Source organism: Gouania willdenowi, unplaced genomic scaffold, assembly GCF_900634775.1.
Source record: "Gouania willdenowi unplaced genomic scaffold, fGouWil2.1 scaffold_188_arrow_ctg1, whole genome shotgun sequence".
Lineage (NCBI taxonomy): Eukaryota > Metazoa > Chordata > Actinopteri > Blenniiformes > Gobiesocidae > Gouania > Gouania willdenowi.
Window position 1 is genome coordinate 408,448 of NW_021144938.1, and position 72,089 is coordinate 480,536.

Here is a 72,089-nt window from a genome sequence, read left to right on the forward strand (position 1 = left end):
CGCAAAAATTCACATATATCCGCCAGCAGGTGGCGCTCTAACAAAGGTCAAAGCGTTTTGGCCAATAATTCCCACACCGTTTGTTGCAAATTTAAAACCTTCATATCCACAGATTCCTTGAATAGCACTGAATCACCTTGGCTAGGCCACGCCCATTTCCGCCTAAACTTTTCTCGGAGCAAAATCGCAAAACCTGAAAAACCTACTTTTTCGAACTCCTCCTTGGGGTTTTGTCCAATCAGCGTGAAACTTGGCACGTAGAGTCTTCAGTTGGACGTAATCTCCAGTTAACTCTATGAGTTTGTTCGGGTAAAGTTTTCTAGCTGGCTATAAAAATGCAAATTGGCGCATATCTCAGTCAAAATAAATGCTAACAACACCAAATCTGAGTTCCTTAGTTGGCATGTGACTGTGAGGGTATGCGCCAAATTTGAATGATGTAGACCACTAGGGGGCGCTACAAATAACGAATATTTATATCTCTTAATTGGCACGACCAATTGTTACCAAATTTGGAGGGGATGATCTTGGGTCCTTCCTGAGGCGATATCTCAAAGTTATTCACGATTGGTCAAAGTGGGCGTGGCTAATGACATAATAACACATAAATAAACAAACATTTATTTCTGCTGAATTATTATGTTGAGGGCAGTGAATTTTACAGGGTTGATATAGACGACTACACAGACCACCCATACCAATTATAGCGTCACGAGGTGGTGCTATAATTGCAAAAACATTTTGGCCTTTAACTTTCACAATTTAATTCACATCTTTAAAAAAATTCATATCCACATGTTCCCTACATAGAGTCGCATCTTCTGACATAGGCCACGCCCACTCCCACAGCACATTGCTCTTTGTAAGTCACGACATATCAAAAACCTACTTTTTCAAATTCCTCCTTGGGGTTTTGTTTAATCCCCATGAAACTTGGCACGTAGAGTCTTCAGTTGGACCTGATCTAAAGTTGATAAAATCATTTTGTTGGCTCAAAATATGCGCGAATAATTACTGAGTAAAATTTTCTAGCTAGCTATAAAAATATGCAAAGCTATAAAAACTGTTGCATATCTCGGTCAAAATAAATGCTAACAACACCAAATCTGAGATCCTTGGTTGTCATGTGACTGCAAGGGTACAAGCAAAGTTTTAATAAGTTATGCCACTAGGGAGCGCTGCAAATATGGGAAATTTATATCTCTTAAATGGCAAGACCAATTTTTACCAAATTAGGTGGGTATGACCTTGGGACGCTCCTGGGGCCGTATCTCGAAGTTAATCGCAGTTGGTCAAAGTGGGCGTGGCTTATTACCAGTGCTGGGAACGTTACTTTAAAAAAGTAATTAGTTATAGTTACTCACTACTTGTTCCAAAAAGTAACTGCGTTAGTAACTGAATTACTCTGTAATAAAAGTAACTCATTACCAAGGAAAGTAACTATTTGCATTACTGTTAAAAAAAAAAAAAAAGTTGCTATACGTCAAATAATTCAGATTTTTTTAGATGCATGTGTCGTGAGGTGCTTCATTAATTTTGAGTTGCTTACAGCGGATGTTGACAAAGTCTTCACTCCTGGATATAAAGAACACTTCACATGCACGTTCTTGCCTTTGACCACAATTAATTTAAAGTAGTGTTTGTATCGTCACCTTAAAAATGACAACTTTTCATCAGACTGCTCCACGCTCGCCATCTCTGCTGCTTCATCCAATCTGCAGTGTGTGTGTGTGTGTGTGTGTGTGTGTGTGTGTGTGTGTGTGTGTGTGTGTGTGTCGCGTGTGTGTGTCGCAAGTGCTGGCACGTCGCCTTAGCCAATCATAATCGCTCACCTTGTTTTTAACCCACCTGCTCACTACATTGAGTAAGAAGCCAGGGATGCTTTCGGATCACAGTTCATTTAATCAATACGTGTAACGCACCGCATTTAACGTTCAGTAACGATAACAGCGTTGTAACGGCATAAAAAGTAATTAGTTAGATTAGCCCGTTTCTGAAAAACAAACGCTGTTACCTAATGCCGTTATTTTAAACGCCGTTATTTTAAACACTGCTTATTACTACATAACATATAAATAAACAAACCTTTATTTCAGCTGAAGTATTATGTTGAGGGCTGTGAAATTTACAGGGTAACTATAGAAGAGCACACAGATCACCCATACCACAAAGTGTACCACGAGGTGGCGCTATAATAGGTGCAAATGCATTTTGGTCTGTAACTTTCACACTTTAAATCACATCTTCCAAAACTTCATATCCACCTGTTCACAGCAAATGGCACGTTGGCCTGTGTCCTGACGCTCGCCACGAGCCTGTCATCATTCGTGACGTACTTTCAGGGGCTCCGCAAAACCTGGGGTCCGAGTCGCAAGGGAAGGCCTGGCCCCCTTTCATAACTGCTTGCAGTTCTCATTATTATTATTATTATTATTATTACTATTATTATTATTATTATTATTATTATTATTATTATTATTATTATTATTATTATTATTATTATTATTATCTTGTTACTGTTATCTTGTTATATTATTTTATTAAGTTTTGCACATGTTAGTCTAACTACTGTTTATATTTATGTTTAGATTTTTTCTAGTTGATTGTTATTATTTAATGTCAAGACAGTTTTTGTGACTTTTAAAGAAGTTGAGTGTAAAATGTCCACTTTTCTGTGTTCTGATGCTTCAGCTGCAGCAGGTAAAAAAGACTCAATGAGAAACAGGGTTTTTATACTGTAGATAGGGACTTTAGACTTGAAAGTGGCTTGTGTATAAAAAATCTACACGTGAAAAAATTTTAATGTCACAAATGACAAGAAAAAATGTATAGACTGATGTTTACACATAAAATTATAGCTGCAAACTTGTAATCCAACATTTATTCACATGTTTTTTTTAATTACTTGCACAAATGATTGTTTACCGTAATTAAAAAACATGTGAATAAATGTTGGATTACAAGTTTGAAGCTGTCATTTTATGTGTAAATATCAGTCTCTAAATGTTTTTCCATCATTTGTGTAAATTTATTTCACATGTGAGAATTTTTTATACACAAGCTCAAATCACATTCTACAAGCTCTCACATTTTGCAACATATCTACCTTTATATATTGCTTCTATACAACAGTATTGAAAGCACATTTTGTGAAACATTTCCTAACTGACAGTTGATTAATGTCTATATCAGCACTCATTGAATGTCTCTTGTCCAGTCAAATTACTAATTGTTGTATAAGTGTCATTAAGGCCCTTCCTCACAATACAATTATGTGGTCACCTTTGTTCACTACAGACACATACACAGACTGAACTACTCAATACTGACCCTCTGTTCTTTCTTTCCACACTCACAGCAGCTGAACTTCCGGTTCTCTGCAGCAGCACTGCAGATTACTCCATCCTGGAGTGTATTGGTTATGGCAACTTTGGGCAGGTGATGAAGTGCCAGAACCTTAAGAACAACGAGACGGTGGCTGTGAAAATCATCAAGGACGGCTTTGAAGACCATCTTGAGAATGAGGTACCTGTTTGCACCTTCTAACATTTGATGGCTCAGGTTTTGCTATTTCTAAATTCTATGAACAATATTTTTGTTATCAATGTGTAATTACTTCAACATGGTAATGTGCTTTTCATAACTTTTGTACTATATTCCCAAAATTGCATTGAACTGAACAGATCTATTTTTAAAAAATCTGTATATTTGTAACACAATATTCCATGTAGATATCATATCAATAAACGTGTAAATGTAAAGCTGATAGCCATTGTCCATTTACACGTGTTCATGTAGCTTTTGTACCTATTAATTTATATATTTATTAATATCAACAATGAAACCAAACTTTGTTCCCTTTTGCACTTTTGTGATATTCGCAAATTCACAAAATACAGATTTTCTAAGACCTGTTGGAATCAGCCAAAGTATTTAACATCTAATAGTCCCTTCTTTTTCTTTTTCTTCTTCTTCACAGATTTCAATGCTAAAGGTAATTAGTGTCCTTGATACTGACCGCACAAATTTGCTTACGTTTTACGAGCATTTTGTGTACATGGACTGCAATTGCCTGGCATTTGAACTTCTTGAGATCGACCTTCACACTCTGATGGAAAACCGAGAGTGGGAACCCCTGAGTGTGAATTATATCCATACAATTGCTGAGCAGGTATGGTTGGCACGTAGAATTTTAGACTTACTGTAACACCTAAACGTAGAATGAAAGAAATCCTGTTTTAAAACCTGAGCTCATACAGCAAATGTACAACGTTTATTCTAAACCTGTGTCTTCTGATCTCGTTTCTGCAGCTATTGGTGGCTTTAGATGCCCTAAAAGGCCTTGGAATCATCCACACAGACATAAAACCTGACAATGTCATGGTGGTCAATAGGAATATCCAGGAACTGAAGGTGAAATTAATCGACTTTGGTGTGGCTGTTAAAACTTCCAGCATGGAGCCTTGCCTTGAAATTCAGCCTCTAGGATACAGGTAGGAGGATTTCTCCTCACATGGCTTAGCTGTGGTTAGGACAAACCTGTAATGCATTGTAATGATATGTTGGTCATAGATTCTCACTCTTATCTCGCATCCTTGCTTCTCAGGGCTCCTGAAGTCTCCATTGGCCTTCCTTTCAGTGAGGCCATTGATGTGTGGGCCCTTGGTTGTGTGCTTGTATTCCTCTACATTGGAGAAAACCTCTTCTCTGTGTTCTGTGAATACCAAATGATGAAGCGTGTTTCAGAACTTCTTGGTTTACCGAAGGACGACCAGCTTCAGGCCGGGGCTTACACCAGTTGCTTCTTTTGTGAGGCTGAGGAGGGCTCAAAATGGCGACTGATGGTAAAACTGAAGTTTTTTTTTTTTTCTGGCAAACTCAAGTTCACCAAAGTTTAACTTTACAATGAACTTCATAACACTCATCTTGTTTCCCCAGACACCAGAAGAATATGAAGCTGGTAACAGCATCTCAACTAAGGAGGAACACCATTTCATTGAGTTCTCTTCTTTGGATGATCTGGTCAATGTAAGTTTTTCATAAATGTCAATAAATGTCACTGTCCTGATTAAATCTTGACTGTCAAGAAGTTATTGAGATATCTTGACCATAAACTACTTACCGATATGCCTGATGTGTGAGCTTATGTAATGACCAGTCTTTTGTATTGAAATGCAGGTTCATCCAGGAGAAGAAAGTGGTGAGGTTGAGGACAGAGAAGCCTTTGTGGACCTGCTGAAGCAGCTTCTCTGCTTGGATGGAAATGAAAGGATCTCTCCCTGTCAGGCTCAGTTCCACCCTTTCTTCAGCACATCCCACCTCAACCAGCAGGAGACCAGCAGACACCATCAACCCTCATTACAGGCTAATGAGACCTCCTGCCATGCATCAGATGAAAAGTGTGTTCTAGATGATGCCTCTGCATCCAAGTCATCAGATAGTGACACACTGAATTTGGCCACTGCAGAAGCTGATAGTCTCCCTCCTCTGACTGACTTGGACTTGGTGTCTGCTCCCACTCCTCATTTAAATGATGACGTTCTGGATCAGTCTTCAGATGGAGTTACCGGCTGTTTTGGTTCTTTGAAGAAGAGGATTCAAAAACATTTCAAAAGAATCAAGACTTTCTTTTTCAAACGCTAAATGCTTGTTCTTGTAAATACATATATTCAATAGTTTGTTTTAGATCATTTTTTTGGATTTTCACAATGATTTTTTGAAACAAATAAACATGTAAATATGTATTCATTTGTTCTTGTTCCAGGTTCTTCTTCCGTGTTATAGTTTAAGAGCCGCTACATCTCATTTTATATAATAATTGACTTAAACTGGTGGTGATCAAAGAACAGGTGGAAAAACGCTAGAACCTTGATTGTTCTGATTGACTCAGATTTGACATTCAGCAGTTAGATTAAATCAAAAACAAAAACAGCCTTCCACCACCTAAAGAACATCTCCATCTCCTTAAAGGTGCCGTGCACACCTCTGAGATCCCTCTCTCCCAATCCCTCCCCTCTGCTCTCTTGCCCTGCCTCCAAACTTCCAAAGTCCCTCCCTCAGAGGAGCTAACAAGCTAACTTTAGTCCAACAGCAACATCACAGTAATATAACATGCTCTGTTAATAGCATATTACTGCAGCGCTTCTTTCTCTCTATGTCAGGGGTGGACAATTGTTTTTTACATGGGGCCACGTGAGAATAAGAAAATATTATGGAGGGCCGGACCAAAACTGAACTGAAATCTGCATAACATTAATTGTGTTTCTTTATATAAAGCAGTAAATAACATTGTTTTGATAAGCTGGAAAGACTGGTAAGAATATATGTTACAATTGAGCAATAAAAGAGAGAAAAAAATGACATTTATTCACTAAAACTTCCCAAAACAATGGTTAACAAAATGTGAACATTTGTACAGTTTTTGAGTCACTATATTAGTGACCATTTTCAGCCACATTCAGTATGACATTGTATGACATATTGGAACAATTAGGTGCCTACATTTGTTGGTTAATCACATTCACACTCATTGTGTGTTTTTTTCCAGTTCTTTTTTCTTATTAAGTGAGAGAAATCTAGTCTCTGTTGGTCTTTAACAAGTGCATCAAAGTCAGCTTGAATGTCTGAGGTGGAGATGCAAAGCACAGCTGACAGATGATCATCAGTGAGAGAGGATCTGTACCTGGACTTGTTAAACTTCATCACTGAGAATGTTTGCTCACTTATGTAGCTAGAGCCAAAGAGCACAAAAATCTTCTGAGCATGTCTCCTCATGTTTGGAAACCTCTCTTGCTTAAGAGCAGAGTAGAAATCCAGCAGTGGTTGTGACTTGAAGTGCTCTGCATCAGACTGCAGGTCAATGAGTTCCAGCTGGACACCACTTGGTGCATCATCCACATTGCAGGTAAATGGTGAGGAAATCAAGTGCATCTCACTCTCCATTGTTCTGAGATCTTCAAATCGCCTCGAAAACTCGCCATGCGGTGCTCCTAACATAGATGAGTACCTGCGGAGGTGATCATCTGATGGTGTGACTTCCTTCAGGGTTTGCATGTGAGTGAGATTGTTGCTCTCCAGTTGCCTTGAAAGAAACTGTAACTTGGCCATGAAAGCCTTCACCAGGTTGTGCATTTCATGGACGAAAAGGCCCTTGCCTTGCAGTTTGGTGTTCAGTGCAGTCATCAGTGCAGTCACGTCAACAGCAAATGCAAAATTTGTCAGCCATTTCTCATCTGAGATGTCTTTGCCTTTCTTCTCACAAAACGCTCGGATCTCTGCTTTCAGATCCCAGACTCTTTTTAGCACTTTGCCCAGGCTGAGCCATCGGATAGTTGTGTGATAGCTGATGTCACCATGTTCAGTTTCGTGCTCCTCTTGTTGCTTTTGGAACGTCGCTACCAAATTTTCCGATATCCGCACCATTTCACCATCATTTAAGTTTTTATATTTCTCTGAATGTTTCGTCTTGTAATGTCGACTCAAATTGTAATCCTTGAACACAGCAATCTGGTCCCTGCAAACCAAACTTTACGCTTTACGTCTGACTTTGGTAAATAAATACTTGGCAGTCCATATCTTGTTGAAAACCCTGCATTCAGCATCTACCTTTCTCTTTTTAGTCGACATTTTGGGGGTGAAATGCGTCATACTAAGTTAGGTGCATGCGTGTGCAGGCTCGGTGCAAAACAACCGGAGGACTGCTGAGGCAATGGTGCACGAGGAGTGGATGGAGCGGTATCTCAGTCTGGATCCAGTAAAAAGTGACCATAAAAAGCTGTAAATGGACTGATATGCAGTGGGCTTCTAGTACTTCATATTGAAATTGTGTTTGTGAACATGTGGGCCACTGTGCCAGTTTTACTAAACTTTATAGCTACTTATACAGGCTCTGAGTTGAAATAAATAAAGTGTGTCAAAATAAAGTGGTCACTCTCCGTGGTGCTGAAGCGCTGATTTGTTCCACTACTGCTTACGTACCATTGCGCGACATCAAAAAACAAAAGCTACAAAATAAAAGCAATGCACACTCATGAGGTAAAATAAAAAAAATTGTTTATTTTGTCATTTCTTATGAAACTTACGCGGGCCGGTCAGTCAGCCGCATGTGGCCCACTGGCCGTAAAATGCCCAGGTCTGTTCTATGTGCACACACCATTCTAGCAGCAGCAGCAACAACACAGTGTCACTTACAGTACCCAAACGGAGGCTGCTGCGTGCACATTAACAAACACAGGCTCTCAGTGACGTGCCGTGAGCACTAGGGTAGGGTAAGCAGGGCGTTCCAAATCGTGACCACCAATGTCAACACCAATGACAATTTCATATGTTTCTGCTGACAAGTGTTAATTCAATTCAATTCAACTTTATTTATAAAGCATAATTTACAACAAAGTCATCTCAATGCGCTCATCAAAACATAAAATTCAGATCCACATGAACAAGCTTTTAGCCATCTACCAAAATCAACGTCGTAAAACACCATTAAAGAAACATAAACAGTTATTTAATATAGCCTCCATACTCTCCCAACATTTATGAAACTGTGCGTAGGTAAGATCACTTCAGGTGGCGTACGCTGAAACACATGAAATGCATAAGCAAAAAAAACAAAACAAACACTGGGTGTTGTTTTTTATTTATTGTTTGTAACTTTTACAAAAATATTTGCAAGATTACAAACTCAATAAGGATAATGAACTCAACTTCCAACTTCTTCAAAAGCACAGAACAAAAAAAGGGTACATTTAAGGAAAAAAATATTATTATATTATATATATTATAAAAAAAATATTGCACAATAACAAATATGGTGTATCAGGGCTCCCATATATACAGTATATCCCAATATTGTCTTTTTCCTCCCACCTTGTTTGCACATGCTGTTGAAGGTAAAACTACATGTAGTGCAATTTTTTGATGACAGCTATGCATGTTAAATTATTGAAATTAAATAAATACCTCAGATTTCTCTCTACTTTTTTGACATTTTATTTAATTTTGACAAAAGAGTTTCACATCCAATTATAAAATAACACACAAGTAAATGAAAATCAATTTAAACATATTAGTAACACGGTCAAATTACAAATGATTAATATCATTAGAGGAAGGCATTGCAACAACAACAAACAAAAAAAAATAGAATAGAATAGAAGTGTGAGGTCATGTCTGACAGATACCACAGCACACTTCTTGACCATTTGGTCAGGAAGAGTTTCCCACTTTTTCCCCTCACATACAGAGACAAAGAGCTAAGAACAGGAATTTACGACTGTTTGTCCTTCTCCCTGCTGTGAGCACATGGCAGAATCTTTGCTTTGTGCTATACTGTTCTCCAAGAATTAACAATGAAACATTCCAAAAACGGACACAAATTTCTGATAAAAGTTTGAAATGTATTTTTCTATACTGTCAATAACTGTTTTATTCACAGGAAGTCAAGGACAACCTTAGAATAAGATCATATAATTGTTTTACAGTAAAAGTGTTCCTAAGGAATATCTCTCATTAACGTTGCATAAAGTATATCATGTTTGGTGCCACAATAAACATGAAAATATGATCTCTGCTTTTGTCTAGTTTGGAAAGTTATAATCTAACTGGTTTCTGAGTTATATTCATATTTCTTGTTCCAAAGGATTTCTCATGCATTCATTCCTTATCACACTTACATGATTGCCACAACCCACAGAACATCCCAAGCAATCTAATTGGCTCCCGAAAACACGTCGACCAATAGAATCGCGTAGACCGCGATAAAACCGAAGCGCAAAATTCAAATCATTGGATTTTGGTGCTGGCCGCTAAGATACCCACTGCAGTGTTATGTACGTCTTCTTTAATCTTTTATTTTCTTTGTAACAAAGTGTTTTCTTTCATTAGACCTTTTAAACAAGCTTGCGCTTCCCAGAGATAAAACCTCCTGTTTCAACTGAAGATGCTGAACCAAGAACCAAGAACCAAGAACCAAGAACCACGCCTGAAGGAGCTGAACCAACAACCAAGAACCACGCCTGAAGGAGCTGAACCAACAACCAAGAACCACGCCTGAAGGAGCTGAACCAACAACCAAGAACCACGCCTGAAGGAGCTGAACACTGAACTACAAGAACAAAGCCTGCACACGCTGAACAAAGGCCAGACAGACCTAACACAGGTCAGAACCAGTGGAAACCTGCTGACTGAACGAGCTGTGAAACGTGCTAAACAAGGAACAGAACCGACCAGCCTAACACAGGCCAGAACCAGGTCCAGAAAAGGACCCTTTCGGACACACTCCAGCGGTCCAGAGCCACGCTTTGCTGCTTCAGACTCCTCTCACCAGACCACCACTCTGCCACCAGAGAAGGATCACCGACCACGGACCCATCAGAACCGAGGTCCTCTGGATCTCAAATTCTAATCTGGCCAAACATAATTGCAGCCACATTATTCTATACTGATCTTATTATAGCTCACACACACACACGCACACGCACACACACACACACACAAATCATGCAACCTTTCTCTCCTCCCTCCTTTCTTTCTCTACTAAGCTTTTACCTTTAAAGTGTGAATACATTTACCCTTAGTTTAGTGAGCGTAGTACTCTTTTAGCTTTATTGTGTTAGTAGGTTTTAACTTGTTATGATTAATAAATGTTTATACTTTGAGAAGTTGTCTGTGGTTTATGAAAATATTACAATCATAAGGTTTGTTATATGGAGAGTAGAAAGTCTTGACACGAGTTCACAACCCTGGATGACAAGGTATTAATAACTAAGTAAGTGATCTGAATCACTTGAACTCAATTTCAGGTGGCACCTCTTGGCAAATTGCTGTAATATTAATAACAATAATATTATAAATCTTATTACTCCTTGTCCAAGCTCATCCTCCTACACAGTCGAGCAGGGACCCACCCACAGCAGTCTGTCCTGGCCCACAACTTTCTGACTAGCCCTGCCACTTCTGTCCCATGTGTGAGGCTGTTCTCACTTTCAGGTCACATAGTGACAAAAAATATCTTCCTTGAGCTCTGATAATGTGAACTGGCTAGTTTGTCTGAGCTGAAGGAGAAGAAATAGGCCTGAAGGTGTTGTGAGGCTGATGGGTGTTATTTTTTGCACTACAATGTTTATCTAGTACTGTTATTTAGTACTTGGAGTTCCAAAAAAATTTAGGCCAAATGACTGTTTATATTTCAAATTTTACTTGAATTAAAAAAAATAAAAAAAAACCCACTTTATGTTGATTTGTTTTTTTTCACCATTTCAAGCCAACACTGCTGTGAAAAGTACATAATGTAATTAAAATGGCACTTTTACTTAGATTTGTTACATTTTTCCACAATTGTGACATTAAAATTGTTTGAGTTTACTGTATTTCTGTCTGTGTTTATTATTTGATTCATTCATTCACTAAAATCCATTTAGATTGAGAAGTGTTGCTTTTTAGGGCAAATATAGTTATGCATTTAAAATGTGAAAAATTTAGATTATTAATTACAAAGCCCCAAGTTAATTAGATTAATTTTTTAGGGGTGGGACTTATACACAGTGATGGGAGGGTTACTTTTACAAAGTAATTTGGTACAATTACAAGTTACCTGTTAAAAAATAGAATCAGTAACTTACTCTAAGTATCACTATATTAAAGTAATGTAACTGATTACTTTTGGATTACTTCAACACCAAACATGCAAATAAAGACAGAAAATGATAGAATACGTGTAACCTGCTCACTGTATTATTTTAGACAGACATAAAATCACCTTCTATAGTCACACTGTATTAAAGGGAATGTTTTAGTTTAACATAGACTGGGAGAAACCACAGTAGTTTAAATAAATAAGGTTATCAATCAATTTACTCATTAATTATGAAAAACTCAGTTTATTCATTGACCTAGACCACAGTCCATACAATAACATGATTATTGTATTGTATAAAATAAATGTTATTGTTACAGCTTTGTAATATATGTAAAAAATAAAAGCACCACCTGAAAGTGGTGTCAGATAGTTCTATATTTATAGTTACAAAGATTATATACACAACATAGCAACAATTATTATTAACATGCTCCAATGTTAACTATATCTTATTTTGTCTACACTGGTGTCAGCATGTACAACAACTGTGTTTGTGTTTATTATTCAAATGGTAAATGTACTTGATTTATATAGAGCTTTATCCCTACAATGAAATTCTCAAAGCACTTTACATATCAGCTCATTCACCCATTCACACTCACATTCACACAAAAAAGGGACAAAACCGACTAAACCTCATCAAACCAACCAAGTCCCCATTATTCACAGAATGAACAAAGAGCTGTGCAAAAGGCTCAATATTTAACATTTAATAACTCAGCTTCATTTATTAATATAAGTGTTTTATATAACAAAAACAAATCTACAACACCTTTATTATTAACAAAAACACATGTCTGTTAATTGTAACATTTGAGCATCATGAGGTACATTTAACAAACACTAAAGAACTAATCAAATGTAATGGTAAGTGCTTCTTTTGTTTAGCTAAGCAGACATTAAATTGCTGTTTTCATGGTACAAATCCCTTTTTGTGAGAGTTAGTAACAAGTTGTGCCAGCTCAGACATTTTTATATTGAATTTTATTATTATTATTATTATTATTATTATTATTATTATTATTATTATTATTATTATAACCATATTTATATTTGACATAGTGAAAGTATAGAATAAAGTTGTATAAGATTTTAATTTGTAATTTTTTTATTATTATTTATTGTTTTATTTTATTTATTTATTTTATCAATTACTAGACATTTCAGGCAACTCCATTTAAACTCCAAGCGAGCACAACTAAGGTCACGACCCCAATGTTGAAAAATGCGGGGGAACAAACCTGCCGAAGTTAAAATTAAATGAATAAATAAATACACGTTTAAAAACAATTACAAAGGAAATTTTTTAATAAAATACAAATAAATAAATATAAGTGGGGAAAAAAACAAAAGTAAAAATATGATTTAGAATATAAATACATCATTGAATAAATGCATGCAAAAAATATTGTTAAAAAATTAAATGAAATAGATTGATAAATATAAGTGGGAATTAAAAAAACAAAAAAAAATATATATATATATATAATTTAGATACTTTTTTTAAACTTGTATTCATTTAATCATGTATTTTATACATATAAAACATTTTTAAAAATTTGTTTTTATTTTTACCTTTATTCTTTTATTCATTTATTTTTTAATTATGGCAGGTTTGGTCCTCCATAGAAAAACACTGGCCGAACGTGATCTCAGTGGTGCGTTCAGGGTCTGTGGGAAACCGGGGCATTGCTATGAATTTTACGCAACAGACAGAACGTGAAAAGTGGTCACGTGCGTCGTAAAACTGAACGTTTCACCTTACGTAAATTATTTTATTTTTATAGTTCATATAAAACGTTAAGATAGCCATTATTTATGTATTGCTCACAAATAAACACAAAAATAGATTGTGTATCTTGAAAAGTGTTTTTTTTAAGTTTTTACGTCAAGTTGCGTGACGTCGTAGCCATGGAAACGAGTTGGATGCGGCATTTAAATTCACCTGCTGAACTTCAACGTTCTTAGCGAGCAGCGAGAGACGTTGAGAGGAGAGCTGTGAGCATCTGTGAGCATCTTTGAGCTGAGAAAGGAGAGAAAAACTCTACAAAACACTGAGAAAAGTCATCAGAAGACCTCTACACGACCAGAAGAAGAACTTCAGACCAGGACCAGAACTTCAGAAAAAGGACTTATAAGACGACGAGACCAGAAAAGTGAACCATGGCCCTGCGCATGGCTCAAGGTAAGACACGTTTGAATTATTCTCACCTGATAGGCCTTATTTCATCATTTTAGCACTGAAAAGTTAAACATATATTATGATTTATAATCTATAGGTCTGTCTAAATCAGGTTCGGGGCCTGAGACGTTTATATTTTATATTATAGGCCGACAGAAAATGGTTTTAACATAACGAAAATCAAGAAATGCTGATTTGTCATGTGTTACTTTGACTTATGTAATAATTTTACTCTGATGTGACACTTTTAGTGATTATTTGGGCTGTTCCGACTGTTTTGCTGAGGTGTAATTATTTAAAAAAAAAAAAAAAAAAAAAGTAGATTTATTTAAGTCCTGTACTGACTGAGGTAGATTTAATGTAAATTTGTACTTTAGTTCATAAATAATTTAAAGTCGAGTTTCACTTCATATTTTTCTAGATAAAATTGATACTGAAGTATTTGTTTTGGTTTGTTTTTGAAGCAGCCAATGAGGTGGGTGAAATGTAGTTACCATGGATACTGTTTGCATTGTTTGTGCTTGAATATTTACTTCATTTATTCACAGATACAAACTTTATTTCCTACATTGATCACTTTCTTAAAATGTCTCCTTATTTAAATTTAAATAGCTTATTTTTTCCCTCTTATTTAATTTGTTTTTAAATCCTCCTGTGGACAAGTGTTACAAATTAGCACACGTTAAAACAATTAAAAATTGTCCAATGTCATTGTGCTGTCCATATCATAATAGAAAATAAATAATCAATAAATAAATTCCTTTAAAAAATAATAAATAGCAGTGCTAAACATCCATCACTGCACAAATTAAATGTTTATTTATGTTTTATCTGTATATGTTGTCAAAGTTTATCACTACATAGTGCAATCTTTTTGCACAGCTATGAATGTTTTAATCTTCCAAGAAATAAACAAATACATTTATTATTTTTGCTTTATTGTGACCATCATTAGCCCTCCTGAAGGAAGGATAAACTAAAGTTTATAAGGGGAATTAAATTGAATTGAATTGTTTATTTTTGAATATGCAAACAAAATAATTAAAATAGGGGAAAAAGAGCATAAATTTGAACATAAAACATCAAATACAGAAGTGTAACTTATAAACTACTGCTCCTTCTTCTAATCTAAACTAATGAATTACAGTGGCAATCTTCATTGTACTAAGACAGTATGTAATATATATACAGTATGTATATAAGTGCATAGCATGTATATCACAAAATATCATCCTAGGTTGCCTGTTAAGCCCTTGAAAAACAAATAAAGAAAAATAATAGTATAAAATATAAGATAATAATAATACAACAACATACCAAATACAAAACAATTGAACAATAGTATATATATATATATATATATATATATATATATATATATACTGTATATACATGAAACAGTGTCCTCTTAACACTCAATGCTATCCAACACCTCCCTCATGCCTGTACCTTTTAAAAATTGTTGTTGTGCCTTCTTTTGAAATGTTTAATATTTGGACTCTGCTTTAACTTAATGGTGAACCTGTTCCATAGTGTCAACACACTACCTGAAACAAAAACTTTGCCTAGTTTTATGAATTGGAGTTAAATTAAGGTACATTTTACCCTCAATAATGCTATAAATCTCCTGCATTTTCATCGATAATTGTTTTTTTTTTTGTTTTTAGTCTAGCTGTCTGTTGTATGTCTGAATTGGACAAATTTTGTCATATAATGAGTAAAATGTTCCTAAAACTCATTATATACTTTTTTTCGACATATTATATCCCAATTATACTGCAGTAATTTGCTTTTTAGTGTGTAATGCTCTCATAAACTGTCAACACTGGCAAATAGTGGTTTTTAACATTGATTAACAATCTGCTTATTGTGTTTTTATCAATTCCATTGGTAAAAATATTGTAAGGGACGGCCGCACCAGCAGGTATGTAAGAGCAAGGCCAAAGCCTAGTCTCCTTAAAATCCACCTGCCTGTGGCTCCCGACCAGGCACCAGGGAGAAAACCCACACAACGCCCCACCAACAGCCACCCCCACGAGAAGGAGACACACTGAACGGCGCACGTGTCAATGCAATGTAGCGGCCCCCAGCCAGGGGGCACACCCACCCACTGGCCTGTAGACAGAAAGACCCCACCAGGCAGCCCACAGTACCCCCACCTGCTGAAACAGTGAGCACCACCAGACAGACAGCACCATCCTAAGGGGCTACGCAACCCTTAGACAGCCAGACATGACACCCCAGGCCAACCCACCACAGAGACCACTTCCAAGACCATCAAAGTATTTCAAATTGATTCAGTGAAAGGTATCAGGAGTTAAATGAAAACATTCTACAAACAACAACAAAAACATTTGGTGTTTCTGTATGTGAGACCATATAACAGTTTAAATGTACGTCTAAAGGAAGGTACAAACATGTTTCAGTTAAAAAAAAGCTTTAAAAACTTCATATTTACAATGTAATTAAATAAATATGTTTAAATATCACTGTTCGTTAAACATTTATTTTTTTTGTTTATTTCAGGTATGGGTCAGCCCGAGGGTTGGGTCGCTGGCTGGGCCGAACCCGAAGGTTCCCCACTTTGGAGGGATGTGGGAGAGGGAGATCAGATCAGTGAAGGCTTCTCTAAGAGTCATCTTGAAAGAGCAAGTTGTCCCGGAGCCAGTCCTACGCACCCTGTTCACCGAAGTAGAAGGCATCCTGAATGCCAAGCCACTTGGGTACGTCTCGGCAGATATAGCAGATCCTGATCCCGTGACACCAAGCATGCTACTCATGGGTCGCAGAGATTCTTCTCTTCCACAAGCCCTCTACGACAACGAAGACCTGTTGGGGAGGCGCCGATGGAGACACAGTCAGGTGCTTGCCGATAACTTCTGGTCTTCCTTCACTCGCCAATACCTTCCGGGCCTACAAGATCGTCAGAAGTGGACGACTGAGGCGAAGGGGCTCTGTGTTGGACAGGTGGTCCTCATTGTTGACCCACGGTTCCCAAGAGCATCCTGGCCAGTGGGTATTGTGACTGAGACTTTTCCTACTCCAGATGGTCGGGTACGTACAGCTTCTGTTAAGGTGAAATCGAAGATTTACACCCGTCCGGTTGATCCCTCTTCCTCAGTTGGCTGAGGAAGAAGATAGTACTCCAGGCAGTCTTCCCGGGGATGGACAATTATTCTGACTGACAATTGGGGGCGGCTGTGTTGGGAAGACTGGGGGGAACTAATGTTTGTTCCGTGTTTCTACACGTGCCTCTTTCAGTGTTGCACATTGTTCCATGTCCTGTTCTGACAGAGCTACCATGTGTGCATCATCTGTTCTAAAGTAAGTTAATTTACTGTTTAAATGTTCTTAATTTATTAATATATATATATATATATATATATATATATATATATATATATATATATATATATATATATTTATTTATTTATATATTATTATTAGTTTTAATTCATCACTGCAGCGCAAACAGTTGGTGGAACAATGACTGATGACAAACTTTTGGGGTGTGCAGTTACATCAAGCCCTTTAATATTCTTCTCCTTCCTCTCCCTCATCTTCCACACTATCAGCGCCAACTTCTTCATAATCTTTCTCCAGGGCAGCCATGTCCTCTCTGGCCTCTGAGAATTCTCCCTCCTCCATTCCCTCTCCAACATACCAGTGGACAAAGGCTCTCTTGGCGTACATGAGGTCAAACTTGTGGTTTAGTCTGGCCCAGGCCTCAGAGATGGCAGTGGTGTTGCTCAGCATGCAAACGGCCCTCTGCACTTTGGCCAGGTCTCCTCCAGGAACCACAGAGGGAGGCTGGTAGTTGATGCCCACCTTGAAGCCAGTGGGGCACCAGTCCACAAACTGGATGGAGCGTTTGGTCTTAATGGCTGCAATGGCAGCGTTGATATGGCAAGCCCTTTTAACATTTAATAAGTTATCTGAAATTCAATTGCTGATATCTGCAATTCAATTGTTACATGTAAAAATGTAATTGCAGATATCTGTAATTCAGTTTCTACATGTCGAAATGACATTTTGACATGTTGAAATATCTGTAAAATGGCTTTACAGATATCTTGAATTAACATTTCAACATGTCACAATTACATTTGAACATGTTCAAATGTAATTTCCACTAGTGAAAACTAAATTGCTCCATGTCCGCCAGACTTATTAAATGTTAAAAGGGCTTGCCATACGAAGCAGGCATTTGTGATTTCAGACACAGACAGCTGCTCATGGTAGGCTTTCTCAGCAGAGATGACCGGGGCATAGGTGGCCATTGGGAAGTGGATACGAGGGTAAGGCACCAAGTTGGTCTGAAACTCTGTCAGATCAACATTCAGAGCTCCATCAAAACGAAGAGAAGATGTGATTGATGAGATGGTCTGGCTCATGAGACGGTTAAGATTAGGGTATGAAGGGTGCTCAATATCAAGGTTCCTCTGGCAGATGTCGTAGATGGCCTCGTTGTCCACCATGAAGGCACAGTCTGAGTGCTCCAAGGTGGTGTGGGTGGTCAGGATGGAGTTGTAAGGCTCAACTACAGCAGTGGAAATCTGGGGTGATGGGTAGACAGCAAACTCAAGCTTGGCCTTTTTACCATAGTCAACAGAGAGCCTCTCCATCAGCAAGGAGGTGAAACCAGAGCCAGTGCCTCCACCAAAGGAGTGGTAGATGAGAAATCCCTGCAGGCCAGTGCACTGATCCGCCTGTAAAAAAAAAGCAATAAAATCCTTATTAGTTTTAAGATTAGGTTTTATTTCCTGCAACTTTCATTTCTTTTAGCTGTACCATTTTACGAGTCCTATCCATAACAAGTTCTATGATCTCTTTCCCAATGGTGTAGTGTCCTCGGGCATAGTTGTTGGCAGCATCCTCTTTTCCTGTGATGAGGTGATCTGGATGAAACAGCTGACGGTACGTTCCTGTTCGCACTTCATCTATAGAGAAAATCAAAGCAGTAAAGTTATGTAGTTTCAAAATAATCTAATGAAATACACAATTCAGAATAATCTTCAATCCATCGACGTTTTTTTTTTTTAAAAAAAAACATGACTTATTTAATTGGTGAAGTTTTCCTGATGTTTAGTCACAGGCCCAGGGCGCCATCTGCTGGAAGGGGCCAAATAGCACCACATTTCTTTTTTTTTTTTTAAATGATAATTTAAAAAGGTATAATGAACGTGAAACACACCCTTTACAATCACTGTACATGTTTTCTACTAATTGAATATTAATACTAAAAATCTGTAACTTTATATGTTAATCTTCTGCTCATATTTCTATTTATTTTATTCTAATTCTTGTTCTATTCTATATACAGTAATTATATTATGTTGTTTGCACATTGTGTTCTTTGATTTGATTTGTCAGTAACACAAAACCTAAAATCAAACAGGAAAGTAGAAATGTCCTTGTACTGAAACTGTATATACTGTATTTTAACTTTTGATTGCACTGTTTTACATTGTTTTTGGATTTTTGCACCATTGTTGTTATTGTTTCTTGAGACATTTGCACTATACCTGTAAGTGTTATGTTGTATTATTGTAATTTTAAATTTTAAAATAGGTTGTATATTTTTTCAATGGGTTTGTTGTATCACAGAATTGCATTGTTTTGTCTTGATATTTAAAAGAAATGATAATGTGTTCACAGTGATTCCAGTATAAAGAAGTATTCTGTGTATAGTTATAAGTTTGTTAGTCATAGTTCTGATATAATCATATAATAATGAGTAATGATATGATTACAAACCGATGACAGTAGGCTCCAGGTCTACATAAAGCACTCTGGGGACACGTTTCCCTGTCCCAGTTTCACTGAAGAAGGTATTGAAGGAGTCGCCTCCGCCTCCAGATTCCTGGTTAGAAAGCACCTGTCCGTTTGGCTGAATCCCATGCTCCAGACAGAAAAGTTCCCAGCAGGAGTTACCGATCTGGACTCCAGCTTGGCCCACATGAATAGAAATAATCTCACGCTGCAGAGAGAAAACAATATATCAGGATCCTGGCATCACTTAATCATGACATCAGTTGGTCATATGCTAATTTGTTTATTGCAAAATCTAATCATTTGTTCAATTATGAATATAAAGCAGATGAAGACAATGAAATCCTGTCTTACCATTGTTTATCTTTCTTTTTAAATGCTCAGGCTTTGGAGAGAAGTTGTAGTGTCAGAGAGAACTTTCACTCTGCGTTTCGACACCGTGTACTGTGAACTACACGCACTAAGTCTGACGTCATAACCAGTACGTCGTTGCGTTCCAATAATGTACACATTACACGCAATTACGTACTGGTTATTACATCAGATTTAGTGCGTGTGTACACACACACACACACACACACACACACACACACACAGTACATACAAATAAAACTTAGAGAAGAGAGGAAAACAAAAAAAAGAATTAAATGAAAATAATAACAAGTTAAAAAAGTTAAGTCTGTAGAGCATTCATCATCATACCTTTAAAGATGTATGCTCTACAGACTTAACTGTATAACAATATAAAACAACAATCGAGCCTTAAAAGTTGATTTATTTAAATGATCATCTCCTCCTTTATATTATCCACAGGTTTTTATCCAGAGAACTTTACTGATGAACTTTATCCAGAGAACTTTGCTGATGTCAGTAAATGTTTTAATGCAGATCAACCTCTCAGTGACTTTCACTTAATGATCTACATCTACAATGTTAGAAAGAAAACTACCATTTGCACAAAAAAAAAAAAAGTCGTAAAGCAACACAACATTAGTAATTATGTGAACACGTCTGTGGTGTGTGATGTTACTAATGTGTTTCAGAGAAAAGTGTTAAGGTTCATTAAAGTGTTAAGAAACGGTGTTCAGGTGGGCGGAGCCAGGTAGAAACCCAGGGTTTCTTTGATAAAACCTGCCAGCGACCAGGTTTAGTTCAGGACAATGTTGCCATGGTAACATACTCAGAGAAGAACATACCTCGCTTTTTGGAATGGGATACTCAGAGTTTCCCTCATTTGAGCCTGAACATAATCAGAGTTTGAACATAACCCGCTTTATGGAATACCCCTCAGCTCTCCTTGTCTGCAACAGAAAGGAAGTCATTAAAAAGCAAATCATGTAAAAAAAAAAAATCATTAAAACATCAAGTGATTTTTGATTGAATGAATGTCTTAGCAGCAGATTCAAGGTCCATAGAAAAACACTATTACATACAAAAATAATCATAAGAACAGTTCAAATGAACATTAGATTAGACAAGGCATTTGTTTCATTTACTATGTATTTATGCTGACATAACCTACAAGTGCAATTCAGCTACTACCAGTGTTCATAACACTGGTAGTAGCTGAATAAGAGTTTTAAATAATGTAAGTTAATGTCTAGCACAAACGCACACACAAACACTTACTTAAAATCATCGACCCTAATGAAAAAAAGAATAAAAGATCATTTAAGACAAGGTAATTTTCAAATATTTTTTTTAAATTGTATGTAAGCAATTTATCAAACTGGTTCCAAGTACAACTAACATCAAACAAAAGGGCTGACATGTTCTTATAGTCACACACAGTCTTTTTACTTTGTTTATCTTAAGTAGTGTAGCATTAGCAACACTTGCTGCATAACAAGGCCGCATATCTGTCAAGTGATTTCTATTTGTTATTGAGGTAACACTCATGTTAATAAAATCCTAATTTAAACAGTATTTGAACGCCTCATTTCACACAGTTCAGACAATCATATCCTTTACAAAATAAAACGTTACTGCTTTGGTTGCATTAGGCCTGGGTGATATGGACCAATATTCATATCTCTATATTTTTCTTCAAAATGGAAATAGGCAACATAAACCATTTGTTTTTTTCAATAGTTTTACATGAAAAACAATAATGGGTCAAAGTCAGTGGAGCCACAAAGACCCTTTTATTAATCACTAGCAGCACAATAACAACATTTTGTGTCACTTTTGACTTTTTCCTTCATTAAGGCTGAAATGTGATTAAATTATGTAGTGTTGCTTCATTCAGGGCAGCTCTGAGTTGCAGAAAGTCGTTTTTAAAGTAAATCACATTCAGGACACTGTCTCTTTAAGAATGTGTAAACAGCCCTGTTAGCTACAGCAGCAGATCTCTGCTGAGGAGCAACAGAGAGTTAGAGAAGAAAAACACATGCAGTGTTTCCTCAAACATCTCTCAGTGTTTAACACTCAGAACTGAGGACAGACAGACATCTGCACTGAGCTTCTGACAGACAGTCGCTAACACAGCTGACTGTGTGTTCGTGCACTGGGGGGGAGGGGGGTCAGTTTTTTAGACAAGTAAACTAACACTATAACACACACACAGCAATATACAGTGAACAAAATTGGGTAGTTACATTCCCTCTCAAACGGCGTCTGACTTCTAGAAACTCTTTCTGAAAGCATGCCGACGAGTCGGTACGCTCTGTGTCGAGAGAGGGCTCGTCAAGACCCGCCTTACATTGCTTCTGATTGGTTTATTATTGTGTGATGCATGCCATGGTTGGTTAGATTTAGGCACAAGGAGACATGGATTAGCTATCTCGGTCAGTCAATCAGAATTACTCGAGCTACGGCATGCCACGAGGATCAAAGTTTATTATCATAAAAAAATGGGGAATGGGGAAATATAAGCGTGAGAAATGTCAAGTGTGGTGTGAGAATGCGTCAAATTGCGTGACTGTCACGCTCAAAGCATAAGGCTTGGCAGCTCTGCAAATGTAAATGTCTAACTTAAATACAAGCAACATGAAATTAACAGCAAATATGCAATGTGTTGACTTGTATATGAACTGTAAGTATAATAGATAAACACATGTGCTTCATATACCCATTTATGTTTTAATTTAGGCTGTATTATAATTTAGGAATTAGGACTGGGCGATATATCGAGATTCAAGATGTATTGAGTTTTCTATTTTGGCAATATAGAAAACTACAAAGTCGCATATACAGATATATCTCGTATTTTGTATAAAAATACTTGTTTGACCTAACCCATAACAAGCCACACTATAGAACTCACTCACACATACTGTCCCTTACAGGAGATGTTGTATTGTGCAGCTGTTTGTTAATAAATGAGCCTGTGTGGCATTTTGCATCAGCAATTTTTTTTTTTTTTTTTTACCAAGAATTGTCTTTCTGGTCAGACTTGATATGAAATAAAAATTATTGAGATTCACCATTTTGAGAAAATGTATTGATATATGAGTTTTGGTGCATATCGGCCAGCCCTAGTAGGAATGTTCACAGCATTTTAATGTCAACAAATGTAGGCCTACCAGATTCTAATCACATTTGTATTTAAGTTTTAAGTTGTTGACATTGACAAGTGGCTATTTTAGATTTCCTGTACACTTGTATTAAAATATAAGGGATACTGGAGCTTGGTTGGGTTGGTGGGTTAGTCATATGTTAATGACCTGTTTGCCTTAAAATCACTACATGCTGTAAAATCATTATACTGCTGTAATTATTTTACTGTTGCAACTTAAGGGTTCAAGTTAAAGATTACTATATGGTTATGGTCCAAAGCAACATCAAATGCAGTTTTTTTTAATCAAGGGACATGAAACTTATGTTGCCGACTGGCTGGCTGGCTCCCCACACCTCGTATGAAGTGGGTCGGTCTGTTAATGACTCTCGGGACATGTTCGTCCCCCAGTCTGCCCCTGGTCTAATGACAGAAACAAGGAGGAAATATATCATTGATCCAAGACGAGGGAGCCGACTTGTATGGATCTGCATCAGGTTGTCACCTTTCAGAAAAGAAAATAAAGGACACCCACGTCACCGTGAACACAATCCTCATAAATAGAAACATTTTGACATAGAACAGTGTTTACCAAATGTTATTGCCCCATGTACCTTGGCTCTGAGCTCATGGTATACATTATTTATTGTGTCTGCAGGCGCGTCTAAACTCTTTCCTTTGTCTCGTCCATTATTAGCCTTGAATTTAGGCCTTTTTATTGATTTATTTCTGATTTTCTTGTTCATTGTCTGTGTGCATGTAAAAAAAATCTATAATGTTGAAAAATTACCTGAAATGTTTGTGTGAACCTCCTGAAAGGTGTTCATGTGCCCCTATGGCAGCGGTCTATAACCATTATTCTCAAAGGAGCCATTTTGCTTCCTCTCACCTGGATTAAAATGTTTCTGGAGCCAAAAAAATACCATCTCAACCATCTAAACTTCTGTTTAGCCTTTATATGCTTCCTTTAGGACACATTTTACAGAACTGTAAGGTTGATTATCAGAGCTATGCAGATGGCACACAACTATATCTATCACTGAACCCAGATGACTATGGTCCCATTGAGGTGTTGTATGACTGCTTAGAAAAGTAAACTGCTGGATGAGTGAAAACTTCCTTCAACTAAACCATGACAAGATGGAGGTGATTGTCTTTGGTAACAAGGAAAAGAGGACTGCTATCAGCGAGCATCTTGAGTCTCGAGCGTTAAAAGCTAAAGACCAAGTCAAAAACCCTGGTGTTCTGATTGACTCAGATCTTACATTGAGCAGTCAGATCAAATCTATCACAAAAACAGCTTCTACCACCTAAAGAACATCTCCAGAGTGAAAGGTTTAATGACTCAGAAAGATCAGGAGAAAGTTCCATGCTTTTATCTCCATCAGACTGGACTATTGTAATGGTCTTCTGACAGGAATCCCCCAAAAGAGCATCAATCATCTACAGCTGGTTCAGAACGCTGCAGCTCGGGTCGTAACCAGAACAAAGAGATCAGAACACATTACTCCAGTTTTAAAGTCTTTACACTGGCTATTGTTAAATCAAAGTTAAAGGCACTTTTTTTCTCTACTGCATATGATTGAGAGAAAGATTTTTGGTCATGTTGTTGATGTAATGTGTTTGTTGATGATTTTAAATGTTCTTATTGATTTTAAACAGTTGAATGTTTTATCATGTAAAGCACATTGAGTTGCATTGTGTATGAAATGCGCTATACAAATACATTTGCCTTGCCCTCAATGAAGACAATATAGTGCATAAAATTCTAGTTACAATTATATCGAACAATGTTATTAATAATAATTTTTAAAAAATGTTGATGTACTTGTAGTGCTACAAAAAATAACCCTGAATTTGATCGGTCAACACACACACACACATAAATATATATATATATATATATATATATATATATATATATATATATATATATATATATATATATATATAATACTAATTGATAGATGCAACATATCAAGTATGCTTATTAATCTGGTATGTTGGCAGTTAATTAAATATTTCCCAACACAAATAAAATCTTTATTTTCTTCCAGAATAGTCTTATTGTTGGTTGTTATCTTACCAGGGATATGAAACTTAAAGTTAGCCACAGGTGTAAGGAAAGTTTATGGTTGATGACAGTTATTACACAATACAATTAATTTTTAGGTTGACAAATTGTTTAATCATGATTTTATTTGGTGTCAATGTCATTTATCATTAATACCCTCTGTAAGAAATAACAATTCATTATTTTCTTATAGCTATAGGAAGCCATTGCAAAAGAGTCAAAGAGCCACAGGTTACAGACCCCTGTCCTCGGGGTACACATACCCCAGCTTGGGAACCACTAGAATATACAGAAATCTCTACAAACATTTTTAACCAAGGGAATATATATAATGTAAAATCAAAAATTAATGTATTTATTTAATGTTAACCTATTTTTTTAAAAGGTCATACATAACATGCCTGTTTATATTACCTAATGCTACTGTTATAATAAATAAATATTTCATTCGACTTTAAAACCTCCACATCCTAAACATTAAATCAAATCACATTAGTCTTTCAAATTAATCAAGCTTACAATCCAATCATGATGTGTCTACTGTATCAGCCTCAGGAGATGATGGATGTATGAAGAACTTCTCAGATTGTTCATAGCTACAGTGTTTTTCTCCTGAGGCTGTTTGATGTCAGACAGATCACCATGAGTCACTGAAAACTCTCTAGAGTTGGACATTTTTTCACACACACACACAGAGAGAGAGAGAGAACACAGTCACTGCTACGCACACACACACACACACACACACACACACACACACACACACACACACACTTGTGCAACAGCTTTCCATTTTTCCTCAGTACGTAACGCCTCATTTAAGGGCCAAATAAGGTACAATTCCATATTTTTTTTTTATCAGTCATTAGCATCAGACGGATAATGATTTACAAGAGGTCTCCAAGTAATTTCAAATTACTTTAGTGAGCCATTAAGGGATCATCTTAACTTCTCCAGTCTAACTGACATTAAGAGCTCTTTAATCCACCTCTGGTGGGATGGAGGGTGAGGGAGCAAAATGAGACGCCTGGCCAGCAGGATGGTGAAGGCAAGGACGGTCTGCACGGTTTTGGAGGTTGTATGCTGGGGGGTACCAAACAGGGCTAAGAGAGGATCAGGCGTAATGACTGTATTATATGCCGCACTAAGAGACGTAAAAATATCAGACCAAAATGTGTCAAGCCTGGGACAGAAAAAATCATGTGGGAGTGGTCAGCTGGAGATTGCTTGCACCTATTACAAGAGTCGGTTACATTGGGGTAGATCCGAGACAGTTTCAGGTTAGTGTAATGGACTCTATGTATAACTTTACATTGTAAGAAGCCATGCCTCACGCAGATTGAGGAGGAGTGCACCAACTTCAAGACCCGTTGCTAATAATCCTCAGATAATGGGGTCCCTAGCTCCTTCTCCCAAGACTCCCTGGGGCCCAAAACTAAACTGTCACCGATAGAGCTGTTCAGACTGCAAATGTTGGAGATCAGACGTTTCTTTTCAGGGTCAAGAGCCAGTAGTGAATATACAATGGTTTCAGGGGGGCGACTGTGGGGAGGCCTAGGCTTTTCGGCATTTGAACCCAAATGAATCCGTATTTTAAGGGACGGGTGGCAACCCTAGATCTGCACCACCAATAAAGCGTAACTTGTAAGAGTAAGAGAGTAACCTGGGCTTTCACCATTATTGGTAATATATTGTATGTTATTACAGATATGAAATTTGTCCTCTGCATTTAACCCATCCATAAGGAGCAGTGGGCAGCCATTTTTTGCGGCACCTGGGCAGAGAAGGGTATGTCTGCAGAGCCGGAGGCACCAGCTACAGAGCTGCTTTCTTCTTCTTGTGCTGTAAACGTGCAGCCGTAGAAGAAGAGTGCAGTCCTGTAGCTGGTGCCTCCGGGTCTGCAGACACATACTATTGGCTGGGGAGCAGTTTGGGGTTAAGGGACTTGCTCGAGTGAGATTCAAACCAGCAACAATACGATTTCAAGCCCAGCGTCCTTAATTCGTAACTTTTCCTGCGGACCAAGTCCTTCCCTGTATGCCTTTGCATCTGTAATGCATTTTGAGGAGCTTTTCTGTCCTGGCTGTGTGCACTAAAGTGTTTATGATAATAAAATAGTGAATCTCAATCCATGTGTAACCGGTTCTAAACAAAATTTGTGAAAACTGAAACTCAAAGTCTTGATTCACCACTTTCATTAAATGATGTCCTGGTTCGGGGGTAAAGACAAAACAAACAAATTAGTCTTTGCCATAGAAAATGAATGACTTCACACAGAGAACAATGCACACAAACTGCTTAGGCTGTTCACAAGTTTTTGCACACAGTCCAGGCTATCATGACAAGTACACAGTTTCAGACACCACGCCAAAAATCCCAGGTTTTGATCCTTTTTTCCTTAGTTTTAAAGAGAGCTGACCATCACTCAACCTCCCTCCACAGTGCACATGGTAAAGACAGTAAACGCACAGTCACACTGCTACCGAGAGGATTTTGCCCTCAAGTGTCTGTCAACTGCTGTAAAGTGTCATAAAAAAATAAATAATAATCCTAAAAATGGACACAAATATATAAATAAAATAAGGACATAGCCCCACCACATTTGTCTGCTTACACATTGACATAGAAAGCTTATACTTTGTTAATGATTTACTGAAAACTTAAATATGTATTTGTAAATGCTGAATACTTAACACATCAAATCACAGTAACTTTTAGGTGGGTTACACATGTATTTATTTTTAAAATGTATTTTAAATGGGCCTATAGGCTCATAGGTTTTTTGTCCAAAAGAAAAACAACCAACCCTAATATTCCTTGCTAAATACCACATACACAAAGCCAAATGGAGCCAAAACAAACCAAATCAACATCACTTTCAAAACAAAATACTGTAACCTAGTATTTTTACACAATTGAATTCACTGCAAACATAAGGCCATAAACATTTACAAAACATTCAAGAAATATATCAACACGGGCACCAAAGCCATCCCTTATGATTATATAGTTCATTATTTTTATGTTGTCTGTTCCTTTTATTGTCTTCCTATTCCTTTGTAGTTGTATGTTCATTTATATATTACATTGTGTTGTATTGTATTTATATTAGTTTAAATGAAGTAAATAAATGAATAAATATACCTATGACACCCCTCCATGTCGCGCATGCGCAGTTTCAGAGTGTGAAAATGCTTATAGCTCAATTTGTTATTTGATTAAGTACATTGTTTAGCCCCTTAGCTCTTTTTTGTTTTGTCTTTTATGTCTTGTAACCTTGTTTATAATCTGTATTCATGTGAATACGTGCCTTTTTATTTGTATCTACACTTGTTAAAAAAAAAATTTAAAAAAAAAAGGTATACCAATAAGGCGGCGAATGCGCGGTCTCGTGTGTTTTGGCCTCTGGTGTTTGCCGTAGTGTTGTGAAAGTATGCGTGTATCTGATTATGTATCTGTGTTCACGACTGAGTTGTTAGCCATTAGGTGGGCTTTAGATTGGATTGAACGAAATAAACCTGAGATGTCGTATATATATTCGGATTCCATGGCTGCCTTACAGGCAATTTCTGACCATCCCTCTGGGGCTAGGATAGATACTGTGGTAGAGATTTTGTGTTGCCTTCACCGGATAGAGTTGATGGGGTCTAGTATTGTTTTTTCCTGGATCCCATCTCATTCAGGTATTGTGGGGAATGAAGCTGCTGATAGGCTAGCAAAGAAGGCTCTTCTCGAGACGGAAATTGAATATGTGGTCCGATTGGGGAAGGCTGAGTGTGTCAGTGTTTTCAAAGCTACTGTGTATCAGCATTGGCAAAGGGAGTGGGAGAATGAGTCTAGAGGGAGGCATTATTTTAAGTGTCAATCTTGTGTGCAGGGCACTAGACTCCTGTGGGCAACTTGCCGATCAAATCAAGTTAAGATAACCAGATTAAGACTGGGGCATTGTGGACTAGCTGCATATTTAAATCGAATAGGCAAACATCTGGATGGATTATGTCAGTGTGGTCAATTTGAGACTATTTCCCATGTTCTATTGGCCTGTGGATGTTATTCTGTTGAAAGGGGAATGTTATATAAAGAACTTTCAACTCTTGGGCTGACAGTGTTTTCAATAAAGTCAATATTTGCACCAAGAACAGAGTCGATTTTAATAGATAAGGCAGTCGTGAGGTATCTCCAATCTTCCAACCTCTATTTGAGAATCTAAAATGGAGTGAATCTAAGTGAACAGAAGAGGGCAGCATTACGCTTCTTTTAGTGTACAGCCTGCCGGAAACCATTAGAAGAAGAAGTAGTAGTATTGTGAAAGTTTTAGCGCGAACATGCTTGTGTGTGCACTGAGCTTTTCTACATGGAGACAGAGTCTCCAGTGTTTTACTGAGGACAGTGTGAGACATGAGGCGGACTGACAGTCATGGTAAGGTCATTTATGAACTCCTTCATACTGTGTTCACTGCTAACAGGACCCGGGCCCTGTTCCAAGAAGCTGGATCAACATATCCTGAATTATCCAGCTTCACCGAGCCTGTAGTACATGGAGCTGGACTTAACTTTCCAACCAAGCTCATAATTATTAATCAGTCAGTCAAAGCTACGTTGCTTCTCACAGCAAGTTCTTAGTCGTTATAGTCAACTAAATGTCTACTAAAAGAGTTTATGCATTTTTTTTAAAGTGTCAATTAGCATTGATCAACTAGAGGGGTATTCCATAAAGCGTGTTATGTTCAAACTCTGAGTATGTTCAGGCTCAAATGAGGGAAACTCTGAGTATCCCAGTCCTAAACGCGAGGTATGTTCTTCTGAGTATGTTACCATGGAAACGTTGTCCGTGAACTAAACCTGGTCGCTGGCAGGTTTTTTCTACCTGGCTCCGCCCACCTGAACACTTTAATGAACTTTAACACTTTTCTCTGAAACACATTAGTAACATCACACACACATCACATCATTACTAATGTGTTGCTTTACGTTTTTTTTTTTTTTTGTGCAAACGGTAGTTTTCTTTATAATATTGTGGATGTAGATCATTAAGTGAAAGTCACTGAGGTTGATCTGCATTAAAACATCTACTGACGTCTGTAGTAAAGTTCCCTGAATACAAACCTGTGGATAATATAAAGGAGGAGATGATAATTTAAATGAATCCACTTTTAAGGCTCGATTGTTGTTTTATATTGTTATACAGTTAAATCTGTAGATCACGGCTCTTTGAAGGTATGATGGCACAGTGAATTGTGACGCTGCTCTTGGAAGTGATGGTTCGCGTCCCGCTTCAGTGTTTTTTTGTGACATTTTTTAGGACGTCGAGAGGACTCTGGCGACAATATTACATTAAAAATCAATATAAATGATGCGATATCAAGCGGCATTTACTGTCTTTATATCCAGTGTAACAGGAGGACTCTATGCAGTCATCCTATGCTGCTGACACGTCTCCTCAGACACACTTTATTCATATTATTCACCGCTCGTCACGTCACTGAAGCAATAAAGTGATGAAGCGACCAAAAAGTGTGACTAATTACAGGTGATTTAAGCCACTATAGTTACTAAAGACTGAACGCACCTTTAGAACAGGCTCAGTCCTCAAACACCGGCTTATTTCACCCATTACGGTGAATAAATCACTATTTTCCTGGTGGTTGCCATGGCAGCTCGAGTCATCTTCGATCCATTGATGATGGCTTTTTATGGCGCGCGTCCACGTAAGTAACCCAAGGTTTACATACTCAGGGTTGATTGACCCACTTCATTCCAGCTGTAATGGAATCAGATACCCAGAGTTTCCCATCGCGGGGTATGTTGACCTAGAGTTTATGGATAGACTCAGAGTTTGTTAACCCTCCTTTATGGAATACCCCTCTGATATTGGATGGAATTAATGTTTATAAACACACAGAGAAATATTTGATGCGAATAATGAGTAAGACCACTGGAGCTGGGCAATATCTCGATATTCAAGATGTATCGAGTTTTCTATTTTGACGATACAGAAATTACAATATCACCAACATTGGATTTTGTATTAAATAATTATTTTCAGGAGTCGCTGCTTTCTCTACTTCTCAGAACAGCATGAAAAGCGCGGTTAGATGGATTACTAAAGAACTCACTCACACGTGCTGTCCCTTATAGTCGAAAAATACAAATTTGTCACATCTTGTGCCTGTGTGGCATTTTACATCAGCAAATTTAACCCAGAATTGTCTTTCTGGTAAGAATTCATTTGAATTAAAATTATCTAGATTTATCTTGTATTAGAGCTGCACAATTAATTGAATTTTAATTGTGATCACAATTTTGTATGGAGGTAGATTTGAGTCTTTATTATTGAATTAAAAAAAAAAAACTTAAATTAAAAAACCTTTTTTTTTATTTAATTTACTTCAATCAAAAATAAATATTTTGAATCAACGTAAAAAAGTGTTCAAATGCAAAAAAACATTTAAAATTAAATTTTTTTTTTGATTGAAGTCATCTTTTTTGTATTTGGGCCATATTACAGGTTGTACACTTGTGTCTTTATTATTCAACCAAACACTAAAACATTTCAATCAATGAAAAAAAAGTGTCAAATGTAATTATTTGGGTCTCACATGATTTTTTTTTAGCATTTGATCACTTTTTTTTTTGATTTTAAAATATTTATTTTTGATTGAAAATATTTAAATTTTATTAATGATAATGATAAAAACACAAATATACCTCCATCATTTTTACTGCCACATTAGATTAACCTGATTGTTGGCAATATTTACATTTAAACAGGCTCTGCACTCTGTAATAGTGTATTTATTCAGTTAGCCTTTGGTACATTTTAAATTATTGGGGTAATTGTTTTTTAATTATTATTTTTTAATTATAATTCATTTTTAAAGCTTACTTTTGCGCTGTAAACTCCACACATATTTGTTTAAAAGTAGTGCCATAATAACTAAACTAAAAAATATTTTTACCAAATATGATAAATAATTGTGATTCTAATCATGATTACAGTATGAACAAAGTCATGTTGATTTTTATTGTGGCCATAATCGTGCAGCTCTATATCATATATATGACCATTTTTAAGAAAAAATATTGAAATATCAGTTTTGGTCTATATCGCACAGCCCTAAAGGCCACATGATCGTATGAGTTCTGAATGAATTATTGAAAGTTATACCGTTGTCAAGGATCAACCGTAGCAGTGGAGGCAGTCAATAAGGAAACCAGGCTCCAGGTTTTGATGCATCAGTTTTATCTGTTTGTTTATTTTTTAGTTTGCACCACAAGCACCGTGTACTTCAATCTCCATTCCACTCTCTACTGACCAGAATGAATGTCCTTATATACAGGTGTACCACTAATTAGCCTGTACCAAGCATGGGGTGACATATAATGTGCATATTAAAAGTACAGCATAAATATTTACACAAACACTTCCTAACAGACATTATCACAAACACTAACCCTGTATTAATATCATTAATCTTATTTACATCTCCTAAATTATTAAACTACATATTACATTGAGCTACACACATCCAGCTCCCCTGTTCCTAGTTTCTGCTTGGTTTCTCCCACCTGGAACTATAAAAAGGTGTCCAAAAGCCCTGGGGAATTCTTTTACCCGAACACCTCAGGAAAGAGGAAGAGAGCATGCACAGGTAAGCTTTGTTGAAGATCACATCTCAATCATATGCAAAACACCAGAACATATTTAATTGTTTTATCTTTCATGTCACTGATAAGTTATTTATCAATTAAACTGAAATGGATTTTCTGTGTTTATCACTAGATGAATCCTGTGGCCTGAACCATGTGCTTCACCATTTGACCAATAAATTAATTAAACCAATACAACAAAAATGTGTCTCTTAATTTCATTAAGCACTGCAGTTTGTCACAGTATTACAATTGACTCTTTTTAAATTACAACAGTTCATAAGTGTAACAGTCCATAAGTAACGTCACCTCGTCGTTACAACCGGAGTTTGATTTTTATTTGTTGATGACAATATCAATATATTTTGATACACTTTTCATTCACGTGTATTTTTTTAAATTACTCATAGTCTTGTTATCGTCACTCGAAAAAATGTAGTTGATGAAAACTGTGACGTATAAATCAAGACCTGATAAAGATTGTGATGTCATCACTTGTCCACACACAGAGGAGGAGCCAAGCACCGAGTCAGCGGGCCAAACGCAGCCAGGACGAGGTGGACCAGGACTGGACACTCAGAAAAGTAGGAGTGTTACTCATGATGGTGACTGAGAAACTCTTTAATAAAACATGAACAACTTTTCCATCTGTGTTCTACGGTTTGAACACATTGAGCTCAGATTGATAGGCCATGTTGTAAATGTCATCCTAACGTACTACTCGTACGAATTCTGATGTCAAAATCAGTATGTAGTGTGTTTACATGAGTACAACAGTTTCTTCAGTGTTGTTGGGGCAACGTTTTGGGGAAATCTGTAGCAAATATGGTTGATTTATTGGGAATTTCCAAAGTTTAAATTTTAGAGGCGTACTGTAGCGCCACCTTTAGGACGATTGGCCTGTTTTTGCAGCTGGGACAATCTGGAATGAGACTGGACCTTTGTGCAAAATTTGGGGTTTTTTTGTGCAAGAATAAGTAGAATATCGTGATGTGATATTTTTGTCCATGTTGCCCAGCCCTAGTTGCAGTTATTGCTTTATCCAAATAATGATTATAAAGATAATGTTTGTAATGTGTGTGTATGTGGAAGATTGTACAGATGTGGTAGTTTGTACTCAGATCTGTGTTTAATGCACTACTTTCCTGTTCAATCGTGATCTAACACTGCTTGGTTTCTCAGGAGAAAAGAAGAAAAAGTGAGACTGAGCTGCAAGAAAGCCACATTTCTCAGTTCAGAAAGCCTCTGACTCCCACTAACAACCGACCGGCCTGTAGTGATGGAGATAAACACGTAAGCATTGGAAACAAGCAACGAACCACGTTTCATTGGCATTTTTTACTAAATGCAGATGTTGATCACGTAACATCTGTTCAAATCTGTCTACAGGAGGCATTTATCCGAGCTATCCTCTCCAAGCCTTTCAAAATCCCCATTCCAAACTACTCAGGTAACACTTTTCCTCTTATGTTGTTTGTTTTTTCCTTCTGTCATCACCAGAGGGGTATTCCAGAAAGCGGGTTGTGTTAAAACTTTGAGTATGTTTGTGCTCAAATAAAAGAAACTCTGAATTTCCGGTTGTATAAAGCAAGGTAAGTTATACTCTGAGGGCCGGATTCACAAAGATCTGAAATAAAGGGTAGTAAATTAGTTGCCTACTTAAATGAGCGTTTTGCTCGTTTATTGTGGAGACGTCAGTGCGCACAAGCACTGACATTTGAGGCAGATGGAGTTCTCTGTCTGCTGTTCAAACATTTATTAAAGTAGAAAAATAAATACACAATAAAAATCTTTTTTTTTTTTTAAACAACTTTAAAACCTAGTAATATTGATATTGATCTGAGTTAATACAACTACACAGTCTGTCAACCAGTCTGCATTCTTTGAAGATGATCTACTGACCATCATCCAGCGCAGGTCTGAGCAGCGCTGTGTCACACACACTCTCAAATGTAACCATTGTGCCATCAGTGATCATGCGTAAATTATACATCTGATCGTTGTGGAAGACATCCTGCCTGGTTCCTGTTCCAAAGACGCCACGTCCCAGCGGCTCCAAGGATTACAGACCAGTCGCGTTGACGTCCCACATCATGAAGACCCTGGAGAGACTTATCTTGGTGCAGCTCCGACCATTTATAAGACCACACCTGGACCCACTACAGTTTGCCTACCAGCCCAAGGTTGGAGTTGAGGATGCCATCACCTTCCTGCTCAACTGTGTCTACTCTCACCTGGACAAGCCGGCGAGCACTGTGAGAGTCATGTTCTTTGACTTTTCCAGTGCTTTTAACACCACCCGTCCGGCTCTACTGGGTATGAAGCTGACAGAGATGCAGGTTGACTCCTCCATTGTGACCTGGATTGTGGACTACTTAACTGGCAGACCACAGTATGTTCGCCTGAGACACTGTGTGTCTGACAAAGTAGTCAGCAACACCGGGGTCCCTCAAGGGACTGTACTCTCTCCCTTCCTCTTCACCACCTACACCACGGACTTCAGCTACTGCACTGACACCTGTCATCTCCAGAAGTTCTCCGATGACTCTGCAGCGGTTTGATGTATCAGGGAGGGGGATGAGTTGGAGTACAGGGCTGCTGTGGACAGCTTTGTCACATGGAGTGAGCGGAACCATCTACAGCTCAATGTGACAAAGACCAAGGAGCTGATTGTGGACCTGAGGAGAACCAAAAGGCCAGTCAGCCCTGTCTTAATCCAGGGGGTCAGCGTGGACATTGTGGAGGAGTACAAATACCTGGGAGTGGTGATTGACAATAAACTGGACTGGGGGAGGAACACTGACTCCCTCTACAGGAAGGACCAAAGCTGCCTCTATTTTCTGAGACGGCTGAGGTTCTTCAACATCTGAAGGAAAATGCTGAGGATGTTTTATGAGTCAGTGGTGTCGAGTGCCACAGAGAGGAGGAGCCTGTCCAAGGTGAAATCCATCCTGGTCAATGTGTCCCACCCACTCCATGATGTGCTGGTCAATTACAGAAGCACCTTCAGCACCAGGCTGATCCAACCACGGTGCTCCACAGAAATGCCACAGGAAATCATTCCATGATTGTTGTATATATCTAAATCACATTTGTATATTTGTATTATTTTGTAAATATGTGATTCATATTGGTATATATTTGTTTATTATTATTATTACTATTATTATCTATCCTACTTTTTTCTACTACTGTAATGTGTGTGTTTCTGACCCCTATTTTTAACAGTCTTCACTTAATTATACACTTATTTATTGTTTATTCTTCTTTGTCTTTGTTAATGTTTTTATTCTTTATTTGTGATGTGTTCTGTGGCTGTAACAAAAGCAATTTCCCCCTGGGATCAATAAAGAAATTCTGATTTTGTTATTGCAATTAAATAAATTAATTTATTTTATTGCATAATTGTGGCGTATCTGATCCCTTTTTCTTGAACAGTGTGTGTTTTGTCAGTTATAATCTGATAATGTCTTACATATAATACGAGATGGGTTTTAGATTCATTATTTAAAGTTGTTCAAAGCACATTACTGCATGACTTACATGATCTCCCTTAAGGCAGGCATACACTGTGCGATTTTTGGCCCATTTTGAGCCGATTTTTGACTCGTGCGACTATTTTGTGGGATCGTGCGAGTCTCTGCTAGATCGTGTGTCGTGCATCGTGTAGTACACATGGGGTCACGAGAAGCGATTAACACCTCACGACCAGCTCCCGATCAGCAATGGTAGGTCGTAAGGATTTCAAACATGTTTGAAATCCAGTCGCTCCTCGTGAGCTCCTTGTGAGGGTATCGCACAGTTGAAGCAGTGCCACGGACCGGCTTACCGTAAACGCTCACACTGCGCATGCGCGAACACCGTAGGACCGCTGTAAAATTGACGGACTGTACTGTCCATCCAGCTCCTGGTCCATCACATCGCCGTGTTTTCTTTTTTTAAAGCTCTTTTTGCTGAGATTTGCAAGTGTCTCTCCACTTCCGGGTTTTTCTTCTTCATCTGTTTTAATGGCGAAGCTTCAGCTTTGGACAGTACAGTGTGAGAACATGAATCGTGAGCTGCTCACATCCGACTCTGCGTCTGAGTTGCACAGTTTGAGCTGGAGCTGAGTGCAACGATTGAAAAAAAATCGCACAGTGTATCCCAGCCTTTACTTGTCAGCGATCAGGTGTGCTTGCCCCTTTAAATGTTATCGCCAAAAGAAATTGTGGGTCAGCATTATCTCGCCTCCTTTGGTAAAGGATGCATCAGTGTTTTCTAGGCTAAAGGAAGTAAAAAAGGGAGCATTGAGCCTCTTTTCCTTTTTATCACGGCCGCTATTTATACCCTTGTGAAGGTGAAGGTGAAGGAACAGTGGATAGTAAAGGGGATGGGAGGGAATATTCGGACACAGCCTTATTGTCCACCGAAGCACAGTCACTAGAGTCACGTGTGCGCCCAGAACCAATCACTGCACAGCTCCACTCCGGTGCATGCCAGAGCCAATCACAGTGGTGAGCTAGAGTCACGCACCAGACGTGTCCGTACATAGCCAAGCAGACACACGAGTGAGAGAGAGTTTAAGGCTCTTTCACAAGTTTTGAGCTCCTGTGGACTTCTCTTTTGAGGAAACATACTTTTGACTGATCCTTTTGTGGTGATTACGTTTCAAAATGTTCATTTTAATTTATTTTGAAATCACAGCGAATTCAACGCAGGTTACACCAGAAGGAGGGTTAGACCGGAGAGGGGGGAAGGCCATCTGAGCAGCTACACTCACACTGATATATTAGCAAAGCTCTCAAGTCTCACACATTGGGGCGTGAGATTCAACCTGATGTGACTCACTGAGTGTGTGCATGTGTGCGGCTGAAGCGCGTGCATGTGCGAGCCCGCAGGAGTAGTGAGGTCACACACACCACCACCATGCTTCCTCTGGAAGTGTGAGCCACACACATGATTGAGAGATGAAGTATTCTCAGTCTGCTCGCTAAGTTACATATGTTTGTATATTAATTACTAACCTTGGATGATAATCACCCCTGCACTAAGAAATGTTAAATGCTAAATAGTTTTATTTGTACAAATGTGTTTTTTTTTTTTCTCATCAGATTTCACCTAAACCCACAGCATTGATGCCAACTTTATCCATTTATCATGTGCATGTCCCATAGAATGAAACCAGGGAAAATGCACACGCTATTTTAGTTTGCACCCGCACATACAGTATACCCCTTTGTAACACTAGAGTATGTACACCTTTTTGTACATCCAACCTTCAAACACATACTCATTTGGCCATAATTGATAACTCTACTTAAGCTCCCACATAAATACATACTTCCAACTGGCACTATTATATTAAAAGGCTAGATGTCTTGTCCACGCTGCCGGCCAATAAGCCTTTTCACACTCTGGAACTGCGATCTGGGGGGGTCATAGGTTGAGAGGGATAAAAAACGTAAACAAGCTTGTTTACTCTGTTGATATTTCCAACCTAACAGCGTTTGTTTTTCCAGAGATTGTTGGTATTTTAATAGTGTTCATATTTATATTACACATATTCAGACTCGAGGAGGTGTCCAGATGTCAGTTACGGCTGATATGAGCACTTTTAAAAACTGATAGGAGCAGCTTAGCAGCAGTATGGAAGAAAGGGCAGTCCCTTCACTTCCACACAGCAGGCTACACCTGGTTGACGAAAAAACACCGACTACCCAGGTCTCCAGAGGGCGGGAATGATGCACATATTCAAGCACTTTTGTAAAACAGATGGGAGAAGCAATATTAAAGCAACTGACCACCTCTGCTTTCTAGTAGTTTGTTTTTTTTTGTAGTTGTTACCCTCAGCCTCGGCTGAAGAGTATTGTCATCAGTTCGTCGTCCGTCTGTCTGTGTGTGTAGAGTGGTGTAGGTCTTTTACTGCAATACCACCAACCATTCTCACACCAAAACATTGATACCTAATGGGGGGATTCCAGGGTAATAACAAAATTCCAGTCGGCTCAATTTTTTGTGAAAAAAACAGCATTTTTGAGGATTTCAAAAAAAGCTTGTTGTGGACCTGATTTTACAGAAGGAAAGGAGGTGGACCATTCATACCTTGCTGTAAGGTGACATTCACTCAGGGCTCTTGATTAGTGGCAAAAAATGTTATCTTTGTGCTTGTCACAGAAACTACTACGTAATAAAATTGTATGCATTAACACGTGAATAATCATATTTCATGTTTTATTTCCCTACCGGTATTAAAATATAATGGATGAACCATTTCCAACTATAAATTCACTGAAGTACAGTGTGGCAAAAAAACTATGTTAATCGGCCACCAATTGTGCAAGTTCTCCCACATAAAAAAGATGAGAGGCCTGTAGTTTCATCATAGGTACAGTACTTGGTCACAATAAATCAATATAAATTATTTTTTGTGACGGTTAATATTTGAGGATTTTTCAAATGTCAGGCTGAGGGTTTTATGTTGTTAACTATAAAGTAGTTTTGAAAAATGCTTATAAATAAAATGTAATGTTATTGATAAAGTAAAGCCAGATTTGTGTGTGAAAAGGACAGTATGAGTTCTCACTTTGAAAAGGTAAATTTACGAGGTCCACTATTCACGTACCATGTCTGATTATTTTTTATAAGCTATATTTACAAATTTGAAGGAAGTGCACAAGATGGACCGGCCGATAAGTGAAAGAGCCTAGGCCTGGGCCGATACCAGATTTTGCTGGACGACATATTTTCCACAAATTATTTTTGTTAGACCAAATTAACCACTAATGTAATATAACATATCATATTGTAGCGTTTGCGGCCCGGACAGACACTACGGGCCTACCTAGCCGGAATGACGAGGGACACTGAGTGGGCTGCCGTTTAAACCGGATGAACCGGGTTTATACCCTCAAAAACAGGCTAATACTGGGTTTGGAGGGAGTGCCCGGAAAATAACAAAAGCGGATAAGCTAACTCAACTAGCCCACTGGACGAGGAGTCACTCTTTTTCTTCATTCCCCCCTTCTTTTAGATTCCTCTTCCGCTCCCAACAAAACTGGCCTATCCGACTAAACTAGGGCAACTCCTTCCCCCACAACTTCCCATCAAATCCCCCCAAAGTCCTGCCGGGTCGCTACAATATTAATACAAGTACACCCTTTCAAACGCAATCAACTTGTATTTCTCATTAGTATTTTTTACCATTGTAATTGGAATTTCAAGAACCTTTAAATATTTGAAACAAAACAATTAAAATAAAGTGGTTTGTTATAAAAGTCAGAGGTGTCATAATGCTGATGCACCAGGGCTGCCAAGTTTCAGAAAATGACAAGAATAAGACTTTAGTGACATGATGTGTTCCAGCGAAAGACGATGTGCCCTTTTTTAACATGGCTTTGGCCTGTTTTAAAACGTTGGATTTCTACTTAAGACAGATGTCCTCACCTCCATGCCAGCGGCTCTCCCTGCACTGTGGCCTCCTCATGCGAGTTTTAATCAACCAGAAATTAGAAATGAAAACTAATTAAAAAAATTGACAAAATACATTTATTTGTCAATATTTCATTTCAACCAACTCTCCATCATTTATCTGGGGACATGTCTCATGTTGTAGGTGTTTGTCACAGATGTTGATGCCTTGATGACAGAGGCAGGGGGCTCCCACTTAAAACACTGTGGCCCAAGGCAGTGCTACCTTTACCTCAGCTCTCCTTGTCTGCAACAGAAAGGAAGTCATTAAAAAGGTAATCACGTAAAAAACATTAAAACATCAAGTGATTTTTGATTGAATGAATGTCTTAGCAGCAGACTCAATGTCCATGGAAATACACTATTACATACAAAAATAATTATAAGATTGTTGCTCCTCTGGGGTTCAGAGGGAATACGTGTGTGTGTATGAAGTACTCAGCTGTAACTCAGCCTGTGATAAAGAATGGAGACGGCACGTGTTCAGCTGCATTTACTTCACACCAAAGATTGTTCTTCCTCTAACATATTTTCACAATCAACCACAGCAGTAATCCAGATACGTATTCTATTCTAAATGGCCTTAAAGAGTCCCAAAGTCCATGTGGCCATAGCTTAGTAAAGCTATACTAGTCACACATTATACTTACACAATTACAGTTTCTCAAAAATTACAAAAATACAATACAAAATGTACATTGTTTGTAACCCAATGTATTTAATATATTTATACCTTTTACCCTTTTTACTTATTTTCACTATGAAATGAATCACTATTTATATATTTATCTTTTAACAATAACTATGAATATGCTTTTAGTCAAATCACTAAGTTTAATATATAATTCACTAAACACGTGCACAGCTGTAGCCCTATACCTCAAAATGGCTGCTCGTATCTAATACAGTTGTACAATAGCATTACTGGTATTTGGTAATAAACCTAAAATATGCACCTTTGGAAACAAATAAAACACACACGTAGGAGTGGGCGATATGGGGAAAAAAAATCTTATCACGATTTATTCTTTGTAAACCCACGATCACATCACAATTTTTTTCATTCAAATCATTTCAAGACTATTTTAAAGTATATACAGTATATTAAATAGTTTTACGTGAAAAACAATAATGGGTCAAAGTCAGTGGAGCCACAAAGACCCTTTTATTAATCACTAGCAGCACAATAACAACATTTTGTGTAACTTTTGACTTTTTCCTTCATTAAGGCTGAAATGTGATTAAATTATGTGGTGTTGCTTTTTTCAGGGCAGCTCTGAGTTGCAGAAAGTCGTTTTTAAAGTAAATCACCTTCAGGACACTGTCTCTTTAAGAATGTATAATCAGCCCTGTTAGCTGCAGCAGCTCTGCTACACAGAGAGTTATTTAGAGAAGAAAACACATGCAGTGTTAGTTTTTTTACATGAGTAAACTAACACTATAACACACACAGAGCAATATAAACAGTGAACAAAATTGGGTAGCTACATACTATCTCAGATGGAGTCTGTCCTCTAGATCTTTCTTTCTGAAAGCATGTCAACAAGTTGGTGTGTTGTGTGAGGTGTCTAGACACGACTCGTCAAGACCCGCCTTACGTATCTTCTGATTTGTTTATTATTGTGTGAGGCCTGCCGTGGTTGTTTAGATTTAGGAACCAGGAGACAGGCAGCTCTGGATGCACAGAAAACAACACAAGAAATGGGAGAACCAGAGGAGAGTTTATTGCTGTGTTTTGTGAGCATTAATATCAGTTTAAATAAAAACACCGGATGGAAAACAAAAGCCCCGTTGTGCGCAACTTGTGCAAGAAACAGTTTGTCTATTGAGGTGTATTGACTGCTTAATATGATATTAATTTATTCTATATACCTTTTCACTTAAAAACTGAGTATGGGCCTTCAACAGGTGGCCTTAAACATATAGGGTTTGCAATCCTAGCCAGTTATTTCTGTAGCTCTGCTGTTGGATGTTTATTGCCTGTCAATCGTGGAATTTGCTTATTGTTGTGCTGTTCTGCTGTTGGGATGTTTATTGACTTGTGAACCTTGAAAGTTGCCTGTTCCCAGGCTGATCTTTCCTCCATTTACAGCTGTATACATAAACAGTCTAACTTTGGCCTTCGTTTGTTGATGTATGGGACTTCTACCACCGTAATAGACATTTGTGACTTCCTTTCTTTGCCTTAAGGCTAAAGCCTTAGACTCCACCTGTTGGGTTTCAGATTTCTCGTCAGTCCATATATATGATGGCCAAGCTGGATTTCTTCAGAGCATGATCTGACCCTGTTTGCTCTCATTGAACTGATATCTCCAGTTCTCCTGTTTTTGCCTCAGAACATGATTTGACCTCCTTTGTTCCTCCAGTGTTCCGTCTCTGCCCTGGTTTTTGATTCTGCTTGTTTTAATAAACTTTGTATTATTTTGTCAGCTTCAATGAAGACTTTTTTCCACACTACACCTCCTTTTTACCATCCACATCATCACCTGGGGAGACACGGCACTATCACCAGAGCTCTTCTAGGCTCAGCTTCTACCTCTAACACGTGCTAACACGTAGCAGCTAGCAGCTTAATGCCAACATGTAGCAGCTAGCACGGACAACAGTCTTAGTGGGAGCAGACAGTGTCTCCAAACCACACTGGACACTCAGACAGGGTTCAGAGCCAAAATGAATAAATCCATAAGTGACAAATGAACAAAGTCAGTGGATAAATGATAGTAGACAGTCGACCACTCTCTGTGGTAGAGGATGTGGGCGGGGCTAGAAGCACTGCTACAGATAGCATTGTCTGACCCAACTTATCACCTGCGATGTAGAAAGAATATTTCAAACTAAATTCATCAGCTTCATCAGTTGCTCTATTTATTTCATGCCACAGATATTCTAACTATTTTACACTGTTCAGTTTCTACTTCTCTGGAATGTTCTGGACTAAGTCCTGTTTTTTCCTTTTAAAACACAAACACACATTTGTTTTATAAAAAAATCCAGAAAAGTGTGAATATAGCTTAGTTAAATTTAAGTTTGTGCTTTTTGAACAATGCAATCATATTATTTATTCATTACATTATATTAGCACTCAGTGATGCAAACACTATTTTGTTTAAGTTCATTTATTGTTTTCATTGTTTCAGTCATATACCAAAATCCATTTCAACTAAAAAAAAAATGTTGTTTCTTATGTCAAATACTGTTAGGCCATTAATTTAGATTAATTCATTACAAATTTTCTCATTAATTAGATTCATTTTTAATCAAGTCCCACCTCTCGAAAATATACACAATGATAACAAAATCAATCAAACCCTTTTTTGTTTCCTGTAAAGGAGAATCTGTTCATGGACTGCAGCTCCAGGATCATTTCCACATAAAGAAGGAAGAGGAAGAACTGTGGGAAAGTCCGGAGGTAAAGCAGGAAACGGATTATGCAGTTTTGCATAGTGTACTGTAGAGCCAGAATTTAAAAGTGTAAAAATGTATGGCCCTGTGTGTAAAAGTGTTAGCCCCCTAAACCTAATAACTGGTTGGGCCACCCTTAGCAGCAACTACTGCAATCAAGCATTTGTGATAACTTGCAATGAGTCTTTTCTAACGCTGTGGAGGAATTTTGGCACACTAATCTTTGCAGAATTGTTGGAATTCAGCCACATTGGAGGGTTTTCAAGCATGAATCGGCTTTTTAAGGTCATGCTACAGCATCTCAATAGGATTGAGGTCAGGACTTCGACTAGCCACTCTAAAGTCTTCATTTTGTTTTTCTTCCATTTATCACAACAAGTCTTACAGGTCCTGAAGCAGCAAAACAGCCCCAGACCATCACACTGCCACCACCATATTATAGTGTTTGTATGATGTTCTTTTTCTGAAATGTGGCGTTACTTTTATGCCAAATGTAATGCGACACAGACAGGGATGCTCTTGACTGGTGTGAGTGTGTAGTGTCCATGTCGGACCCTGATTCAATGGAGGTGAGAATGAGTCCTATTATGAGCATTTATTTGATTATTTATTTTTTGCAAGTTATGGTCTTCTTAATGTCTGGTCCACAAAGAATCCAGTAGCTGGCGGTCATGCCATACCTGTCAAGTATCCTGTTTTGGCCGGGGAACTCCCATATTTTACCCCTCTTTTACCCCGTATTAATATTTTCCCGTAAATATCCCGTATTTTAATGTAATAATAATTAAAAGATGCCTTACTAAACAGAACGCCGTCACTAGCCTCGCGAGAACTGTCACCTGAAATGGCCTGAGTGGCAGTTCTCGCGAGATTAGTGCCGACAGCGGCAACAAACCCGGAAACAACTCAGAAAAGCGATGGTGAGAAAAATAAAGAACTCGTGTAAATACCTTGGAAACTGGAACAGAGAGTTTATCTTCCTAAAGAGCAGCAGGATGTGACACAGTTACATGTTCTGTTAGATTAGTAACTGAGATTTTAGCGTCTACAACAGCGGAAGGAACACGTAAGTCAGCATGAGAAATCATCCAATCACAAGCTCCACAAATATACACTGCTTTAAAAAAGTGTTAAAGAATGTAAAGTCTGTAATAAATGTCTAATAAGTCATTAGTGAATATCAGAGAACCACATGAGTGAGCATGAGAAATTATAAGAAAATATCTAATGAAAATAAAATGTTAATGTCTCACTTAAAGACAAGCAATGTGAAATTAACAGTAAATATGCAACGTGTTGACTTGTATATATACTGTAAGTATATTAAATAAACACGTGTTTAATATATCCACTTATGTTTTTTTAGGCTGTTTTATAATTTAGGAATTAGGGCTGGGCGATATATCGAGATTTAAGATGTATCGAGTTTTCTATTATAATTAATAGCTTATTTTGTATCAAAATACTAGTTTTAAGAGTCACTGCTTTGACTTCTCAGAACAGAGTCCTAACTCAGAGCTTCCCCATAACAAGCCATATTACAGATTACATATCACTCACACATACTGTCCCTTACAGGAGAAAAAAACAAAAGTGACACATGTTAATAAATGATTCTGTGTAGCATTTTGGATCAGAAAATTTAACCCAGAATTCTCTTTCTTCTCAGACTTCATTCGAAATAAAATTATCTAGATTTATATCATATATCACCATTTTGAGAAAAAATATTGAGATATGAGTTTTGGTCCATATTGCCCAGCCCTAGTAGGAATGTTCACAGCATTTTAATGTTAATAAAGGTCGACATATCAGATTCTAATCACATAATTGTATTTAAGTGGTTGACAAGTGGGTATTTTAGATTTCATGTACACCTATCTTAAAATATAAGGGATACTGGAGCTTGGTTGGGTGGGTGGGACGACTCGTAGTGGGCGCAAGAAAATTTCCCTTATTTTCAAATCCAAAACTTGACAGGTATGAATTATGCACTTTTTAAGTTTGCCAACTGCCAGAAGAAAAAGAAGACAATGAGAATTAAGAGTATGTGTGGAACTAAGGTGTTAGATAGGTTTGTAATTGGAGAGAACAGAGTATCAAGAAGAGTTTTTGTTTTTAATTTCAAGTTAGATGGGTCCTCTTAGTTGGTGGCGGTATATGTGTCAAGTGTATTGGTTCAAACCATACAAAGTACTTTTTTGTGCCTGTGCGTGGTGTGTTTTTGTGCACATGCTGTGGAGTGTCATTAAGTTTGCAGTGTGTGTTCATGTAGTGATGTTGTAAATATTCACGATAGAAAACTATGACCGATGGACCTGACACCCCCCCCTACTCAGACCAATTACGCACGGGTGCGCTTAACCTATCAAAGGTGTTCCTGGGATAGTAGGTGGGAATATAAAAGGAACATTGAGGAGTCAATGGAGGAAAGGAAAAAGGTGACCAGAGAAAGATACCACGCGAGGAGCAGGCAGAGGACTCTATGCGAGCGGCGGCACCCGGGAGCGTGCACAAGGAAGTGGATGATCCTCCCCATAGATCCGGAGACGCACGGGCAACGGGACGCCGAGGCGGTGGATCAGCGGATGGATATTGATGCGCGCACAAACAGCTGAGTAAAGGAATGTGTTTTATCCTCATGAGCGAAAGGCTGAGCATGGTGCCGATGCGTTGCTTCGCCTGAGGAACTGTTTACTGTGTTGACAGCGCATCGTTGGACGTCGTCAGCAGAGGTGTCGGGGATCCCAGAAGAGACGGTGCCACGTCTACACCGCTGCAGGCCCGTCGAGAGTCGCCGTTGGAGACGTGCCAACGCGCGCAGGAGGAGGACTGATACGCACATTAACATCTGACGCGCCGACATCTGGGATAGGAGCTACGGATTCACTTCAAGCCCACTCCCCTTCCTACTTGGGACTAGTACTTTCCGGCGGACGGGATAAGTACCTTGGACAGCGCTAGAACCACTAACGGAGCTACTTTTAGATACTGTTTTAAGATTTTAAATGATGCAGGAACCAATTTTCTGATACACTAACACTATTAAAAATATATTTAAAAGGAAACAAACTGACTGTGTTTCATTCTTAAACAGTGAAATCAAAGCTGGGTCTGACCATCGCACAATTGTGCGACAGTAAATTTTGGCGTTGCTCGACAGGACCCAGCACCACTGTTTGAGAATGGAACCAGGTCAGAGCAATGGGGTTAATCCACCAATTACTGCACAATTTGTGATGCCGTGGTTTATGGGAGCTGCATTCATACCCAAATTTAGTGGAGAAAAAGCGATATTTGTAGAATGGAGAGCTCAGGTAGAGACTATGCTCAGAGCCCAGGGACTAAGCCAACGACAACAAGCAGACTTTATTTTAGGTGCATTGGAAGGAGAGCCAAAGCGAGAAATATTGCTAATAAGTAACGATGAACGGGATACGGGACAAAAACTTTTAGAGTTATTGCAGAAACTGTATGCTAAACCCAACACCAGAGCTCAACTGAGGTCCCGTTTTTTTAACTGTCGGCAATATAGTGAGGAAACCATAAGGACGTTTGTACTACGCTTGAGAGAGCTCTTCTTTAGTTGGCAACGACAAGAAGAGGGTGAGGCAGAAACTGAGTTACTATTAGATCAACTAATAGTTGGTTTGAGGGCAGGCCCGGTGAAACAGGAGCTAGCTCGACATTTGCGCCGTCACCCTGGATTTTCATTTGAGGAAGCCTGTAGAGAAGTATTAGCGTTAGAACAGGAGCTACAGATGGAGGAGGGCATAGGCGTACAACGAATAATGGCTCCGGCTGCAAAAGACCCTCAGGTTTTAGAGTGGGAACGAATGGAGAAAAAAATATACTCGCAATTACAAGTAGATTTAATGGGCGAAGTAAAGAAAGAGATCTCTGAACAAATGAAAGCTCTCTCAACCAACCTCATGGAGGAAATGAAAAACCACCTGACACTGGCCACTCCCTCAGACAGACAACAGAGTAGAACCCAAAGCCCAAGGGAGAGACAACGTAGAACTGACAATACCGCAACCTATGAACGGGGTCCCCAAGAACTCATCTGCTGGGGTTGTGGGGAGAGGGGTCATCGGAATCGACGCTGCCCAAATCGAAGACCCAGACCACAGGATTTTTAGGGTCCCCTACAGCTGAGGGCCAAGCAGTGGGGGTAGTGACCCGGGAGGGAGAGCCCACGCCTTCAAAGTCCACACTGGAGAGGGTGGCCCTAATCGGTGAATGTCCTGATGTGGTGGTTGCTATTAATGGGAAACCTATCTCTTTTTTGTTGGACACAGGATCCCAGGTCACCCTGATGAGCCAGACACTGTTCCAGAGACACCTTGGGGGGACGGGTATGACCCAAGCAGATCAGGTACCGTGGCTTAATCTTCGTGCCGCTAATGGCCTCGACATCCCTTATGTTGGATATGCACTGGTGGACTGTTTTGTAGGGGGAGTTCACCTACCTGAGAAAGGAGTGGTTATTGTAAAAGATGAATGCCTTGGACCAGAAAAAGGTATCCTTGGAATGAACATTATAAAGCCACTGTGGTCCATTCTGAACCAGAGCAACCATCCAGGACTGGTTGTTTTCAGGACCAATCTTCCATCAAAAGAAGGAACGGTGTGGGCTCAAGCTCTAACTGAATGTCAAAGGGTGGCCACCAGAGACTCCGGCCCACCTTATGAAAGCATAGTAAGACTCCCAAAACAGTCCCCAGTAGTAATCCCACCAGAGTCAGAGATGATTGTCTGGATGCAAGTAGTAGAAGGGACAAAGAATCAGCCCCTAGTGATGGTGAAACCACTTTCCGATAATGAGACTGAGTTTCAGGTGGCACGGTCCTTGGTGAGACTCAAAGATGGACGGGTCCCCTGCCGCCTTTGCAACCCCAATCCATATTCTGTGGAAATTCCACAACGACGACCATTGGCTAAAGTACTGGAGATAAAGTTGGATGACGTTCGAGGGGAACAGGAGTTGACGATCCACCACATTGAAGCGGATGTGGTTGAAGTAGCTGTAAGACAATGGAACATGACGCAGGAGGAGAGGTGGCAAGAGACCCTGTAACGGCCCCGCAAAACCTCATCCCACCAACATTGTGGTTGCCAGGCATAGTGACCGGCACCATGATGCACCCTACACCCCAAATACAGGAGGTACCGGCAGGCCCACCTGTGTCTCCTGGGGCATTGGGGCAGGAAAATGAACCTGAACAACCAGTGGTACGCCACTCACGGAGGACAAACTTTGGGCTGCCCCCTGCTAGGTTCCGTACACAGTGAGTAGTCGAGACGACTAGGGTTAAAAAGGGGGGGGAAATGTCAAGTGTATTGGTTCAAACCATACAAAGTACTTTTTTGTGCCTGTGCGTGGTGTGTTTTTGTGCATATGCTGTGGAGTGTCATTAAGTTTGCAGTGTGTGTTCATGTAGTGATGTTGTAAATATTCACGATAGAAAACTATGACCGATGGACCTGACACACCCCCCTACTCAGACCAATTACGCACGGGTGCGCTTAACCTATCAAAGGTGTTCCTGGGATAGTAGGTGGGAATATAAAAGGAACATTGAGGAGTCAATGGAGGAAAGGAAAAAGGTGACCAGAGAAAGATACCACGCGAGGAGCAGGCAGAGGACTCTATGCGAGCGGCGGCACCCGGGAGCGTGCACAAGGAAGTGGATGATCCTCCCCATAGATCCGGAGACGCACGGGCAACGGGACGCCGAGGCGGTGGATCAGCGGATGGATATTGATGCGCGCACAAACAGCTGAGTAAAGGAATGTGTTTTATCCTCATGAGCGAAAGGCTGAGCATGGTGCCGATGCGTTGCTTCGCCTGAGGAACTGTTTACTGTGTTGACAGCGCATCGTTGGACGTCGTCAGCAGAGGTGTCGGGGATCCCGGAAGAGACGGTGCCACGTCTACACCGCTGCAGGCCCGTCGAGAGTCGCCGTTGGAGACGTGCCAACACGCGCAGGAGGAGGACTGATACGCACATTAACATCTGACGCGCCGACATCTGGGATAGGAGCTACGGATTCACTTCAAGCCCACTCCCCTTCCTACTTGGGACTAGTACTTTCCGGCGGACGGGATAAGTACCTTGGACAGCGCTAGAACCACTAACGGAGCTACTTTTAGATACTGTTTTAAGATTTTAAATGATGCAGGAACCAATTTTCTGATACACTAACACTATTAAAAATATATTTAAAAGGAAACAAACTGACTGTGTTTCATTCTTAAACAGTGAAATCAAAGCTGGGTCTGACCATCGCACAATTGTGCGACATATGCACCTGCAACACTAGGTAGCACTAGCAAAAAAAAAAAAAAAAAACACGAAGAAGAAGAAGGAAAAGGTGAGAAGCTGTTTTCTGTCTTTAAAGCTGATTATTGTCGGTCAAACCTCCTTTAGGAGAACATCTGCACTGTTTTTATCTTCCTAACACTGACCGTTCCACTCAGCCCAGCCTCAGGGTAACACGGTCACCAGTTGAACCGTAACACCAGCTCAGCACCACAGATGCCTCGGTACTGTGTAGCAGCTCACTGTACGAGGACTTCCAGGGAAGGAGTTTCCTTCTTCACCTTTCCTCGGGATCTCAAACTGAGGTGGGAATGGATTCTGCAAGTCCCACGAAACACTTGGTGCTCTGCACTGATCATTTCACTGAGGATTGTTTCCAAGCTACTGCTGGACTCAAGCGGACTTCAAAGAGCAACTAAACCCCAAACCAAATCCACTTTTTTCTGATGAATACATATGTATTTGGGTGTTAAGTAGTGCTGTTGATTGATCCTTGTCCAACTCTTCACATTGTAGTAAAGGTATTTAGCTGTAAAATGTCCGGTATACTGCCCACTAAGGGTTGAATGCTGGCTTTTCCAACTGAATTTTGCTATTGGCTGAAACAGATTCTTTCAGATTTCCCTGCGTCATCAACTTTCATTGTTGGCCCCGCCTCCCTGCAATTTGTAGTGCATAGACTGGATTGACAAAGTTCAGCACTGTTGAGTGGGTACTGTTGTTGTTGTGTTCACAATGGTTCGGCAGTGCTGTGTTCCCGGTTGTGTAAACACGTCAGGGCTACATCGGTTTCCAGATGACCCAGAAATCAGGCGCCAGTGGTTATGCGCATTGCGATTAGCAGAAAGCTGTCTCCCGCCTAGAGCCGGAGTTTGCAACCTTCATTTTTCCAACGAGTGTTTTTCCAATCTGGTGAAAGTGAACTTGGGTTATGCTAAAGTGCTCTTGCTGGAAGTCAATGCGGTGCCAACAGTAGCAACCATCGAGGTGAGTACAAAATATGTGTAATAACCACCGTAATGTTAGTGACATAACTAGGGCTGCACCTAATGTCTATTTTAAAGGAGACATATCATGCTTTTAAAATCTTCCTTTTTTACATATAAATCATACAGTTGTGGTCTATATAAAGCGGAACTGCAATGCTTGGGTCTGAATTCCTAATTATTATAGCTCCACAGGCCCCTTTTCTACCCCTTTTCTGAGAGCAACTCGTTTTGGTGCGGTCTCTTTAAATGCAAATGAGACACTTCATACCCCGCCCCCTCTCCAGATTGCAGAGGTGACACTCGGTTCAACTCCACCCTGTTCGGCCATTTTGTAGTTTGATAGAAGAGATACGATTATGTAGCGGCGCAGAAACTTTTTATTCACACATTATTTACAAAATGTCAACAACAGAAGACTTGTCCATCCAGCCTTACATGTTCGAGTCAGAGTCTGACCCGGCGGAGCGAGATGAAAATGATGATGAACCTGCAAAACAACGTTTTCATATGGACGTTAACAAGTGAGCTAACACAAGCGCCGAGCTAACGCTAGCTCCAAGCTAACGTCACAAAATGCATTTTAATACAGTCTTTTCGGAGACAAAAACGGCAAAATGAAATGACTAATGAAAACTTAAAATGAAAACTAGACTTAAATTAAATCACGTAGGCCATATCATCAAGGATCTAAAACGAGCACACAGCGCTAACATATGAAGACGGCGCAACTGCTAATGCTAACAAAACAATGACAGGGATGTCTTATCACACTTTTTAGCGTTATTTACAGCTTACCAAAGTGCTCTGTTCATCGTCTCCAAAGATAGAAGGAATTGAACCCTCAATCAGACGAAGTCTTTCGGCAAATCCTTCTTTATTCTGGTTGCAGAAGCAGTCATCCTTGAAGTGCTTCGCACACACAAAAATGATCTTACCCACAGATGTGGGTACATTTCCGTGAAAAATAAAACTCAACCAGGCACTTTGAAAAGGTTCTGATGCTGGGAGACGTAATGAAGCGTGTGGGTTACTACATCCAACAACCAAACATTTTGATTTCTCCTCTCGTACCTTCTGCATCCTGGAGCTTGGACTACAAAATAAAAGCGAGAAATAAAAATGGCGGATTGCTCGAAGAGTTGGGCCTGGAGTCGATGTCCTAATTTGGCAGTTCCGCTGACGTTATTGTTCAAAAAACGTAATAGAGAATCGAAAAATCGACACAGATTGAAAAATATGACCAAAACAGAATATAAAGATATCAACGGAGCACCTGAAGAGATTAATTTGAACTTTTCTGTGCTTCTAAACAATCTAAGTATACATCAAAATGCATTTAAGGGCTAAAAAAGTGGATTTAGCATGATATGTCCCCTTTAAGACGTCTGGCCCCTTCATCAAGAGGTCATTTAAACTTAGGCCTTTAAATCACTGGCTACTGTTCCAAACAAGTCTAACTGGGGTGGTGACAGAGTGCGGGTTGGGTGCAATGAGATGGCTAATGTACCACACAGGGCCAGACCATGCAAGCATTTCTTCTCTTGTCAGCTTCACTGCGGCTTGACGGGCAGTCATCTCATGAACTTGGCCGGTGTAGGCAGCTTTCCACTCTGGATCCATTGAGAGTTGCTTCTCCGTTTCTAAAAAATGTGGCTTCGACACCTTTCCTGTTGTTCAGGAGCATTGCTGGGTCTGCCAACCACGGATAGCTGCTGTGCCAGTGTGGATCTCTGCTGTGCTCATCACAGGGGATGTATGAAAGTCCATTCTTCACCACTTCCAGCTCTCTTTCCTCTGCAAGGGTCATGTCTTTACCGCCTGGCTGGCAGTTCCCACAGCGGCAACCACCACACTTGGGCTCACATGCTGCCCCGATACTCTCCCATCTCCACCATCTCAAGAAGTCATGACTTGAAGTGAAGCAGGACTTCTCTGGTGGACAGTGGCTATCTATCAGTTCTTCATATCTGACAGCAGCAGACCTCATTGAATGAGCAAAGTGAGTCTTTGAGGTGTGGGCCTGAACAATGGATTGCTCAAAGAGCCCAGGATGAGCACCACCAACTGTCTTCCCCAATGGGCCATCCCACAGCACCAGGTCACCAATGGGTTGAATCTTTTGTGGGACCAGTCTGCCTTCCTTGTGACTGATGAGATCTATCCTTTTTGGCCTTCTCAGTTCATCAGGATGGACATCTGGGAAGAAACGTGCCAGTTGTCTTGTTGAGACATGTCGCTGGATTCCAGCAATACTGTCAAGACCGTAGCATAGCAGTTGGTGGGAAATTATGGTTCCTTGAATGGAGTGAACCCTAATTTTCAAGAGACACCTTTTTGTTTTCACTGAGGTCTTCATGCCTCCAACTCCGTGCACTATCAGTGTGACATCCTCGCACCGTAAATTAAGCCTCTCTGCTGCCGCGTGGGTGATATAATTTGTGTCTGATGCTAGGTCGATCAATGTCCCAATCTTCTGACCTGCATTTGCCGTCACCTCCAAGATCATCACGATGACAGGTATTTCTTGGACACCTTGGTCTTCCAGTAGATCTGACTGATTCTTAGAGTTTAGGGTCCTAGACACTGTGTTGCAGAAAGCGTTCTTGCATTGCTGAGCGAGATCAGGTGACAATTTTGCCAGGAAAACCTCTTGAGCCTCTGTGCACCTGCTTCCCCTTGGTGTGCTACCATTGCTCGTTCTGGGAGTTTTTTCAGCTTTTGTGCAGAGGTAGTAGTGATGATTTGACCAATTTTCACACTCTGGCCTCTGGCATAGGAAGGCAGGTTAACAAGTATAGCTTCTTTCGTGGACCTCTAGACATTTTTTGCATGCACCGGCCCTCTTTACTGCTTCTTCCCTCTCAGCAGGTTTCATGAATCGAAACTTTTTGCAATGGTACAGCTTCTTGGAATGCTTTGGGTCCTCACAGAGTCTGCATATTGACAAGGTGTCACTGCTACTGGACCCTGTAGCTCTGGTCCTGGCTTGTCTAGGTTCCAACCTTGTCTCTCTCCGACTGGTTTCATCATCTTTTAGCTGATCCATCTGTTTGTAAATACTTTCTTGGCTTTTTAGGAAGAACAACAGGTTGTCGAAACGATTCTCTTGAGTACATTCATTTCCCTTCTCAGCAGCATACAGCAACCATTCTTTTTTGAGTCCATCAGGAAGCTTACTTTCTATAGATTTGGTTGTCAAGGGATTTTTTATGGCTCCAGTATCACCAAGGTCCTGCAGATCACTCAGGGCTTTCTCAACTGCTTGAATCAAATCTATAATTCTTCTTGGCTGTTGACTCCTAATGGGTGGTAACCTTTGTAGCTCTTCCACTATCTCAACAGCAATGGCCGTGCGATTTCCAAAGCGGTTAGTTAGCACCCAAACAATGTCATCTGCTGAGTTGTAGGACGAGAGCCGCAGGTCTCTGACTATTTTGTCTTCCAAACTGTCGAGCAACTGGAACTTCTTGACCTCTTTTGATCCTGATGGTTCCCTGTAAACTTTGGAAGGGATGTTGGCTTCAGTCTAATGGCTGGTGTGAATGAAGCAGTCTGACCAAACATAGACATTCTTCCTTCCTCTTCCCTTTTAGCCTGAATGTAATCAGCTTTCCTGGACACCAACTCTGGGAGGGACTGCTCAAGAACTCTTAGCAGTTGGGTGATGTACCTAGCTTCAGGACGGGGAGTCCAGCGATACCATTTCTGGAAGGTTGCCTTTGCCGTCTTTAAAAGCTGCTCCAGATGGTCTACCATAAAATCATAGGTCTCTTTGGTCGTGGCTGGTTGGATGCTTGTAAACCTTTGGTTTCTTTTCTCGGCAGCTTCCAGTGCCAGTGTCACCTCTGCTTCTTCAAAGTCCGCCCACAATCTCCCTTGCAGTAGGCTTTTGGTCTCCTTTAGCTTGGTTTGACACTCCTCTTCTGTCCTGGCCAAGTCAGTTCTTTGCTCAGGACTAAGTTGTTCAGCTTCTCCTACTTCAGCAAGCAGCTCGGCCTCTATGTCATTGTTTATGTCCTTTATCTTTGCACCCTCAGTTGTCAGTTTAAAGAAACTTTCTTCAAGCTCTTCCACAGTCATCTCGGTATATGTCCTTCCGACACGATTTACAATCTTTGTCAACTGTCTCTTGGCCACTGTTCTGAGGGCCTTCAATTGCTGCACAGACACTGGTTCTGCCATCTTGTCTGAGATTAGGATGTGCCTGAAGCTTGACTGTTTGCCTGCCACTGGAGTTTGAACTGGAGCTCAGTCGGACTGGAACTGGAGTCAGGCTGGAACTGGGCAGGAGTCAGGCTGGAACCGGAGTTGGACTGGATCTGGAGTCGGACTGGATCTGGAGTCGGACTGGAACTGGAGTCCGACTGGATCTCCTTGGAGCCTGTTTCCCTTCTTCGGTAAATCCACAAGCGGTTTTTTATTGTCAAGTACTCTCTTAACTGTCCTGTACTTGATAGGACGAGAGACCCACTCAGAAGATGTTTGACAGGAATTTACTCTGACATCAGGTTTCTTTACTGCATTTCTTTTATTAGTTGTAGCAGGTAGCAATGCCTTCAATCTTTCTTCCTCATTTTACATTTTCTGTCCATACCTAGTAGGACGCCAGGCATTACAGGACAAAGTCAAATAAATGCTTTCATAATTATGATATTGTAACGGACTGGGTCATATGTTAATGAGTAATGTTCCACATTAAGTTTATTCAATGTGTAACAGTGTTGTGGTTTCCCATGCACGTTAAGGCATCATTGTTACGTGCAGCTTTATCTGCCAATGTTCGTCTTTGTTTACAAGTGTTCTGCGTGTTGAATGGCTGGGAGGCTGGAAAAGGGTGGGCGTAAGCGGAGAATAGGAGAATGGTTCCCACGGGTGTTGAGGAAATACATGATGGAGTCGACGATTCTGTTTGTGTTTTAATTGTTTATTTTGGCTTCGGCGGGCCGGAATAAAAAGACCAACAGGCCGGATGTGGCACGCGGGCCGTAGTTTGTCGATCTCTGTCCAAAAGGATCTCGCACTGTGCAATAAAATAGTTACGAGTAGAAATCTGTCCAATAGTGCTGTGGCTAAATTTAAAGAGGCCATTCCTGCTGCCTTAAACTCAGTGCACCATCCAATAAATAACTATGATATTAATTATAGCCCCTCTCAACTGGATCTGCTTGTCGATAGCTCTGCTAGTCTACTAAAATCCACCTTGGACTCAATTGCCCCATTGACGGAAAAAACTATTAAACGTCAGAGGAAAGCTCCGTGGTTTAGAATCCGTGTATCATTCGTTCATTCGTTTTTCATTATGTAACAAAAACATGAAAAACAAAAAAACACTCATTATTTGATATTTGTTTCCAAAACCAAAATGAAAAAAATGGAAAACGCCTTGTTTTTCAAATTCAAGCTCTTTTGCTTCGGTACAGAAAATGGTAAACTGAAAACGAACAACTTTATTTGTTTTTTCCATCACCAATTTGCCAAAGTACGTGACCCGGAAGTGAAGCGTTACACATTCTGTGATATCTTTATCTCTGCAACACTTAGGAGTCTCAAAATCCTCCTAAATGTCCGTGAGGAGGTTCTGTGTTCAACACCTGCTAAAGCAAAAAGGACACGTTTTGGATGCACAGCTGGAAGCAGCGATCTTGTCATGCCGAACTGCCGTTAGCATAGCCATTAGCGTCAGATGACACTTCCGGGTCACGTACTTTGGCAAATCGGTAATGGAGAAAATTAATAAAGATGTTTGTTTTCCATTTTTCGTTTTCTGTACCGAAGTAAAAGAGCTTGGATTTGAAAAACAAGGCGTTTTTTGTTTTTTCATTTTGGTTTTGTAAACAAATATCAAATAATGAGTGTTTTTTTTTTGTTTTTCATGTTTTTGTTACATAATGAAAAACGAATGAACGAATGATACACGGATTGTTTAGCTCTGAAACTCGCACACTCAAACAACCCGTAAATTAGAGAGAATGTGGCGCTCCAATAAAACAGAGGAGTCACGAATACTCTGGCAAGAAAGCCATAGTAAATACATGACAGCCTTACAACATACTCAATCTACATACTACTCCTCACTAATTGAAGAAAATAAAAATAATCCGAGGTACCTTTTCAGCATTGTAGCCAGGTTAACACAAAGTCAGAGCTCAATTGAGCCCATGATTCCTCTAGCCCTCAGCTGTGAGGACTTTATGACATTTTTTAACAATAAAACTCATAAGATGAGAGATAAAATTAGCCACTCCCTGCCTTCACCTGGGCCTGCTGTACCATTAAATGTAAATAAGCCTAACCTAAACTGTTTCACACATATAGGACCTCAGGAACTTCTCTTGAACCACCTACCAACCACGGTTCGGGGGGCAGACACTCTACCTTTAAGGTTAGGCTCAAAACATTCCTCTTTGGTAAAGCTTTTAGTTAGGGACCAGCTCATAGTTAAGATGCAATAGGCATAGACTGCCGGGGGGTTCTGGCATGCTCGGTTGAAGAGAGGTTGGAGAGGGCGTTAAAGGGGACATATCATGCTAAATCCACTTTTTTATCCCTTAAATGCATTTTGTTGTATATTTAGAGTGTTTAGAAGTACAGAAAAAATCAAATTAGTCTCTTCAGGTGCTCCGTAGATATCTTTATATTCTGTTTTGCTCATATTTTTCAATCTGTTTCGATTTTTCTATTCTCTATTACGTTTTTTTAACTATTACATCACAGTATTTGCAGCGGAACTGCCAAATTAGTACATCAACTCCAGGTCCACCACTTCGAGCAATCCGCCATTTTTATTTCTCGCTTTTATTTTGTAGTCCAAGCTCAAGGATGCCGAAGTTACGAGAGGACAAGTCAAAATGTTCAGTTGCTGGATGTAGTAACCCACACGCTTCATTACACCATCTCCCAGCATCAGAACCTTTTCAAAGTGCCTGGTTGAGTTTTATTTTTCACGGAAATGTGCCCACATCTGTGGGTAAGGTCATTTTTGTGTGCGCGAAGCACTTCAAGGATGACTGCTTCTGCAACCTCCACCAGTATAAAGAAGGATTTGAAAAAAGACTTTGTCTGATTGAGGGTTCAATTCCTTCTATCTTTGGAGACGATGAACAGAGCACTCCGGTAAGCTGTAAATAACGCTAAAAAGTGTGATGATAAGACGTCCCTGTCATTGTTTTGTTAGCATTAGCAGTTGCTTAGCAGTTGCACCGTCTTCAGACTTCAGATGTTAGCGCTGTGTGCTCGTTTTAGATCCTTGATGATATGGCCTACGTGATTTAATTTAAGTCTAAAGTTTTCATTAGTCATTTCATTTTGACGTTTTGGTCTTTGAAAAGACTATTAAAATGCATTTCGTGACGTTAGCTTGGCGCTAGCGTTAGCTCGGTGCTTGTGTTAGCTCGGTGCTTGTGTTAGCTCACTTGTTAGGGTTCTGCAGGTTCATCATCTTCATTTTCATCTCGCTCCGCCGGGTCCGACTCTGGCTGGAACAAGTCTTCTGTTGTTGACATTTTGTAAATAACCTTTGAATAAAAAGTTTATGCGCCGCTACATAGCCGAATCTCTTCTATCAAACTACAAAAATGGCCGAGCAGGGTGGAGTTGAACCGAGTGTCACTTGAAGAGGGAGCGGGATATGGAGTTGCTCTTAGAAGCACATCAGAAAAGGGGTAGAAAAGGTGCCTGTGGAGCTATAATAATGAGGAATTCAGACCCAAGCATTGCAGTTCCGCTTTATATAGACCACAACTGTGTGATTTATATGTAAAAAGGAAGGATTTAAAACCATGAAATGTCCCCTTTAAGAGAGAGGTCATTTAGGTTAGAGAGGGACCGGAGAGGGTCCCATTCCTCTCTCTAACACTCCCTCTATGTCTGCTTCTTCCATTGTGTGTTTGCTCCTCCTGGCTTTTGTCTTGCAGGTCCGTGGGATCCTTAGTGTGGAGTTACAGAGTCTCAACAACTCTGTCTCCACCCTTTCCTCTGCACACACCCAACACAGCATAACGTGGATGGCTGTTCATCATAGGAATGGGATCCACACAAGGTTCCTGCTGCTTAACAGAAGGTTTTCCTTGCCGCCATGATGAATTCATGTTGGGTGTGGGATACATATGCATGTGTATATACGTATATATGCATATGTGTGTATCCATAAAATGAAGAGTCCGTCCTTAAGACTGCTCTACTGTAGTGTCTTGAGATACCATTGGTTATGATTTGGCGCTATACAAATAAAAGATTGAAATTGATTGATTGAGAGATCTGCTGCACCTGTACAGTGAATAATTGATCCAAGTACTACTTTGATTGTTTGTGGCGAACAATGCCCTAATTATAATTCAGGTCCTAATTGTCTTCATCATTTTGATATATTCAGTGGGTGATAGAGGAGAGCAATCCCTGTCACCTTTTAGAGAGCAGAGGCCCTTTTTCATTTTGATGTGCAGTTTTGTTAGCTACACCCATGGCTGACCCTTTTCATTATTTTTGTACTGTACTGAGCTCTTCCATAGGAAACTGATTATGGACAGAGTCAAAATTATTATGACTGTTCATAAATTATTAATATTTGAAGAATTGCATGAGGTGAATAGACAGGACAAAGGCCACATGGACTCCTGGTAACCATAGGAGGAAGTTGAGATCATGCTACCAAGTTGGAGTTCGGAATTAGTTTTGAGGCCGACATTGTATTGGGCAATATGCCATAACCCTTAGTGACTTATGAAAACAAAGCCCCTTTTCATTTTGTTCCAGGAGATTTAGCAGCTCTGCAGAACTTTTAGCACACTACAATGTCAGGGACTTCCCCGAAGAACTAAAATGAAAATGTATGGGGCGGTGTTTAGCTCAGTGGGTAGAGCGCCCCATGTATAGAGGCTATAGCTCCTCACCTGCAGCGGGTCCAGGTTCGATTCCCGGCCTGGGACCCTTTCCTGCGTGTCATTCCCTGCTCTCTCTGACCCCCCTTCCTGTCAAGCAACTGTCATATAAAGGCCACTAGAGCCAAAAAAAATCCTTTAAAAAAAAAAAATAAAATAAAATGAAAATGTTTGAGAAAGGGGTCAAAACTATGAAAACATTAACAAAGCAGGTAAGTCATAAATATTTATTGTAAAAATGTGGCTAAAAAATTCATGCAATAGGATTATTTACAAATACAATGAAATAAAAAAAATATACTAAGATTATTCATTCAATACAGTTACTTAAAAAATACATTGAAATAAACAAATTTACAAAGAAGAACAAGAAAATACTACTCAGAATGTCTACATTTACCAATTGCATGAGAGAGGGTACTTGGTATTTCAATCTTTGGGCTAATATGCCACAATGAGTCCACATTTGTTGTGTTCGTTGAAGAGAGGGTACTCGGCATCCCAATCTTCAGGTGAATGTTCTTCAATGACCTGTGCCTCGGTTTGACTAGAGGAAAAATAAAAGAAGATTAGTACAAAATTCAAAAGAACAACAAAATGACCTTCATGTGCGTGATCGCTTTCACAGTGCAGTTACTCACTGTTCTCTGTTGTCTGGCTCCTGGCTCAGGTATGACCCTGTAATGTAGGGATGCTGAAGAGCATCAATGGGAGAGATTCTCTCTTCCCCATCCAGATTCAACAGTTCTTTCAGGAACTCGATGAAGGCCTTCCTGTCTTCTACCGTCTCATTGTCCCCTAGTTCAGACATCTGGATTAAATTAAATAGAGTTTGGTCAATACACTAGTTTATACCTCTCTTGCTCATGTTAACGATAATGGTGAGTAAATTCAGCTTATAAACATGTCTGAAGTAGGTTAGATTTTAAAGAAGAGATCTCTAAGTATTTGAACTCAAATGTCATAGAGAACACTTACATAGAGCAGGTCATCTAATGATGACAAATGTGGACGATATTCGGGCCACTCCTCAGCTTGTCTTCTGTTCCTAGAGGTGTACTCTTCTGGTGTCTGAGGAAACACAATGACAATATAAGGGGTTTAAGATAAGTTTAGGGCAACAGTCAAGGTTCAACAACAATAAAAACTATGTTTTACCAGCAGCCTCCATCTTGTGCCCAATTCATCCACCTCATGACAAAAGAACCTCTTGCTGTATAAGCCAAAGTGGAGCTGGTACTTTGATGGCATTCCCAGCATCTCCACCATGCTCTGCATCTGCACAAAAAACACACAATTATACACATTAGGGGCAGTTCTTCAACACTTTCTATACCTGTAAAAAAGAGCACATGGGTAATTAAATAAATGGAGGGATGATGTATAGAAAAGACGACCTACCATGAGGTATTCACAGTGGACAGGAAAGAGGTTGTCATTTAGGAAGAGGAATGCCAGCGTGCAGCCCACTCCCCACATGTCAATGGCCCCCGAGTAAGGAAGGCCAAGACAAACCTCTGGGGCCCTGTGAAGCAAAATGAATGAAATATACTTCAGAACTCTATATTTTAGCATTAAGTACCAACACTATAATAACACAGGTTTGTTCCAAAAACCCATAAGTCATTCAGGGTGACACCCTCATACCTGTAGCCGATGGGCTGATGTCTGAGCCCGGGCATGGCGGCAGAGATGGGAGAAGCCATTCCAAAATCAATGAGCTTTACGCTGAATGGACTTTCATCAATGTTGACCATCATAATGTTGTCTGGCTTGATGTCAGTGTGCATTACTCTTACAGCTTTGTGTCCCTGTAATGCCACCATCAGCTGCAGGGACACAATGAGAAAAGACAGGATGAGAATGGAGTTCCTCTTATGGAGCTGTTTAAGCTCAGGTTTGAACTCAAGGCTTTCCTAATCAATCAGCAAGAAACAAAAAGATTCATACCTGCTTTGCAATAGGACGGATGTGGTTGACGTTCAGTGAACGAACCAGGTGGAGCAAATCCACGTCCAACAGCTCAAAGACGAGGCACTTATAGCCCAGGTATTCAAACTGCTCATAGAATGTGACCAGATTGAAGTGGTCAGCATTCAGAGAGCTGATGGTCTTCAACACTGACAGCTGGAGGGAAAAAAGGACAGTTAGATCACCTTCATATCACTTTACCCCAAAAATTCATAGTTAAAGTTCTGTTGAAGGCACCAAACACTTACTTCGTCCTCCACATCTTGAAAATACTCCTTCTTTAGGATTTTTACTGCCACCAATTTGCTGCTGTTGTGAGCACGACACTTGGCAACTTTCCCAAAGCTACCTTCTCCGATAAACTCTAGGATTGTGTATCGAGTGGAGGGGCTTTGGAGGGCATGCCCTACCATTAGAGGATGTGCTGTCAAAGTGAAATGACAGGGCACAAGGTTAGTATTCAGTAATTTAACACTAATGCTCACACAAAGAAGGAAATATTGTTCTGTCCTGTCACTTCTAAAGTTTGGGTTGGAAAAAAAGCCCAAGAGGAAAAAGTACTGAGTAACAAGAGCATCAATAGAAACGTAATGAAAAAATATCCCTCAAGAATAATAGTAAAGTACAGATACTTCAAAAATAGTTAGGTACAGTATTAAGTACTTTAAGTTCATTTGTCCACACTGAATACATGCATGTACAATATAGGAAACAGATTATTGACATTATTTGAAAGTGAAAGGTTGTCTAACTGCAAGATGATAGAGAATCCAACAGTATCTGAAAATCCACTGTACATGTGAAGTCCTGTCCCTGTATTGACTGCATGTGTAGCACATCCTAATTTTCTGTTGGTACACTGAGCACTTTTTACAGTAAAAAGATATGCACACACATCTTTGATTCTGAAAGCTCCCACAAAGTGTTCCAAACAGTATCATTTACATCAAATATTGAGCCTATTTTTCAAGGAAAAGTATTTTTAATATATTAAAACCAGAGTAAACGTATTCTCTAATAATGACAATCTGTACTTCTGTTTATGTTTTTTTTAAAGAAAATCTAGTGAATCCTTCAATGACTACAGTGTTCTTTCATCTTAGCCGATTCAAATTCATTCTCATATTATGTCTGTAAAGTCTGTTTTACCTGCAGCAGCCATTCCTCACTCAGGTTTTTATAATTGAAGCTTTCAAACTTCACAAAAATAGCTTGTTTTACTTCTGATACAAAGATACTTAGACAGAGTTTTTTCACACTTCAAACAGTATCATCTACATAAGATATTAAACTTATTTTTCAAGAATTATTTTAAGTATAATCTGTACTTTTTTGGAAAAAAAATGTATTAATTATAATAATCTTTTTTTTTTCCTAAAGAAAAGCCAGTAATTCCTTCAATGACTACATTTTTCTTTCATCTTACTGAGCAGATTAAAATTAATCCTCATATTTTGTCTGTAAATTGTGTCTTACCTGCAGCAGCCATTCCTCTCTCAGGTTTTTACAATTTAACCTTTCAAATTTCACAAAAATTGATTGTTTTACTTTTTGATGCAAAGATGCTCAGAGAGAGTTTTTGCTACTTCACCACTTGCAGTGAGAGAAGCAACTGAAGATTTAGTTTTGTTTGAGTCTCTTTCATCTTGCTGCCACGGTAACCGTTCAATTTCAAGTACTTTTTGGGATACTTTCTATATTACATTTCTATTGATGCTGTTATTATTCAGTACTTTTCCCTCCTGTCAGCTTAGTTTTTTGCAGTTGCTTAATTTCTGATAATAAATAGTTTCATTGATTGTCATATAGGTTATCCCAGTTCTATAATAGTAAGTAAGTAAGTTTTATTTATAAAGTGCTTTTTGCAGATAAAATCACAAAGTGCTGTACAGAGTTGTGGTAAAAGTACAAGTGCAACACAATAGAATAATAAAACAAGAGTGCATAAATATCATAAGAACAGCAACATTAAAGGATAAATAAAAATTCTAATCCAGTAAATAAAAGCTTTTCTGTAAAATGTAGTCTTCAGCAGTTTTTTAAAAGTGACCACACAGTTGAGCTCCCAGAGAGACTGGTGCAGGTTATTCCAGAGTCTGGGAGCTACAGCCTGGAACACCAGGTCTCCTCTGGTTTTAAATGTAGTTTTTGGGGTCTTTAGGAGACCCTGACCTGAAGACCGATGAGTAGGGGCACAACAAGTCTGAGATATATTTAGGGGCCTGATCATGTACTGCTCGGAACGTGAGAACTAATATTTTATATTTTATGTGAAACTTAACTGGAAGCCAGTGCAGAGTAGCAAGAATGGGGGTGATGTGGGATGTTCTAGAAGCACCAGTTGAAAGTCTGGCAGCAGCGTTCTGAACAATCTGGAGTCTGTTTAGGGTCGACTTATTAAAACAAGTAAAAACAGAATTACAATAGTCAATACGAGATGATATAAATGTGTGTATGAACAGTTCCAGATCTGATTTTGATAATAGATGCCTCACTTTAGAGATATAATATATTTAGTCTGTCACACTCATCAATGCATTTAGTATTTCAACACTAAGACCCACACAAACATGGAAATCACATCTTGTTCTGTCACTTCTAAAGTTTGGGTTAAAAAAGAAAAGAAAAAAAACCAGCAGGCCTGCAAATCCACTTCATATGTGAAGTCCTGTCTCTGCATTAACTGCATGTGTAGAACATCCTAACTTTCTGTTGGTACACTCAGTATGAGCCATGTTACTTTTTACAGTAAATAAGTATTAAGTAGTAATAAATAGTCTCATTTTTCAGGAGCTCTTCCTGCTATATCACATTATTCTGCCACAGGCAGATTATATGTTATTTTTAATTTGAAGTTGTTGGCTCATGGCATGTTAAAGCCAATGTTTTGAGTGTAAAATATGCCAATAAAGTATATTTCATACATAATGTTCTCATAAAGGTGTACACATTTACAGATTAGTTGTTTTTTAAGTCATATATAAAAAGAAATCACAGTAATCGCCTCATACGTACTTTAATATCGGGATAAATCGTATCGTATCGTAACCTATGTATCGGGGTAAGAATCATATCGCCAGATGCCATGCAATACACACCCCTAATATTATTATTATTATTATTTATTTTTTTTTTTTTACTTCTCTGCACATGCTGTCAAAGGTCAACACCACAGGAAGTGCAATCATTATGAGACAGCAATGCATATTTTGTTATTGCAATAAAATACATTGATTTATTTTATTGCTTAATTGTGACCATCACCAGCCCTCCCTAAGGAAGGGTAAGAAGTCTTTTATTATAGGGAGGATATAAAAAGGGAGAGCAGTGTTACACCTAAGTGGAGGGGGAGGGGGAAGGGGAGGGGAAAGGGAGCAGGGAGGAGAGACTCAAGGCAGGAAATAGAAAAGGTGGGGAAGAATAGACTGTTTTGCAGTGAGGGTGAGATGTGAGGTTGTAGAATAAATTGTGCTTATTATGTTGTGTAATCCAGCCAGTATGGTGACAAGTGTGAAGCTTAGCTATAATGGTGGTGGCTGTGAACAGGTGGAATGAGTGAAGTACCTAAAGCAGGTATTTGGGATTTACGTGTCTAAGGTTAAGCCCAGTATGAGTTTTATCCCACATCCCAAGGCGTGCCAGTGCATCGTTTACCAGTATATGTGCAAAAAAAAAAACGCTACTGCAATCCCAGGAACTGCCCTGGGCCCGCAGATGCAGCCAGGCCAGCAGAAAGAGCGGGGGCCAGGGAGCCCCAGGCAACCCCCCCCCGCGGCTGAGCAACCCCCCAGATGCCCCCAAGAGAGGCTGCCACCGCCCCCCCACACACACATCCGAGGAAGCCCCAAGCAGCCCCAACCCCTAATATTATATATCATTGCTGTTCTTGGTAAAATTGTTGCTGTTCTTTCTTATACTGACTAATGATATTTATATAATAATGATATTTCAAAGTGCTTTAAATACAATTAAAGTCAAGTCAAGATTCACAGGCATATAAAGTAAGGACTAATACAATATAGAATAGCTTCAAATACTGGTAATAAGACACACCTTTTTAAAGTAAAAAAAAAAAAAAAAAAAATGTTTAAATCCAAACTAAAAAAAAAAAAAAAAAAAAATAACATTTCAAGTATGTTGAAAATTTTAATGCAAAATAAACATAAGTGATGAATTATCAATATAATATATTAGAATGTGTGTTTAGTTCACCCAGTGTGGTGCGTCCTAAAGAAGGACAGCTGATGTGTGGAGAAACACCGCCGTCTAGTGGCCACAACAGTACATTACTGGTTTATATCTCAACTGTGAATGAGTGTCTGAAAGTCTGACACAGAGACACAATGTGTATTTAATTATTGTTTCTATAACATTCACTCCTTATGACAGTAAAAAGAAAAAAGTCATTTATAAAGTACTGCAGTAACTATACCCTATACTCTGATACCATGAAACATTATGATTTGAAAATCACTGTGGTATAAGTTTTAACAGACATAGTGCCCTGCACTGTGATCAACAGGAACAGTAGAGCTACACATTACTGAAACTTGAACCTTTGATCAGCTGATCAATGATTACAAATAAGAAATCAGGGTCTATTTTAAAGCTTTGTGATGCATGTTTATTGCTTTATTTGTTCATTGGATCCCCATTAGCTTCCATCATGGTGATTGACACGTGTTCGTTACACCGGTAAATACATTAAGAAAACACGATATATACATTAATGTTGGTAAAATAATGATTTTAAAGATCTTTTAAATATGCGTAAAGCTGACATGTTTTTCAGGTCCATAGGTAATTTGTTCCAAGGTTTAAAATATCCTGTGATTCCTGCACTTTTAGGAGGGTGCCCCCTAGGTTACGTGTACCCCCTAGGTTACGTGTACCCCCTAGGTTACGTGTACCCCCTAGGTTACGTGTACCCCTAAGGGTTCGCGATGGCACTACAGGGGTTACTTGAGAGAGAAAGAGAGTGGAACAAATAAAGTGTCTGTCTTGGTCCCACCCCAGACATGAGATGACTGGATATGATGAAAACTATAGATATAAATCTATTCAGGAGGCACTAAATCATTGATTCTCAACCTTGGGGTCACCTGGAGTTTATTTGGTGTTGCCTGAAATTTCTGAAAAATTCAATAAGATTTTTAATATATTATTGTTTTTCTTTTAATTAAATTTAAACAACACAATCTTTAACAACTGTATTTCTATACTTTCACTTTGTGAAATATAAATCTAGTTCAACTAAAATGCAGTGAAAATATATCTGAGCTCAAACATGATCAAAAACTAATTCTAGAAAACAAAATGTCTTTGGGGTTGCCATAAATTCTTGATATTAATATGGGGTCACGATCCAAAAAATGTTGGGAACCACTGCACGAAATAATGTGTATTTCCACTTGTTTACAAAATGAGATTCTTTAACATGTGTGTTATCAGTCGTTCATTCCATCATCATGCTCTATAGATGTTTTTAAATAGTTTTCTAAGCAAATTGTTGTAGTCGGATAAAGGAGGTACTGTGATTCAGAAATAAGAAAAAGGGGGTACAAACAAGTGTGAAAGCCACTGTTCTAGAACATCAGTACATTATTGTAGGGAACACAAATGAGCTGATATTGCAACATTTAGCTAATAGATTTTGAGGTAGGTTCACATTTCTGTTGAGTCACTGCACAAAGACTCAAAGTATTTTTTTTACATGAATCATTGATATTATTGCAGATGTTGGAGCTGTGTATTTTTATGAAGGTAGATATGTTGCAAAATGGGAGAACTTGTTGAATGTGATGTGAGCTTGTGTTAAAAAATAAATAAAAAATTCACCCACGTGTGAAATGATTTTCACAAGACAAATGATGGGAAAAAATGTAAACCTGTAGAATTACAATTTAAACCCAAAGAAAATATTCACACATGCATGATCTGAACGTGAAGTCACAGAAAAAATATTACCAAATGTGTAGAATGATATTACAAAAATAAAATGACAGTTGCAAACATGTAACCAAACATTTACTCGTATGTTTTTTTTTTCTTTATTTCTTGTGCCAGTTATTGTTTATAACCACAATTCTACGGTTACAACTTCTCAATTCTGCAGCTACAAATGCACAAATATTTTTCTCACCTAAATCCCATTTTGCAACATATCTATTTATTTATTTATTTATTTATTTATTTATTCAGTTTATTTCCGACTTGGTTACATTCACTTTTTTTTTTTTTTTTTTTTTTTTTTTTTTGCATTTTTTTTTTTTTTTCTTTTTTGTACATGCCGAAAAAGGAGACGAGAGAAGCAGTTTGCTTATCCGGGTCCCGTCCCCTGTTTTACCATCGCAAATTTACATGGGTTTACATGTCTCTCTGGTCAAAACATTCTTGATTTCTTCTGAACCGTCCTTTTTTGTGTATTCTCATCTGTAGTCCAGCTGAAATGGCCTGAGTGACAGTTCTTGCGAGATTTTATTTTATTTTATCTACCTTCATATATTTTTGGCAGGGGAGTTTATATCATCTGTGTTTTGAATATGAGTTAAAGTTTGTGTGGCAAGATGAGGATCATAAAATAATCAATCTGGTTGCTGAACAACGCCACCTGGGGAATTTCACTCCAGGAAGTTATCACCAGTTGTAACATGTGGACTAAAGGCTACACAGGTTCAAAATTAACCACGGGGCCAGAGACAGTGTTCAGAAGTACAAATAATCTTTATTACAATGAGTGTTAAAAGCAGCTCACCTGCTATCGATACCTAATATTAGACAAGGCCAGCAGAGGGGAATGGACAGTGCTGGGTTACCTCGGAGGCCCAAAACCAAGGAGGGACGAGGAAATCATACAATCACTCGTGACACTGCGCACACACACACCAGGGATTGGGTCGCCAACCGGAGTCCACAGCACCTGTCCACAGGGCAAAGGAGAACCATAAAATGACCACCCAGCACACTCACTAAACAATAAACAATATAGAAATAACAAGTGGAGGAGTTCAAGTATCTCAGGGTCTTGTTCACGAGTGAGGGTAGGATGGAGCGTGAGATTGAGATAGACGAATCGGTGTGGCGTCAGCAGTGATGCGGTCGCTGTATCGGACTGTTGTGGTGAAGAGGGAGCTGAGTTGGGGGGCAAAGCTCTCAATTTACCGATCGATCTACGTTCCTACCCTCACCTATGGTCATGAGATTTGGGTAATGACCGAAAGGACAAGATCGCGGATACAGGCGGCCGAAATGAGTTTCTTTCGCAGAGTGGCTGGGCGCACCCTTCGAGATAAGGTGAGAAGCTCAGTCACTCAGGAGGAGCTCGGAGTAGAGCTCCTTCACGTTAAAAGGAGCCAGCTGAGGTGGCTCGGGCATTTGTTTTGGATGCCTCCTGGTCGCGTCCCTCAGGAGGTGTTTCAAGCATGTCCTATTGGGAAGAGGCCACGTGGTAGGCCCAGGACACGCTGGAGGGACTATGTCTCTGAGCTGGCCTGGAGTCGCCTCGGGGTCCCCCCAGAACAGCTGGAGGAGGTGTGTGTGGATCGGGAGGTCTGGGCATCTCTGCTGAGACTGCTGCCTCCGCGACCTGGCCCCGGATAAAAGCGGTAAAATGGATGGATGGATGGAAATAACAAAATACAATATAACCAAAAGCAAACTACGAAATAAATTGAACTCAATCAACAATTAACAATTAAATCTCAAATACAAGAGAAATACAAAATAAATCAAATTCAAATCAATACAAAAATGAAAAATAATTAAATTTCCAACAGATTATCAACGCAAACAAAAGAAATACAAAAGAAATGAAATTCAATTAATCAGTAAACAAATATTTTAAATTTCAAATACAAAGGAACTACGAAATAATTGAAATTGAAATCAGAACACAATTGAAGGAGCAAATAAATCAATAAACAAAGTATTAAATCTCCAACAGAATGTCAATGCACACAAAAGAAATACAAAATAAATCAAAGTCTAAAGAGCATAGGCTGCTGATAAAAATAAAACAGCCGCATTGACGCAGCAGCGGTATTCTGACAGCAGAGGAACACTAACACAGTGCGGCCAGAACCGTATATAAAATGTGTGAGTCACCGCCCAGCAATCAGTGGAACAGGAGGGGTGAGGAACCACTTAGGTAAAGTTAGAAATATATTCACAGGTTCAGCTTTTCATTCAGTAACATGTTGTAGTGTCATCAAACTCTCAGCACACATAGTTGAACTCTTCTTGATTAACTATGTGTGCTCTGAAAAAAAAAAAAAAAAAAAAAAAAAACTACTACATGTTATAAGACAGTTATTGCATATTTTAGTACTTATTTAATGAAAAAAAGTCACTAAAATGTTATAAAAGCACATTTGTTGAAACGAAGTGTTGTAGTATAATCATGAAGAGTTAATCTATGTGTGCTGTGAGTTTGATTACACTACAACATGTAATAGTACAGTTATTGCATATTTTAGTACTTATTTAATGAAAAAATCACTAAAATTACATGAATATTTATTAAAAACTAAGTGTTGTAGTATAATCAAGAAAAGTTCAACTATGTGTGCTGTAAGTTTTATGACACTACCACTTTCCTTTGTGAAGTTATTGGTTTTTATTTTTTGTACCTTTTTCCGGTGTTGTAATTTGCAGACGGTCCCTGCTTATTCCAGCCACAGTCGGCTCCGCGTAGAGGCCAATATAAATGACCAAGAGCGGAGAACGGCTCGTTTTGAGGAAAATCCGCTTGTAGCGTTCAGTCCACCTTGCTGTGATTGTAACGAGGTCTCGGTTTTGTAAAAGCAATGTTCCGTTGATGAGTTATTGGTCCAGAAAAGCTGAATCTGTGAATATTTTTATAACTTTATCTAAGTCTACAGTCGCATCTTCGACATTAACACAAAAAGTAAAAAAAAAAGACATTTACAACACGGCCATAGTGTACATCCGGGCATTTTTTTGCTCATTATTGGAACGCAATGACGTACTGGTTATTACGTCAGACTTCGTGCGTGTAGTTCACAGTACACGGTGTCGAAACACACTACAACTTCTCTCCAAAGCCTGAGCATTTAAAAAGAAAGATAAACAATGGTAAGACAGGATTTCATTGTCTTCATCTGCTTTATATTCATAATTGAACAAATGATTAGATTTTGCAATAAACAAATTAGCATATGACCAACTGATGTCATGATTAAGTGATGCCAGGATCCTGATATATTGTTTTCTCTCTGCAGCGTGAGATTATTTCTATTCATGTGGGCCAAGCTGGAGTCCAGATCGGTAATTCCTGCTGGGAACTTTTCTGTCTGGAGCATGGGATTCAGCCAAACGGACAGGTGCTTTCTAACCAGGAATCTGGAGGAGGAGACGACTCCTTCAACACCTTCTTCAGTGAAACTGGGACAGGGAAACGTGTCCCCAGAGCGCTTTATGTAGACCTGGAGCCTACTGTCATCGGTTTGTAATCATATCATTACTCATTATTATATGATTATATCAGAACTATGACTAACAAACTTATAACTATACACAGAATACTTCTTTATACTGGAATCACTGTGAACACATTATCATTTCTTTTAAATATCAAGACAAAACAATGCAATTCTGTGATACAACAAACCCATTGAAAAAATATACAACCTATTTTAAAATTTAAAATTACAATAATACAATATAACACTTACAGGTATAGTGCAAATGTCTCAAGGAAACAATAACAACAATGGTGCAAAAATCCAAAAACAATGTAAAACAGTGCAATCAAAAGTTAAAATACAGTATATACAGTTTCAGTTACTTTCCTGTTTGATTTTAGGTTTTGTGTTACTGACTAATCAAATCAAAGAACACAATGTGCAAACAACATAATATAATTACTGTATATAGAATAGAACAAGAATTAGAATAAAATAAATAGAAATATGAGCAGAAGATTAACATATAAAGTTACAGATTTTTAGTATTAATATTCAATTAGGAGAAAACATGTACAGTGATTGTAAAGGGTGTGTTTCACGTTCATTAAACCTTTTTAAATTATCATTTAAAAAAAAAAGAAATGTGGTGCTATTTGGCCCCTTCCAGCAGATGGCGCCCTGGGCCTGTGACTAAACGTCAGGAAAACTGCACCAATTAAATAAGTCATGTTTTTTTTTAAAAAAAAAACGTCTATGGATTGAAGATTATTCTGAATTGTGTATTTCATTAGAATATTTTGAAACTACATAACTTTACTGCTTTGATTTTCTCTATAGACGAAGTG

General features: G+C 39.0%; 4 protein-coding genes and 1 pseudogene across 7 annotated transcripts in view; 3 read left to right on the top strand and 2 right to left on the bottom strand.

Annotated features, from left to right (window-relative positions):
• Positions 1 to 3,030: 3,030 nt before the first annotated feature.
• On the top strand, positions 3,031 to 5,643 carry LOC114458808 (homeodomain-interacting protein kinase 3-like). Its single transcript, XM_028441192.1, has 6 exons — positions 3,031 to 3,525; positions 3,980 to 4,171; positions 4,312 to 4,493; positions 4,607 to 4,844; positions 4,939 to 5,028; positions 5,179 to 5,643. The coding sequence occupies exons 1-6, from the start codon at positions 3,442 to 3,444 to the stop codon at positions 5,641 to 5,643; spliced, it is 1,251 nt and encodes a 416-aa protein (XP_028296993.1). The 5' UTR covers positions 3,031 to 3,441.
• Positions 5,644 to 17,329: 11,686 nt separating this feature from the next.
• Positions 17,330 to 20,032, bottom strand: LOC114458799 (tubulin alpha chain-like; annotated as a pseudogene).
• Positions 18,482 to 43,715, top strand: LOC114458797 (DNA repair and recombination protein RAD54-like). Of its 4 annotated transcripts, none has more exons than XM_028441181.1 (5): positions 18,482 to 18,734; positions 33,319 to 33,393; positions 33,992 to 34,102; positions 34,199 to 34,259; positions 43,585 to 43,715. In XM_028441181.1, the coding sequence occupies exons 1-5, from the start codon at positions 18,720 to 18,722 to the stop codon at positions 43,707 to 43,709; spliced, it is 387 nt and encodes a 128-aa protein (XP_028296982.1). In that variant the 5' UTR covers positions 18,482 to 18,719; the 3' UTR covers positions 43,710 to 43,715. The 4 variants fall into 4 exon arrangements, with proteins under 4 accessions (XP_028296982.1, XP_028296981.1, XP_028296984.1 ...); XM_028441180.1 differs by lacking the exon at positions 18,482 to 18,734 and adding an exon at positions 23,498 to 23,582; XM_028441183.1 differs by lacking the exons at positions 18,482 to 18,734; positions 43,585 to 43,715 and adding exons at positions 23,498 to 23,582; positions 34,781 to 34,816.
• A 16,574-nt stretch (positions 43,716 to 60,289) lies between these two features.
• On the bottom strand, positions 60,290 to 62,232 carry LOC114458809 (homeodomain-interacting protein kinase 2-like). The gene is made up of 8 exons (XM_028441193.1): positions 62,068 to 62,232; positions 61,799 to 61,975; positions 61,496 to 61,677; positions 61,250 to 61,373; positions 61,007 to 61,126; positions 60,827 to 60,919; positions 60,490 to 60,659; positions 60,290 to 60,395 (listed from the first exon to the last, which is right to left on the bottom strand). The coding sequence occupies exons 1-8, from the start codon at positions 62,230 to 62,232 to the stop codon at positions 60,290 to 60,292; spliced, it is 1,137 nt and encodes a 378-aa protein (XP_028296994.1).
• An 8,564-nt stretch (positions 62,233 to 70,796) lies between these two features.
• Positions 70,797 to 72,089, top strand: part of LOC114458796 (tubulin alpha chain-like) — a 2,514-nt gene continuing 1,221 nt past the window's right edge. Inside the window, exons 1-3 of the mRNA XM_028441179.1 lie at positions 70,797 to 70,912; positions 71,059 to 71,281; positions 72,082 to 72,089. The exon at positions 72,082 to 72,089 is cut by the window's right edge and continues 141 nt beyond it. Coding sequence (XP_028296980.1) covers positions 70,910 to 70,912; positions 71,059 to 71,281; positions 72,082 to 72,089 — 234 coding nt within the window. The 5' untranslated portion in view covers positions 70,797 to 70,909. The remainder of the gene's footprint in view (positions 70,913 to 71,058; positions 71,282 to 72,081) is intronic.

Coding starts and splice junctions, on each gene's coding strand:
- LOC114458808 (XM_028441192.1), top strand. CDS start 3,442: ATGAAGTGCCAGAACCTTAAGAACAACGAGACGGTGGCTGTGAAAATC. Junction 3,526..3,979: donor AAGACCATCTTGAGAATGAG/GTACCTGTTTGC, acceptor TCTTCTTCACAG/ATTTCAATGCTAAAGGTAAT. Junction 4,172..4,311: donor TCCATACAATTGCTGAGCAG/GTATGGTTGGCA, acceptor TCGTTTCTGCAG/CTATTGGTGGCTTTAGATGC.
- LOC114458797 (XM_028441181.1), top strand. Junction 33,394..33,991: donor AGGACTGGACACTCAGAAAA/GTAGGAGTGTTA, acceptor TTGGTTTCTCAG/GAGAAAAGAAGAAAAAGTGA. Junction 34,103..34,198: donor GTAGTGATGGAGATAAACAC/GTAAGCATTGGA, acceptor ATCTGTCTACAG/GAGGCATTTATCCGAGCTAT.
- LOC114458809 (XM_028441193.1), bottom strand. CDS start 62,232: ATGGTAGGGCATGCCCTCCAAAGCCCCTCCACTCGATACACAATCCTA. Junction 61,678..61,798: donor TCCGTCCTATTGCAAAGCAG/GTATGAATCTTT, acceptor GTGTCCCTGCAG/CTGATGGTGGCATTACAGGG. Junction 60,920..61,006: donor GCACAAGATGGAGGCTGCTG/GTAAAACATAGT, acceptor GTGTTTCCTCAG/ACACCAGAAGAGTACACCTC.